Source organism: Xenopus laevis, chromosome 8L (assembly GCF_017654675.1).
Source record: "Xenopus laevis strain J_2021 chromosome 8L, Xenopus_laevis_v10.1, whole genome shotgun sequence".
Lineage (NCBI taxonomy): Eukaryota > Metazoa > Chordata > Amphibia > Anura > Pipidae > Xenopus > Xenopus laevis.
The window spans coordinates 62,238,234-62,306,860 of record NC_054385.1 but is presented as its reverse complement, the minus strand read 5'-3'; the positions used below and the strand labels follow the sequence as shown (position 1 = coordinate 62,306,860).

General features: G+C 39.9%; 4 protein-coding genes across 8 annotated transcripts; 1 reads left to right on the top strand and 3 right to left on the bottom strand.

Moving 5' to 3' along the window:
- Positions 1-15,046: 15,046 nt before the first annotated feature.
- On the bottom strand, positions 15,047-19,817 carry gng8.L (guanine nucleotide binding protein (G protein), gamma 8 L homeolog). The gene is made up of 3 exons (XM_018230043.2): positions 19,688-19,817; positions 18,743-18,827; positions 15,047-15,334 (listed from the first exon to the last, which is right to left on the bottom strand). The coding sequence occupies exons 2-3, from the start codon at positions 18,824-18,826 to the stop codon at positions 15,206-15,208; spliced, it is 213 nt and encodes a 70-aa protein (XP_018085532.1). The 5' UTR covers position 18,827; positions 19,688-19,817; the 3' UTR covers positions 15,047-15,205.
- Positions 19,818-25,273: 5,456 nt separating this feature from the next.
- On the bottom strand, positions 25,274-37,616 carry LOC108698505 (dapper homolog 3). The gene is made up of 4 exons (XM_018230042.1): positions 36,879-37,616; positions 30,333-30,411; positions 26,831-26,944; positions 25,274-26,704 (listed from the first exon to the last, which is right to left on the bottom strand). Exons 1-4 carry the CDS (start codon positions 37,014-37,016, stop codon positions 25,785-25,787), a joined length of 1,251 nt encoding a protein of 416 aa, XP_018085531.1. The 5' UTR covers positions 37,017-37,616; the 3' UTR covers positions 25,274-25,784.
- Positions 37,617-37,685: 69 nt separating this feature from the next.
- Positions 37,686-41,536, top strand: fkrp.L (fukutin related protein L homeolog). Of its 5 annotated transcripts, none has more exons than XM_041572814.1 (2): positions 37,686-37,773; positions 39,928-41,536. In XM_041572814.1, the coding sequence occupies exon 2, from the start codon at positions 39,949-39,951 to the stop codon at positions 41,401-41,403; it is 1,455 nt and encodes a 484-aa protein (XP_041428748.1). In that variant the 5' UTR covers positions 37,686-37,773; positions 39,928-39,948; the 3' UTR covers positions 41,404-41,536. The 5 variants fall into 5 exon arrangements, with proteins under 5 accessions (XP_041428748.1, XP_018085528.1, XP_018085529.1 ...); XM_018230039.2 differs by having other exon boundaries at positions 37,695-37,891; XM_018230040.2 differs by having other exon boundaries at positions 37,695-37,987.
- Positions 41,537-51,519: 9,983 nt separating this feature from the next.
- On the bottom strand, positions 51,520-60,971 carry slc1a5.L (solute carrier family 1 member 5 L homeolog). The gene is given in 8 exon segments (NM_001097091.1): positions 51,520-52,570; positions 54,227-54,361; positions 54,461-54,655; positions 55,372-55,605; positions 55,744-55,910; positions 56,024-56,095; positions 56,185-56,227; positions 60,029-60,971. Coding segments are annotated over 8 exon segments (1,584 nt in total). The 5' UTR covers positions 60,544-60,971; the 3' UTR covers positions 51,520-52,347.
- Between the last annotated feature and the right edge of the window lie 7,656 nt (positions 60,972-68,627).

Here is a 68,627-nt window from a genome sequence, read left to right as displayed (position 1 = left end):
TTGTGATCATCTGTTTCATCCTCATAAGTTTGACATAGTAGTGTCTCATTTTTAGGTTAAGCTTAATTATTATAAAAGGTGTAGAGAAAATAATTTGTTGGGTGGTTAGAAGGGTTAGAGGAAAACTGAATAACTGAAAAAAGGTTAACTGGTAGAACATGTGGCTTTAGAGAAACCATTTTTGACATTTTAGTTTATCTATTAGTGTTGCACTGAATCCATTATTTTTGGGGTTGGACTGACACAAAAAAAGTCCACAAAGCCTGAATCTGAAACATATTTTGCATATTCAAATACATGGTTGGCAGGCAGTATTGCTCAATATTAGAGTGTGCTGAATCATTTTCTAGATTAAGAACATCCCTAGTGTTACAGCTTCAGTACTACACTAGTAGACAGCTGTTTTCGCTCATCTCACATTTCTTCTCTTTAAAGAGCTATTAAAGTGAGGATTTGAGGAAACATGAACATTTATTTACATAGATAGACTATGACTTTCAGTATTGGATTACATTTAACAAGGGACTTGATGGACCAAATCCTTTTTATAAGGCAATGATATTTTATCCTGTTGTTGTCTCAGTGGCCTTTAATGAACTCCATTTTATACAAGGTATGTCATCCAGTATCAAGCAGAATATGCGCATTGTTCTATTTTTTTTTACAGACAACATATCTATTTCAAGAAGCAATGCTTAAAGAGTAAATAAAACCTATGTCTGATCCAATAAACTGAAAACAAAAGTGCTGTTTCTGTGGTCTATTTATTCCTGAATTATCCATTGCCTAAAGATGCCAATACCTTGGAAGACGTTGACTGCAGGTTCTGCTACTGTACTGGCCAGATCTGATCGGGTTCATTCAGAAAGAATTGGCTCAGGCATGTAATTTTGGTGACACACAGACTTATATTTTGGTATACAGTGGACTTTTTTCTGCAATTCCCCTATTAAAAGACAGATGGGATCAAACATAGGTTTACTGAGCAAAGTAGATGATTTTAGTGGCTGATTATTACATTGATCGGTGTATGTTGTCATCAGCTTCTCAGTCTGCTCTCCTTGTAAGTCTCTTCTCCTTCCACTCTATGTAGGCAATCTATCCAAATGCCTTTGTGCTGGTTCTGTAGTAAATTAAAGGACTAAGCAAGACTTTGTTAAACTTTTGAGCTACTACTGCTTTAAGTAAAGCTACAGGCAAAATATCAGCAGGACCTCTTCTGACTTTTGTCACATTATTTCTTCTGCCTCTCTTCTCCTCTTCCACCAAACTGAGTCTTGCAGACAAGTTTGCTAATTTTTAATCTTAGCCATCACTTGCCAGGAACTTCATTAGGTTCTCACACAGGCAGAACTTCATTAAGGCTTGACAGTAAATGACGTGAAAACTGCTGCTTTATTGACCGAGTTGAGCTGAAGGCTCATTCACTGCTTACAGGGGTAGGATCACAATTTGTTCTGGATCACAATTTGTCATCTGTCTGCTTGATATTTTAAATACATCCCATCCTCCCATGTAGACACTGATTGGAACAACTGTCAGACATTGAGACAGAACAGCAGTAAGGATGTTCAAAGCAGCCAAGTTATGTGATTGTCTGACATTGCGGAATCACAAATTGTTGGGGAAAAACCGTGACCATTATCATAATTCGACAAAGCTGCAGCCATTCGGGAACACAAAGGCATGCAACTATAGATCAAACTGTGGACCAAGGTGCAAGAGTGCTGGAAATATGCCGTTTGGTTCATAATTTTCAATTTGCATGTTGCCCTATATTTTGTATATGAGACCTAATGTGATGAGCTGTTCATACTAGTGTACTGATGACAGCAAAAGGAACACATATATGTAAAGTTTCGAGCACAAATACTGAAAATGGTGTTAGCCAAAAGGGTTTCAAATAAATAATGTTAATAGTAAGAAAAAAGATATCTGGGATTATGACACATGTTAAATGAAGTGTGAAAGTCAATGACTTGTACCAGGAAAAAACATTTAAAAAACAAGGTGCTACAATTGTCACCAAATAAAGGAATAATTGGAAAAAACTGATGCCAGTTTCTAATGATACACAGAGTGTGGCATTATATAGAAAACCAAAAAAATTGTCCATTGAGGAATTACTTCTAAATGTATTTTTGGAGAATTAATTTATAATTATTAATATCATGTGAAAATAATTGATTACTGATATTAGTTGGCCATTATTACATTTTATTAATCCATTTATACAATTTATTGTAGATTATGCAGTTGTTTTAAATGCTAAAAAACTTGAAAAACACTAAAATGAACTGCTCTGGTTGCATACATAATGCTAGCCATTGCTATAAATAATGATAGTTATTGCAAGACAAATAAGTTGCATCACACAGTACATAGAAGTAGGGATGCACCGAATCCACTTTTTTGGATTCGGCCGAACCCCCGAATCCTTCGTGAAAGATTCGGCCGAATACCGAACCGAATCCGAACCCTAATTTGCATATGCAAATTAGGGATGGGAAGGGGAAAACATTTTTTACTTCCTTGTTTTCTGACAAAAAGTCATGCAATTTCCCTCCCGCCCCTAATTTGCATATGCAAATTAGGATTCGGATTCGGTTCGGCTGGGCAGAAGGATTCGGCCGAATCCGAATCCTGCTGAAAAAGGCGGAATCCTGGCCGAATCCCGAACCGAATCCTGGATTCGGTGCATCCCTACATAGAAGTATTCATTCTATTGCAAGAATATTTGCAGCATTAATGACCAATGACTTATAAACCATTTTTACATACTTTAGTAAACGGATCCCTATATGCCGGTATGGTATTCATTTGGCTTAGCTGGAAATGGCTGCAACTGAATGTGGCACTTATTTTAAACATCAGCAGGTTGACCTCTGATTCATTGCCTAATGTACCCAGCAGGAATTCTGAGAAGGATAAAAGTTAGTGTATCTGACCAAACATGGTTGGAAAGGGGGGTTTAGGGTCTGGCCACACGGGCATATTCGGGGAGATTAGACATTTTAACCAGGCAGATCAGGGAGATTAGTCGTCGCAAAAGAGGAGATTTGTTGTCTGAAGACTAATCTCCCCGAATCTGCCCATGTGGCCATACCCTTATAGTTGTTGGATCTCATGGGATATCAGTAATTAAGAAACAGCAATAGTATGGAGATATGCTATGGAGATACCATAACCATAAAAGAAACATGCTAAAACTGCAGAGAAATTATCAGTTTATCATATAGTGGTTAGTTATTGGACCATGGCTAGGTAGTTTGGAGTTTGTCATGCTGAAGAAAAAATAGATGAAAAAAAAGCAAAATGTTTAACCAAAGGGGCAGGGGGTGAACTCTGCAAGCCAATTATCTTATCAAAGAAATGGCAATCTGAAAGGCAAAGCACACATAAAATCAGTCAGCATGCAATTCAAACATTAAACAGGGTGGTAAAACATGGACTTTCCAGGTGAGCTGATAAATCTCTTTGGAAATGTTCCCATGTTGTGCAATCACAAGCTATGAGCAAAGCTAAATAATATTGTAGTTCTATTGTTTGCCCAGCAGGTGTTCTGTCTCATCTTTCCTCAAACGTCTTTATTATCTTGGAGGCTCATATTGCACAAACAATACAGTGGTAAATGCTGAAACGTACCACCGTTTTATACACACACACACACTATACACATGCAGTTGAAAGCCATCTTCTTTTCCTGGTTCTCATTAGTTTCTTGTTTACATAATTTCCCAGTTATGACAATAAATAAAACAACTGCAGCAGCACTCCAATCTTTGATCAAACTTCTATTTGTGCAACAACGGCAACGTTTCGGGCTATACCAGCCCTTTATCAAGCCAAAGAAAATGTGTAATAAACGTGCATATATAGGTGATTACAAGGTGATTGAAGGGAGGGTTTACCAGTTAGTCACCACCTCCCAATTAAGAGACTCAATTCCCAGCAGTCTCAGTAAATTGTCAGTGAAAATTTGTGCAAAATTCTTCTCTCAAACAGCTCAATATATTAATAATTAGTTCATCCATATGTGTTATGTGTCCCACTAACAGTTGTGATCCTTTTCAATTAGATATTGAATTAGAGAAGTTTTTACGTGATCTAAGATTAAAATCATATTTTTCGGGTCCTCATCCAGCTACAGATATACAAAGGGTAACTGCCAAAAAAGAGTTTACATTGAAAGAATCTGGTCTACGTAATAAAAGTCGGTTTATACCACCAACTACGGATGTAGTAGTGGAATCATATATTAAATTAGTTAAAAATGATATTAAAAAACTTTATCCAAGATTGAAGACCAGATCCTTGTTAGGTTTGAGACCTAGTTTGAGTAAACAAGAGAAAATACAACTTGACACACTATTGGCACAAAATTATTTGATTTTTAAACCGGCAGATAAAGGGGGAGCCCTTGTGGTGCTGGATAAGGATTCAAGACACAACTTGCAGACACAAGAATATATCTCAAATTAACATTAGATCCGTTGAATAATATACAAAGTAAGATCCAAAATGTTGTAGATAAGGCAGTGGAGGGCTTAATTGATGAAGCTTTACAACAATTTCTTCTACAACAGCACCCAGTAACTCCCGTCTTTTATACTCTGCCAAAAATCCACAAGGATTTAAAACATCCACCTGGTTGACCTATAATGGCCAGCAGTGATTCAGTACTTGCCCCCTCTCAATATATTTGGATAAAATCTTACAGCCCTTTATGACACAAACTAAATCTTACTCAAAAGATACAACCCAGTTATTGGGAATTCTCAATACACTGAGAATACCAGAAGATGCAACTCTGGTGACAATGGATATCCAGAGTCTTTACACATCAATTATGCATGAAGAGGGGCTATATGCTGTTAAAAAGTGCTGGACTCCAGTGATGGTTACTCCCATTTAGGCAAAATAATTATTTTTTTGTCTTTGCTAAATGTCGTCCTGAGAGAAAATGATTTCCTTTTTCAGGATAGTTTCTTCCAACAGTTACAAGGAACAGCAATGGGGAGTAATGTGGCCTCTACATATGCGAACCTGTATATTGAAATATATTGAAATTGGGTACGTTGAACCCTGGGGGATTAAACAGAGAATATACTCCTGAAGTATTTATTTGAGATGGTATTTTCTTATATCGTGCTTTTAGTGTAACAAGATGTAACCTTATGAAGTATACAATGTTTCTATAATGAATAGACAATGTTTCGATTGTTAAGCATCCTTCTATTGTACTGGAATTGCTCATAATTGTGTAACTTTTTTATAATTTTTATATGTTAGAATTACACTGCTCATATCCTGGGAATTACTGGTGTCCTGACAAACGTAGACATCCAGAACTCCAGCGACAGAGCAAATATGTGAGTCATAGACAAGATTTTAAAACTTTTAAAACTATGCATTAAAAATGTTATGTTATTATCACACTGTATTTCACGGAAAATTCTCACAATGAAAATTCTCACATTGGATGGACAACAATATTTTTATACGCAACCTTTTCACTTAATGGACTATGTCTAATATACTGGATTTTTATCACAATGGAATTTTTATCACAACGGAATTTTTATCATAAATGGATTTTAAAACATATGGATGAACTAATTATTAATATATTATATTATTAATATTAATATATTTGAGAGAAGAATTTTGCACAAATTTTCACTGACAATTTACTGAGACTACTGGGAATTGAGTCTCTTAATTGGGAGGTGGTGACTAATTGGTAAACCCTCCCTTCAATCACCTTGTAATCACCCATATATGCATGTTTGTTACACATTTTGTTTGGCCGAAACGTTGCTGTTGTTGCACGAATAAAAGTTTGATCAAAGATCGGAGTGCTGCTGCAGTTGTTTTATTCATGTGTAGAGAACTTGTGCAGAGAGGAGTACAGCGTGCACCCGAGGCTTCAAACAGTGAGTTGTGTGAGTATGGCACTTTACTTTGACTTTGTATAACCAGTTATGACAATAGAATACTGGTATCATCTGCATTGTGATCCACTCAAAGGTAAATGGGATGTTATTGCCACAGGAATTTTGAAAGAAATAACCAAATACATCTACACATACAGTATAAATGAATGGCCTTTTAACGGGAAATAAATACTTATATGTCTAATCAAATAGGAGGAACTACATACAATATCTAGAGAGCATCACCTTTTATTTCCTTTCCTAGCATTGCATGTTTTCTGTAGTTCACTATCTGACTGCTTGAAGGGGTAATATTGGAAAAATGTTATTTTATATAAGCTTCGTCTCACAACAATAAGACACTTTCTAATCCTAATAAATCAAAAACTCTGTACCGTTTCTCAAATAACTAAGTTAATTTTTTGAACTGTTAGGTTAAGTGCATCAGGTATATGCATCCTTTTCCTAGACAATGTATTACAGCTAACTGCCTTTCAAAATAACTGACTCTGACTCAATGCCTGCATGTAGAGAGACAGGTTGCTGAGATGGGGATAGTGACAAATAACCTGTTTATTTCAGAAATGGTACAGAATTTTTTATAGATTATAAGATAATTAAAGGGTCAAAATCTCAGTTGATAAAGGAATCACTGCTGCTAGTGCTGATAGCTACGGCTGCCACCTTCTGCCGATAGGCAGACCATGCCTAGTGATGTCAGGGGCGGACCTTGTGACGTAGGGGAGGGCGGATGACATCAGGGGCCAATAGTTGGCCAATTAGCTGATCCCTGTGTAACTGATTTTAAAGAAGGCAGTTTTCACCTGGACAGCCCTCCTAAAAATGGGCTGTTCAAGTGGCAACCCTATTGATAGCACCTGCTACTGATTTTTGTGTTGCAATGTTGTGTTTTGTTTACCTGGCCTCTTAGAAGATGCTGCTTTACCTTAATATAGATATGTGTACATATAATTTGTATAGTCCCACAAATGTATGAATACAGAAAACTGATTACTCATTAATAGAGGTTACAATTAGCAATGTTAACAACAGCTTCTGAGAATTAATGGCACAGAAAGAGATTAAACAAAACAATGTATTTCATTTCTACTCTTTAGGGCAGAGACACACGCTCAGATTCTGGGACATTAGTCCCCCAGCGACAAATCTCCTCTTCTTAGGGGCCACTAATCTCCCCGAACTGCCTCCCGTCGGCTAGAATCTAAATTGCCGGCGATTTGTGTTTTGCAAGATGAGATATTGCAAGATGAAAATGACATGAAATATCCAGGAAGAATGAGGTTTATTTACAACAGCTTGCCATATCCCATCACATCCTTCTTTTCTCTGCAGTTATTGATCTGTTATTTATACATTTCAGTACATACAAATTTTTGCAGATAGTAGAGTAGTAGAACTCAGGGCACATTGAGCCACTGTACTGCCCAATCTGTTGCCCAGTTCTCTTTCTTCCTGTGTTCTCCTAATTCCTCATATTCTAAATTGAATCTAAACATGTACAGAAGAGCAGAGGAATGTGAAAAGTTGATGTTTTAGTGAAAAAGTAAAATGCAAGGGTAGGGTAGAGAACTGTGTGGAAATACTGTTTTTTCACATAGATATTTGTGTGTTTAATTTGAGATGTTGAGTGTCCATCTATGACAAACCTCCCAACTGTCCCGTTTTCTGCAGGACATTCCTAATTTTGACAGCTCAGCCCGCACTGAAATGTCCTGACTTTCTCTTTGATCTCCTGCACTGATGCCAGAAAAAGATACAACGTTTCTGAAACTTAATTAAAATAAGAGGCTTTTTGGCAGAGAGCCCAGAACAGTAAGCGGCTGCACTTTGATACTTTTGTAGCAATTTAAGATAAGCAAAGATATAATTGTAACTATTTCGGATAAGCAGGTCTCTTGGGAGAACTGAGACTAGCAGTTTAAAGGGCAATTCACTTTCATTAGCAAAACTGTTATAACACATAAAACCTAAAACTCCCAGAAATATGTTCAAACTTTCATAACCTGCCAAACTTTGTAAAATGGACATGGAAATCAGGAGGTGTGGCCAACGGATGGGCGTGACCAAAAATTGCCGCACCCAGAGCGGCACCAATTTTTGGCCCTCATTTTAACTTTTCAAATTTTGGGAGGTATGAGTCTTTGAAGGCAACTTAAAAATCGTTGGCTTCTTGTAATAACAAACAAAAAGATAACAAAATGTATTATGACCACTAAGAGACAAAATATACCCAGTGAATACGAAAAATAATTGGTTGCTGCAGAAAATTCCAGATATACTTTGTCTCTTGGAGCGTGTTATTTATTGATATCATTGTTTAACATTGTGGTAATGGATTAAGCTTAATTGGTATTTAAACTGTCAGTTCATACCAGAGGGTGTCGGAGAAAACTTCCCTGGTTTGGTGTGTTCATAGAGGAGTCAGGTGTAATGTGAACATGTGGCAGACAGAGATCTTATTTAGAGAGTGGGTGGTGGATTTTGTTAGCTGCATCATAGCCATAGAAGCTTTCTGTACAGGACTCGTGTTCATCAGGTGCAAAAGCAATGAGCCACACTTAAAGGCACCCAAATATCTGTGTTTGTATACACCGTGGCAGGGAACCCAAAACTAAGAGACTGCCCCCCCCCCTCGCCATGGGAAACCCAAGACTTTCCTTAGGGGAGCATTGTAACAACCAATCAGGTTAAATTAGTGCTAAAATCTTTATTTCTAACTTTCCTAAACTACAACACAATGAAGGAATTTAATGAAAGTTATAAACAAAGTAACATTTGCATAAATAACAAAAATTTGAATTTCACAATGGAATATTTTTTATTACACAGTCACTACATTGCAAATTTTACAGTCATATATTATAGTAGGAAGCAGCAAATTTTAATACAGGGATTACATACTTCACTATGTTAAACTTGTTCAAATGTTAATTTTACTTTCATTTTATTTTCATGACTTAACACATGCAACTTTATTGATTACTATAACCCATCAACTGGATGTATGAAGCATCCAAGAAATGTTGTGCATGTTTAGAAACTCAATAAAAACATATTAAAAAAAATGACACTTGCTCATTACAACATTCAGTTAAAAGGAATGGGTGTCTAAGTACTGGAACAACAGTAGAGGTATGCATTTTCACAAGGAGATCCATCCCATATGAACACCAATATGAAATTCTCAATTAATAATAATTTTCCTTTTTATGATCACACAATAATCCGGCTGCCATTACATCAATGCTACCTCACTACAGATTAAGATATTAATGCAATAATATTCATGTTAAAGCCCATTACTTTGCATCTATAATGGCGTTTCTATTTCTGCTTGCCAGTTTTCTCCATAATTTTTCTACATAATTTTTACACTGAAGTTGGACCCTAAAAAACACAGAGCATGTTCTAGCCTTAAAGGGGTTGTTCAACTTTAAATTAACTTTTAGTACGATGTAGAGAGTGATATTCTGAAACAATTTGCTATTAGTTTTTATTTTTTATGATTTGTGGTTTTTGAGTTATTTCGCTTTTTATTCAGCAGCTCTCCAGTTTGCAATTTCAGCAGCTTGTTTGCTTCGGTCCAAATTACCCTAGCAACCATGCACTGATTTGAATAAAAGACTGAAATATGAATAGGAGAAGCCTGAATAAAAAGATGAGTAATGAAAAAGTAGCAATACATATAAATGTGTAGCTTTAAAGAGCATTTGTTTTTCGGAAGAAGGAAAAAGCTATAAAGAAAAGAGAAAATGAAGGCCAATTGAAAAGTTGCTTAGAATTAGCCATTCTATAACATACTAAAAATAAATTTAAAGATGAACCATCTCTTTAAGTGCATTACCAGAAGAAGAACCTGCAACAGCAGAGAACATGCATAGGAAAGATGAATTACCCTCCTTACATTTACTGTAAAGAGCAAGGTCATAAAACATTGTTTAGCCTATGTGCATTCTTACTAGGGAAGCATAAAATAACTTTCATTTGCTCTTATCCCCACTCTGTCCAGCCTCCATAGCTGTTCTAATGTGTTCTCCTATAGAATACTGCAATGCTGCTGTCTTTATTACATTTCTGCCTGCTGTGCATTATTTCTGTTGGAGAATGTCTGGCAGTGATTATTTTTGCTTGAAGTATTTGACCTGTGAATGAGACAGCCAGTGACAGTATAGGAGGTGACAGAATATAGAGTTCCAGAATTGCTCAGAGAGAGCAATCACGTGCTTCTGAGAATAATGTGGCGCTGGTGCTGAGTGCTACAAGCGCTCAGTAACATGCCATTGGCTTGTATCTAAACTAATATGAATTCCCAACCTTGGGAGGGACCAGGGGCGATCCTGGCCCCTCCGCCGCCTGAGGCAGCAGCAGTTGCTGCTGCCCCCCCTCCCCCAGAAATTCGCTTTTAAAGTACCAGGAGCAGCATTTTTGCTGCCCCTGGTACCTAGTGGGGCGCTGCTGCCTGAGGCGACATCCTCAACTTGCCTTATTGGCGAAGCACCCCTGGGAGGGACATAACTTAACATACCTGGTCTGAATGCAACGCATGTACCTACTATAAGCAGGTAAATAGGTATCAGGGGCAGAATATTTTGAGGCTAGATGGCTAACAAAAATGATATGGATGCTGGAATATGAAGGGGTTGCACTGATAGGTAACCAGGTTTTGGTAAAAGCAATGGCATGAAAAAGAGTTGCAACACTAAACTCAGAATTAGAATTTTAAAACTCCACAATTCTGGATACTGCTTTACACCTCCATACCATTTAATATTTAATGGAATATTTTATTATGCTGGCTTTGCTTCACCATGCCATCAGTTTTCAACACAGATTCTGTTAAACACAGGTCCCTTAATTTTAAATTGTTACAGTAAAGATAGGCAGAGACTATCAATTATTGTGTTCTTCTAACAACCTTAGCTTTCCGAACCCAGCACAGTGCAAGAATGTTTGAAATCAACATAAGGCAGAGACAGGATAAGGCTCTCATAGTAGATTTACCCCCTGTGCTACCTGCATTGGCAAAAGCTAAGCATTTGAGATTTGTACCCCCTGATGTCAACCATGAGTACTGGGTAATGAACGCATTGTTGGAATCTCATTAAAATCCTTACCATTGTACACAAGAAGGCTTTTTTTTGTTGTGTTTGTATTTGATTGAAACAGGGCCTATACAAACATGGACTGCCTGGGTGATAACAATTAGTCTGTGTTCATCTGGAAAGAGTGTAGGTGAAGCTTTTTCTGAACATTCTCCTCCTATATCATATTTTTATTATATTGGATCTACTTATATAAGCCTGGATGAGCCTACATAAAGCCTAACATTAAGTCCCCTTAGAACATGAAACATGCAAGGTGTTTTATGGACATGTTAACTGAATAAAGACTTTTGAAATTTATACTGTGGCCAGAGATGGAACTAGGGGTAGACAGGGTAGGTGTATTCTTAGGGTGAAACTGTGTGGGGGGTCAAAACATAGAGGAGGTCAGTAGGTAAATCACCAGTGCTGGGACAAGTGAGCAGCAGGGTGCTGTTTTTGTGCTATTAGTTGTGGAGGCATAAGGTGGCTTGAAAGCAACTGGCTGCACATTGGACCTTGGGTGCCAATTGAACTTGACTCCGGCATTAACAATTTGAGTGCCTGTCTGTTATATGCCCGTAAGTATATGCTGAAGTCTGTGCAGAAGTGGCATAGAACCTAGTCAGGCTACGACTTGGCAGTTTTATTTAGCATTTTATTTAATTCTCCTGTGCAAACACATGCAATATTTATTTCAAATGATAGTAAATAAAACAGAGAGTACAAGTGCAAATCAAGAAAGTAAATGTAGTGTAGAGGGTCTTTTCCATTTTAAATATTATGCTTTCAGGAGCACAGAGTTATATCCTTATATCATTTCTGGATAATATTTCACTTTCATGAAGCTAAGAGATTGTAAGCTCTCAGGAGCTGGACCATAACATTTATAACAAATATATATTAGCTAATTATAACAACAGAACTCATGGTTAGAAAAAACAGCTGGAAACATTCTATACAAAGCTCAGCAGCTCCACCTAGCAACAGAATCGAGAATAGCCAAACATGATTTGCATCCATTTTGAAAGGAAACACATATGGAAACTTATCTTTAAATGCAGTACAGCATTCATAATTAACATAACTGTCTCAGTTAGAATGCCTGCAATGAGCTCTTTGTCAGTTTTACTGGCAGCCAATCATTTCTGAGTCTTTTGTTCAGGTAGAGAGCGGTTCAATATAGTCCTTAACGAACAATGAGGTCCAGGCCAGATATACAAGTTGACCCACCCTAGGAGTTTCAACTGCTCTGGGGACTGACTAGTATTGTATATTTATATGCAGATGATAAACACAATAATGAAAAAGTGTAATTTTTATATTTTCAAACAGACACAAGAATACATAGAGTGTTGACCTTATTAAACATATGCGTATGGTGTCCAACCTGCTTACTGGTATGTGTGCCACACTGGACTTTTTCATGCACCTTATGAAGGACAAGACCACAACCAAATAAATTCAAGAGAATCAGCTGGTTTTTGGCCCTCTTTAAAAAGATCCACAGTAGAATCTATTTATTAAGCTTGAACACAAATTTCATTAGCTGATGAAAGGATGACTCGGGTTAGTTGCTCACTGCATTTGCAACATAGCACAAAGCATTCGCCTGTCAATGTGCACATGGGGCAGATTTTTAGAAATGCGAAGGTGCACATTTTTCCCTGAAATCTCCCCCGCATGCACAATGTCAGTTCAGTGCTAATCTGTCAGAAATGCTGCAACACAGGGCAGATCAGACTGAATAAACACTGTGTGTGCCATTAACCTAATGCTTTCCAAAATGAAAGATAAACAGCACTTGTACACAGTGTATTTCCTAAAATATACTCCCCAAATACCTCCAGTTGTAGTCACACAGATGTAATTACTCCAGATTCTATCCAGTTTATTGTGATCAGTCAACATGGAGCAGTTGCACTATGGAAGTATAACTACAACAACTCTAAAGAGTATATTCACTAAAAATTGTATTTTGTGAATATCAACTAAAAAAACATTTTTTGATCAATTCCACATTGCTGATTTTACAGTGCTGCCATATTTATAACAGCTTATGTCGCCTGAGAGTAGATGAATATTTTAAGGCATAAAACCCAATTGCAAAATGGTAAAAATTTGTAAATTGTGCGAAAAGAAATTTGTACCTGAACTTTTTAAACCTTTTTTAATTGCTAACATTGTTCACATTGTTGTAAAACTCCCCCTGAGTGTCTCCCTCCTTAATCCGTGATGGTAGAAGCTGCTATGCACAGTTAGTGAGGCCCAGTGACTGGGTTGTGTTTCTAAATATCCTGATTTCAAAACACAGCAGAGGCAGATGTGCTGGTGGGTGCAGATCATATGACAGCACGCCCACCCTGCTCCTTTAAATAATGGCTGGTGAGTATGGGTGGTTTCAGGAATTCGATTGCTGTGTTTATTTTCCACTAGCAATAAAAAAAAATAAACATTTGTAGTACAGAAGGTTTTCCTTTCCTGCTTCTACTGCAGTTAACTAAGACTCAGGCCTAGCATGCTTATGTTTCCATTCAATTTCTTTTGACTGGGCTGCTGTAGAGACTGTTTAACCAAACACCATTAGCCTGACTTACACTACTTGATTTGCAGTTGCCAGTGAGTGTCCCTGACCTTTCAAATTCTTTGCATAACCCCAAGATCCATGCAAGTCACGTTTCTCTGGAGCAACTATTTTTTAGCATGGAACAGATTGACAGGCAGTGCTGAGCTAATGTGATGCAGCTGGTAATAAACCCATATTTAGGCTACAGACTTGTATATTCAAACACATACCTGTCATTTTTGTAACCTACCTTTTATTATTTAAAATCTATGTAGTGAATGAAATGCAGAGAGATACCTGCCTGTATTCTGATAGTAATCACCTACAATTGTATCAGCTCTCAAGGTTTTAAATTATATTAAGTAACCTGGTAAATAAAACCGAGGGGACGTTTTTGAACTCAGAAAGAGGTAAAATGAAACAGAGGCTTTCTGGAGTGCAGAAAAATTAGAAAGAAACATGTTTTTTTTTAAAAAAAAAAAAAAAGAATATTTGGAAAGAACAAGTGCTAAGTTCAGCTGACATCATGGCCTAAAATAGCTATTGTAAGTTCAATGGGGCAGGGACCTCTTTCCCCTTTCTCTTTAACACCCAGCACTTAAGCTTAAATGTAATTATATAATTGGATATATCTCCTTTTTTTACTGTATTGACTGTTATTTGTTCTATTAATATATTGTTGTATAGTTCGTCTATACCAACTTCTATAGTACAGAGGGCAGACATTTTTCTAAATTTTCTTTCTAGGGGCCGATATGGAAGCCACTGTTGACCATTCCCTGTTTTTAAACCACACTTACTTTAAACCACACCCATGTTACCATAAGAACATTTAAGACCATGTCCACATTAATTGTGGTAGAACATCAAAAAACCTAATGGTTGGTGCTCATTGCAGGGATATGACTATATGCCTCATCCTTCCCTGTGGATAACACAGCAACCCCCAGCACATTAGGGACCCCTAACAAGTACTTACAAATGCTAACAAACACTCACAGGTTCATCTCCCACAGGCAGTGTATGGCACACACAGGGAGCATACGGCAGGCAGAATATGGCACACACAGGTAGCATAGGGCAGGCAGAGTATGACACGACACCATACTGGTAGGAACAGTACACCACCAGCATACTGATGGAAACTGGAGTTCAAGGGTATATATATATATATCTTTTATGGCTGCTTAAGCTACTGTCCAGTGTTCCGCTGGCTGGAACCTTTTAACTGTGTCTAAGACGTAGCACATGTACTGTCTATTGACAGCATGGAAATACTCATTGTAAAAAATAGGAAAAATGCCCATGAAACTTAACTGTTTATAGAAAACAAAAGAAATACCATATTTACTGGAATTTAATAACCCAGAATTGAGAACACTTACAGTTTTATCATGTGGTGCTGAAACTGGACTAATGAAAATCTTAAATTACATACGACACAAAAAAATTCACTTTTTATTTTTTAATCAAATGTACACACAACACTAAATATTTTTATAGTTTGTCACACAGAGCTGGCCAGGCATAAGAAAAGGTAACTGAATAAGCCAGCATGTTAAGTTGTGTTGTATCTGGAGCACGCCATAGTAGATTCAAGGTCAAAGTACAGCACAGATGAGATGTTTCTCTCTGAAGGGATTCTCAGCAGATGGAATGGGAGACACCAGCGGGTCTGCAGGAGAATGAGACTGACAGAACGACAGAATATCTGAAACCACAACAGACACCTGAGAAACAGACAATAACAAAGAATATATAAATATTAAAACTTCACAAATATCTGAGACACAGTGTGGCATATCCCCTAAAAGATTTTTAAAAACACAAATTAACATTTACAAGTAAGAGTGGTGGCCAGGCAGCCAGGATTTTGAAACACACAGAAAGGCAACGAATCTGCATTACTGTAAAGCTTATGAACAACACACAATATCAATTAAGTGTCCTGTATAGTAACTCCTGGCCTCCCACACTTAATTAAAGCAGACTAACTGCACCACCCTGTGTGTGGGAAGTCAATATTTAGAAGAAGTTGATTCCTACTAAAACTTAACTTCTATATAGTAATTGAAAATATTGCTTATGGGGACGAAAAAAAAAGAATATAGCATCAATTAAAAAAATAAAAAACGTGTCGCCCACAGCTCAGAGTCTTCATTTAAAGCAATGGCTAGTACACAGCCACACCCACCCTCTTGGGGGGTGACAGTCAATGCTTAATAGTCAATGCTGGCTTGATTACCTAGGATATGAGAATACATATTTCAAACATCATTAGTTTAAAGAAAAAAATTAATGTATTGCATGCAAAATGTCTAAAATTGTAAGAGGTACTAAACACTGCTGCAATAACTTTTTGCAAGGTATTCTATAAACATAAGCATGGGGAGGCTCTCATTTAATCCCCCAGGGGTCAGAGTGCCAAGATTGAATATCCACTCACTTTCTTTCTTTAGCAACTCTTTATCAATATCCCCCCTCTCCCCGGATACCTAACCTAACTTGTTGCAATCCTATGACCTTAAAGCCTGAGGAATCCCCCAAATGGAATTTATTAAAGTGACATCCTACTGGTTTGTTTGTTAGTCATTCCTTCAGGGGTGTTGTTGTCCTCTGTGCCTTGATGGCTCCCTGTATTGTCTGTACATTTTCTATCACCCTTTGTTTTAATTAGGGATCCACCGAATCCAGGGTTTGGTTCGGGATTCGGCCTTTTCAGCAGGATTCGAATTAAAGAATGTTATCCCCTTCCCACCCATAATTTGCATATGCAAATTAGGATTTGGTATTCATCCAACTATTTCGCGTAGGATTCGGGGGTTCGGCCAAATCCAAAATAGTGGATTCGGTGCATCCCTAGTTTTAATGCACATTTGGTCTTATCCACATACCTTAGCCACAGGGGCATTCCAACAGATAGACCACCCCTATTGTATTGCAATCAATATATTGTCTTTTTTTAATGAATCTGTTCATTTTGGTAGGATTCAACTGATTTTGATTTGCTGCTGTCCTGGGTGGATGAATGTAGGCATGTACTAGCCAGTGCTTTAAAGGAAGTTGCTGATATGGCATTTGCCTCGACAAAGCCTGCAGGTGAAACACTTTGTCTGCGCTTTTATATTTTAATTGATGCTAGGTGGATGAGACTTCCAGGGGTATTTTACTTAGCCAGCAATAGGTTTAAGAAGGCTGGTCAGAGGGCCAAAGTCTGGTGGCTTATGACCAGACTTAGGTAGGGTCGTTGCAAGGTACAGCATGGTTTTCCTGACTACTGCTAATGACCTATAGCCTTACTACAACCCTGCTGGTATTCTGCCTACCGTGGCCTGAGAATCTCTATCCAGTTGCAGACTATGATATTGTGAATCTCTTAGGGGCGTATTATTACATTCTGGTCAGGGCTATTTAGGATGAGATCTGAAACACGCCGCTGAAACTAGCGAACCTATTCCACCAGTTACACCCTGATATAGTAACAAGATTATTGCAATTTTTATCTTTATATTTTTTTTCAGCTCTTGACCCCATAACCAATATTTTAAATTACTTTGTTTAAAAGTTTTAGTAGGAATCAACTACTCCTACATACAGGGGCCCTTACAGGGGAACTTTGAATTTCGAACCAGTTAAGGTGTCCTGGAAGCTGAACTGGAAGATTTGGGGAATAAACACTCATATATTGTTCTAGATATTCTTGGAACTGTAGATGACACCAACATTTTAATCGTATTAAATATTAAGGGAGCCGGCAGGAGACATAAAAGTCTCAAAAACAGTTTTGTAGCTCTGTTCTTGGTAAGCTGGGTCTTTTAATACAGAGAAGGGTGTCTGTAGTTAAAGCATATTATTATTATTAGAATGCCAAGACTTTTAATTAAAAACCCTTGGGGTTAAAGAAGCAAAGTTTGCCCAGGTAAAGTAATAAATACATAGCAGCATATCAGCAGGTAGATTTGAAGATTTGCTTTGAAACACCTCCCATGGACATAAAGCCATCAATAATTCTGGCTAAATCCAGACCAAGTTTAGCTGTCAGAAGATCTTTTCTTTTGAATGCCAATACTAACCCTTTCATTTTTTTTTACTAATTAATTAAAAATAAATCTCAAAGAAACATGAAATACCCAACTGATGAATGGGGGATACAGTGGTTCAATCCAAAGGGCCAGAAGACACATGGAGCTACCAGTAGAAGCTACTTGTTGTGGCTACAAAAATAGACAATGCTGATAAGTTACTTATTGTCTCTATGTGTGTTTTAGCAGAGGCATTCTGGCATTTTGTAGCTGTGACAAGTACCTGTTACTAGTAGCTCCGAGTGTCTTCACCCTTAAGAGAGAATTACTGGTACAAGCTAAAGGGCAATAATACTCTGCATGGTGCCATGGTTTATATTTTTAAACAAATACCTTGTATTATTGATGATGCCTGGCTGTGCTAGAAAGAACTGCAGTGTACCTACAACACCAGCACCTTCCTATATCTGGGCCTGAGTCTCTTTATATCCTGTACACTGATGTTTTCATGCCTTGCCCATTTTTTACCTACACCTTTTTGCTAAGATTTTTTCATTAAAAACTTCTTGTTCAGAAAATAACAAAAATGTTTCCAGTCCTTTAAAGCCTCTTACAAACAGGATTTTTCTTTAGAAACTCATGCTGAGCATGAAAAATGGCATACATTACATTTATATGTCTTATTTTAAACACAGCTAAGTGCGTTTTTGTGAGTTACAAATACAAACCTTTTAGTCTATTGCCTTTTGAATGTGTCAAGTGCAAAAAATTGCAGCATGTTACATCTAAAAAAGCCCCCAATAAAACACAAATACAGTGAAACTCATGATTACAACCAAGCAGAATGTAATGGAATCAATTAGTTGATGTGTTTAAGTGCTCTCAAAAGCACATGCAACCCTCTCAATAAGAAAGGCTGTGTGTAAGATTCCTAACACAGTACAATTATGCCCTCTTTCCTATGACTCAGTCTCAGCCAGGTCTGATAATATGAGCTAGGGCTCTCCTTCATTTCTCTCTTCTACCTAACTAAATCCTTACATTTCCTTCCATGCCCAGGCATTCTTTTCTCTCATTTGTTTCACTCTGAACAGTTTTTATTTAAGGCACACTCACCTGCATTCTGTCAATATTCACTTCCATTCTTAACTGCTCCACAGCCTGCCGAGCCTCAGTGATCTTTGCCATGTTGTTTGACATCCTGTAATGTTACAATAACAGCACTAAAGCACAAGGTCACTGTTCCTTAGCATCTGCCAGATGCGCCTGCTGTCCCAGGAGGAGGAAGGTTTCGATGTTACATCAGACTAGAGGGGTATAATTATGTGAAACAATAGGCTTTCTCAGGTGGAGTGAAGTGTGTGTGTCCTGGGCATGTGTGCACCATTAAAATACATTTCCATCTTTATATGTGATTGCAAAAAAAAATCCATAGCAAAGTCTTCAAAAACATCCCTCCCTTTTTGAAAAAGCTTTATCTTGACTTATTTTTGCTCCTCTGCCTGACATCCAAATCTAGACTTTCTGAAGCAAGTCATGCAGAGCCCGGCATGTTAAACTTCTTTGTATAATTCTTGATTAAGCTACCCAAACCTAAGATACTTGGATTTAGCCTCTAAAATGAAGTGCCAATGACAAATACTATAAAGCTGGAGCAGAAATTAACTTTTTTTATAATGGGTTAGCTGCAGCTATGAAAGCCACTAACAGAATACAGTCTTGTTGTCTTCCCATAGTGTGTAATGGCGAAATGATTGCTAGAGTAGCATAAACATGGTATCCTCATTGCTTTGGTAGAGACCAAGTGACTACACATTAGTTATTCATTATAACCCTGAAAGTAGTCTACATGTTTATGAACCCCGTGTGGGATGTTTAGTAAAGTGAAGTAGAAGAAAATAAAAATAATAAACAAACTTTTAAAAGTAAATGTTGTGCTGAATTGGCTATACATTGCAATATTTGTTATGAAAGATTTCATCCATACTGCAGTGCCCAAACATCTGGGTGTACCGTGTGGAATCCACATTGCTTCAGCCCATTTGAATGAAATTGACTCACCTGTATGATGCGTTCGTTCTACACAGTCTGACGGAGACAAAGAGCTCTTGCTCCTCTTTTTGTGTTTATGCTGAAAAACAGAGTCCCAGCTTGTAATTTAGAGGGATCCCCCAGGGAGTGCTGGGAGAGGAGGAGACATATGTGACAAACAAAGGAGTTCACAGACACCTGCATATAAGATGTTACAGCAACCCAGGAAAAAGCTGAAAAATAATGGGCCATTGGCACCCAAAAACTGCATTTATTTTTATTTGCATAATGAAAAAAAATTAAGCAACTTTCCAATAAACAGTAATGAAACATTTTCAATGGCTCCAAAGTCATCTGTTATTGTAGCTGCAATTGAAAGGGGCAGATCCTGTCTTCAATAGTACTTACAGTACATGTTTGTATAAATAATTTCAGAACAATTGAAAATGTTTTATTGCATCATTATGCAAAAAAATTATTTGGGTGGACTTTCACTTCAATACAGAAAGTTTCTTTTTCTCGCCTTATCCGGGGTTACTATAGTACTCTCTTGCTCGTGGGGTATAAATACTAAAGTTCCCCATCATCTAACTCCACCAAAGTTTACCTCAATGTCACGAGTATTTCACATTTACTTAAAATTGTAAATAAATCACTGCAAGTGTAATGTGCATAAATTGCAAAAATTCACCACCGCATTTCCCCCAACAACTGTACTGGAGAAATACAGTAAATTTCTAGACAAAGTGAGTACTGCGATAATCAATATAAAGCATGTACCACAGCAAATAATAATAATGTGATTCTTAATATAAAGACATTGCTTCATAACATATCACAAGGCAGTGTCTTCCCTCTGTCTCCATACCTCATGACAGCCACTCCCTCCTGATACATTTCGCACCATTGGCCACTTCAAGAGGAGACCTCTTTATATTGAGAATCGCATGTTTTGATAGTTGCTATGGTGATTCTGCACTAATAAATGTTTGAAGTTTGTTACTCTGCATGTTTAATATTGACAATCTACACCATGACGAAATTATATATGTGGGCTATTACCATGGGGGATAAGCTGTAGATAATAAGATGCAAAGGTGCCATTAATCTTGTTAAATGCAGTTCGCCAACCTGAACCTCAAAAAATTCCTCTTGACATAATGTTCTACAATGCAGTGAAGAAATTTCACCTGCTGAAAAGACATGAATGTTCACCACTTTATAGTAAATAGCCAAAATACGCCAAGTTTAAACATTCACACTTTAGTAAATATGCCCCTATATGCAGCTGTCTGTGAGCTCACTCCTCTCCCACCAACTTTTCAATATACATGTACGAAACATTTGACATCATTCTGAAAGATATTGCATTAATACGCTGTGGTTGGAAACAAATGCCCTTACTACTCTATAGTGAGATGCCACAATAGAACTATGGCAATTAGATGAGGTACCATGCTCGTATACATACTCAGATTTATTATGGTTCGAGTTGTGTTTTCCATGAATATTCGAGTTTTCAAGTTGTTTTTTTTTTTTTGTCAAAACTCCTGTGGAGATTATGTAGGAGTCAATGGTAAAGGTCACTTAAACCGTTTATAGATAGCCTTTATGATAAACTTTGGGTTTCTCGCTAAATTGAGTTTTTCCCATTCAAGTTTTTTCTTAAACCATTCGAGTTGTGATTTCATTCGGGGTCTAAAAAAAACTCTAAAATCCGACCTTTGATGAATAACCTCCTTAAGAAATATAAAGGGACACAAGAGAAATGTGCTACAGGTCTCCGTGTAGCACCTTCCTTTACAAACCAATCATCCAAACAGTATCAAACCCCCAGCCTCCAGCTCTCTCCTCTGTGTAAATGACTCATGATTTGTGTTATATTTGGGCCAGAAGTTCTTTTTTTCCCCTTCTAGTTAGTTACCATGACAACCAGAACAAGAAAAAAAAGATTCTGGACAATTTTGTGTGTGTATGTATATATATTCATATAAACATGTGTGTGGGCGTGTGTGATCATTAGTGAGTATCAAGCCACATAGATTGTACCTTCTTACACAGTGCTGGGAGTGACTGAAAGAAAGAACATTCTGTTTGAAATATTCTCCATCTGGTTTTTATTAGTGGATGAGAGATAAACAGAGAGAGGGGGAAATATAGTGGAAGGAAAGCATGAGAGAGGAATGGAAAAGGAATGAGTAGAGGATTGGGTTACACATACATTCTGCTATGAAAGAGAGAAGGGAGTGGGAGAAAAGAGGCACTGGGGCAAAGTCGGGCATGGCTTAACCTGGCAGCAGGTACAATAGTGTAGCACTGATCACAACCAGCAGAGAGATGAACAACATAAGCCATAAGCACTTTATTTACACAAATTCCAAGTACAAAGTATCATAGTATTTACATTTATAACAATTTTATATACATATATGTACATCTAATACTGCCTGGAAACCTATTTACATAAATCAGTTACAAACACAAAGAAACAATTATTATATACACTTATGTCTGTACACACTACCTACAAGGAAGTTCTTTACTAGGTCCAAATCTAAACTGTAGCCAGAGACTAACTGAAACAATACTGCTATTAACAAGGCCAATAATACAAAGCATGTTCTGGACGCAATACTGTACACTATGCTTTCCTTCCTGGAGTCTGGTGCTTCTGAGCATGCTCTGTCTGTGCATTATGAAAACTAGTGTGAGGTTTCCAGTTGATACTGCTAAACCTTTTGGCCATACGTGATCATGCAAGTTCCATTATCATTCCCCTAACAGAAACAAACCATTGAATTATTAGTGTGCTTTAATATGTTGTTTCAGTAACCAACTAATCAGTTATCTATTCACAGGCACTAAAAGAACAAAACTAGTCTGAGTAAATTAAATGTGTGTTCCCATTTAGGTGTATGTGCTGTTTCTGTCATTATTCTATGCCTTTAGAAGAAAAATGATTTAAACTGGGAGTGAGGAAGATGCAGTGATTAAATATGATACCACAATGTGGCCAAACTATAATGCCTGTCATGATTTCCTGCCCTAAAAATGTACTGCAAAAGGTCCTTCCATTGAAAATAGGCTAAAGATCTCATGGTACCCAAAGTGATACGTGTATTTGTATTAATATATCAATAAGAAATTAGTAATGTGACATTTCTGACAATTTAGCTGAAAGCTGAGACAAAAATGGCTTCCAACAAAGTCCATCTTTCACATGACTGACTATGGCCCATTAGAAGTGACACCAACTGATGTCACTGGTCTGCAGAGCTGCCTACAGTGATTGTGAAGACTGGGGAAAAACAGATGCTGCAAGAGAGTCCAATTTTATATAGAAAAACAGAGCTGCTCAGCTTATGGCAATTCAACTGTTGCTGAACTGCAATTCCCAGAAACACCAAACATACTATAAACAATTGGTCCACGTCTAGATTTACTTGCATTAAAGGAGAACTAAACCTTAAAAGGGTAAAAATGCCATATTTTATATAATGACCTTATTGCATCAGCATAAAGTTTCAGCTTCTCAATAGCAGCAATGATCCAGGACTTCAGACTTGTCACAGGGAGTCACCATCTTGGAAAGTGTCTGTGACACTCACATGCTCAGTGGGCTCAGAGCAGCTGTTGAGAAGTTAAGCTTTGGGGTCGTCACAATTTATCAACCAGAAAATTAGGTTAGCCTGTAATATAAGGCAATTCTACAGGGCTGATTACTAAATTCTGATGCTAGTTGCACTGGTTTCTATGCAGCCATGTAGAAATTATCTGTATTAATTACTAATCAGCCTGATATTGTGACATTTATATTCTATTTAAGCATGTGAGTGGGTCCCTAAGCTCAGTAAGTGCAGCAGCACAGAGCATGTGCAGTGGATGAGCAGAAAACAAGATGGGGAGCTACTGGGGCATCTTTGGAGACACAGATCTTTACTGCTAAAGGGCTGTGTTGCCTTGGGCTTGTACACAAGCCCAAAACATGTACAACATTTCTAGCTACTTAGTTAAGCTTTAGTTCTCCTTTAAACCTGCAGCAACAGTCTATTCCAGCATGCAGGCTTCTGGCAATGGAAAATAAACAATGAAGGATGGGATATCTTTCATCTAGACTATCTCACAAGCATTGAACAGGATGATATTACATTTTCTTTGAGACCATATAAGCACAATGCCTGTTTATTTCTAGACTGTTTAATATTCCGAACTCCACTGTATACCTAATTGCTGTTGTCAACATTCCAACACACACACTGAACAAAGAGCATATTTCTTTTCTGACTTCCCAGTCCTCTTTGGAAAGCTAAACATTGGGGCAGCAATTCTATTTTTTTTATCTGTTAGCTCTTAATCCAGTCTGCAATGCAGACAGTGTGTACTGAACAGACATTTGGAGCAGTCACATGCAGGCAAGGGTGTCTCATTTCACAATTTAAATCATTTGACACTATATATATATATATATATATATATATATATATATATATATATATATATATATATATATATATATATATATATAGTGCCTTTGGCGTCCGCACACGCTATACTCGAGTGTTCCACTTCCGGGTGCTGTGTAAATGTAGAGTAGTAGAAGAAAAGCTGTAGCGGCACACACTCCGGTTCAATAAAATGTAACTTTTATTTAACTTAGACGATACATATTAGAAGCATCAATGTATCATCTAAGTTAAATAAAAGTTACATTTTATTGAACCGGAGTGCGTGCCGCTACAGCTTTTCTTTTATATATATATGTATATACATATATATATATTTGTACATATACTGAGGCCAAAGGGGATTTTTTTGACCCAGCTGCCAGTTTGATGCTTTTGTTCACTAAGGCAGAGTGAGAATGAGGTGAAAATGCAGAGGTGAAAATGTCCATTCCCCACCTTTTGCCACATCACATTTATTTTTCATGGGAAACATGCTGCCTATTGGCGCGGTCCATCAGGGATCACGCTCTCTCTCTCTCTCTAGTGTTTCTGTGATGTCTCTGGCCTCCACATTTCAAATGTATAGGAAGCAGCTGCGGGCAAGAAAGAGAATTTGTCTGCCAAAATTTTCCCTGAGAGGGCTATGACATTGGCTTAGTGTGCCATTAGCCTAAAGAGCTTATGGTTGAAGCTTTCAGCTCAGTAAATGCATGTGTGGCTCTGATCCTGCTGCAATAGCCTATATCAGAAACAGGAAATGCCCAGTTACAGAATACTGTGGAAAGAACAACCCATCCACAATATCTGCAGAAACATACATTGCATTTGCAAATCACTGCTAACTTTTTTTTTCTCCAATTCTCACTTTCCAGCTATAAATTTGTCTCCAGACAAGATATCATACTAATGCCTTGTACTATGTGACCAAAAGGGAAAACCATTAATCATTCATATGCATTATCTATTTATACAGAGAGAGCAATTATTAAATATCCCTGATATAGTTTGGAGGTCCATGAGAAGGAGGAAAATCTGGCTATTTATCTGACCATCATCCTGAGAGGTGTGCATTTAAATCTGTGCAAGGTCTCAGAACTGGAGTGAACGGACACTGACTTGACTGGATGACTTCAGAAATGGAGTGGACAGTGAGTAAAAAAAAACAGGTTGGTATAATCTAGCACTCTCTAGTGAAAGTATGTTTATTGATTGGTTAGAATCAGAATTAGTATGTATTCTATATAGAAAAATCTACCAAATGCAGTTGCTCAGACTTCACTAGAATTTTGGTTACCAGTAAGGGAGTTTAAAATGCATTTGAATTCAACTGGAAAGCTGAAATATAATGATAAGTGGTTCAAAAGTAAAGCCCTAAAGCATTAGATAATAGATTTTATACAAAAACACTGAGGATAATACAGAAGCGTTAGGGGTCGATGGTAGGAAAGAACAAAGAGTCCAAATGTTGAATGTATAAATTAAGAAAAATTATTTGTTAAACCCAGTTATTTGACACAACAGCATTAAACAGATTTGACACTCAAATTAACTCTAGGCATGTCACTGAAGTATTTATGTGACCTTGAAGAGCCCTGTTTATCTATATGAGGCACACATGCCTGTAAGATGTATATTAGAATACCAGTGACAGTTGTCATACTTTTACGTTAAGAACAAACCTGTCAAACAGTTGTCATGACCTTGAGAGACCCTGTGTGAAATCTCATGATCTTTTTCTTAAGAGCTTGTGAGGCTTTAACTTTAAACATTTGAGGACGTCCATCTGCATCACAAGGTGGTAACTGAAGGGGCCACACCAGCTCGCCTCCTTCTTCCTCTTCCCCTTCAGAATCCACCCTGGACTCTTCTTCTGGACCTCCTCCACTAATTTCTGCAGTAGACCTCCACTTCCTGCAGGGTGGGCCAATCTTTACTGGTGGTGCTTTTCCCTCCCTCCCCAACGTGTAGCAACGGCCACCTTCCTGAATGTAACCCCTGTGTTCCCCCCAATCCTGTACAAGGGCCCTAGGCTCTGCCCATCCTTCTGTTTGGCTTCTAGACTCTCCCCATAGTTCTGCACGGACCCGAGGATGAACCCAGCCTTCTGTGTTACCTTTAGGTCCCTCCCCACCTTCTGTGTGACCCTTAGGCTCATTCCATTCCTCGCCATGGTGGCTGGGGTCCCTTAGACTTGTCTCAGACAAGGAACGCGGAGTCCTCTTTCCACCTCTCTTGCGGGGGGGCTCTTCTGCAGACAGACATTTCCTGGGGAGTCGAGGTGGTGATCCCTCCACACTGTGGCCCTTCAGAAGTGGAGGGTGTTTTCTGCGGGGAACACGGTGTGGGGGCGTGTACGAAACATTAGCCATTCGACTACCTGAAGCAGGGGGCGGAGGTGGTGGCCTCTCAGCAGAGGCTGAGCGTAAATATGGAGGGCGTAGCTGGCGACGAAGAAGAGAGAGAATATAGCCCTCAGCCCTGCGAGAAAGTGGTGGAGGGGGAGGTGGAGATGAAGGTGAAGGGTAGGGAGCAGAGAGAGAGCGGGGGACTAGAAGGCGGGATGAGGAAGAGCGAGGGTGGTGGGATCCAACAACAATATCACCTGAAGGTAAAAAGAGTGGCAGAGTTAGGGAAGGGGAGAGAAAAACAAAATCAATATCCAATTAAATTTTGTCTTAAACAACAAAAATTCCTTCCCAGTCTAGCTTTAGCATCATTATATTCTCACCTGCACTCTTAGGTCGCTCATTTGCATAATGCATTCGAGCCTCTGTCAAACCACCTCGAGAGGAACGTTCCACAAATACATCACTTGCCTCCATGCCATCCGCTTCACACTCCACTGTCAAGGAACAAGGAACAATAAGAGAAATAGACTGAAAAAGTGATTGGCTGATTAAAGGATCCGTAAGACCAAAAAATCAGTGTTTAAATATAGTGTACTACACTGGAAAAACGTGTGCGTTAGTTTCAGAATCACTACTACTGTTTCTATAAATAGGCCGCTGGGCCGCCATTCCAAATCAATGAACCATTCCTTAATTTAAGTTATTCAAAATTTACAAGTAAAGGTCATAAAATTAACTCATCTTTGGTTGCTAAATTGGGTTTGGAGGTCCCATTTACAAATAAAATCACAGTGCTAAAAGTACTTAAGTGCATATATAACTACTGGATCTGTTACACTGAAAAGAAGAATGGTGCTCAAACATTACATTATCCTCGAATGTGCTTAGTCTGGTAATATACCAGAGTTGGACTGTAAACCTTCTTTGGCAGCTGATAAGATCTAGTGAAGGCATGTAAACTAATCCCTGCAGCTGTCCATGCACTATCCTGAGACCGAGTAGACCCACTCAGATTTCGCCATAATAGATCGCATAGCTGGACAAAAATTCCTTGGACGGAAACATCCTTCACACGGGTATCAGGCTGGATAACCTGATTATGTCCCCATGCTTTTACCCAAAATGCAGCATTTCCCCTCATAATTCCAGTATTATTTTGTTGTGCTTGTTGCAATAGAATCCAATGTGCTAAAATGCACTGGCATTTCAATGCATATGGATGCAATTTTGCTGCAAATCTTTGGTGTTGGTACAGGATCTTTTTTGGTGCTCGGTGTTAAAATAACATCTGCGTGTGATTCTTTAGAAACAAGTGCATTGTGTCTATGGCTGCTATGGGAAACCTGGTGATACTGAAGGAGGAGGAAGCATCAACAGGCACTGCTCACAATTCTTATGATGAGACTGGTAGGGGGTAATCACAAGTTTGCCACAGTCACTGTGCAAAAATATCTCATTAAAGATCTAAATGTGCTCCTTGCACTAGATCATATTTGCTCTCAGCCCTGCTGTAGCCATTCCACCTCCTCTTGTGGATCATGTGAATTGCGCTTACCACAACTTCTGAAGGTGATTGTAGCTCTACTATTCCCATTGTCCTTCATCAATTGACACTGTGAATTTACGTCTAAAAAATCAGAAACGGATGTAATTCTAACACTAAGCACCAAGAGTAACTCCATTCTAACACCAAAGATTTTCAATGCAACTGCACCATATTTCCACTAAAGCTGCAACTGCAGTCATCTTAACACTTTGCCCACAATTACATCAGAGGCATCACCATCTTGCCGGCACAATAATGCCTGAACTGTGGCAAAAGGAACTGGATTGCATGTAAGAAAATTCTGAACTTGTGCCCAAATTGCACACTCCAGTTGTGGTCGTAAAGTACCGCTCATATTTGTCCAAAACAGGCTGAATCTATTGTCGATTAAAGGGCCAAAAGGTCAGAACTTTCTAGCGGTCCATGCAGACCCATTAGGTGCAGACCACAACAATGGCCTGATGCTCCCCACCTGATAAATATCTATTAGCAACTGATGTATGACCAGGGATCTATTTTCACTCCATACACAGGCCAACAAGAAATTGACTAGGTCCAGAGCTCTCCAGATTGCAGCTGAGGTTGGCTCATTCACGGTCACGTTTAGATATATGTGCACCTTTCATATTTATAAATGGTAAAGAAGGAGATATGGTATATGGTGTATAACAGCAATCAAAGAACTTAAATGGGAAGTTGTCCAGACTGTCCAAGATTTATTGACCGATTGTGTGAATGTGTCTCACAACCCTGGCTGTTTGTGTTCCTCTTAAAGGAATACTGTCTTGGGAAAACATGTTTTTTTTCAAAATGCATCAGATCTGCTCCAGCAGACTTCTGCACTGAAATCATTTTTCAAACGAGCAAACTGATTTTTTTATATTGATCTTTGAAATCTGACATGAGGCTAGACCAGGAGTAGGCAACCCGCGGCTCCGGAGCCTCCTGCGGCTCTCCATCCTGCTTGCTGTGGCTCGGTCTTGCGGCTTTGCCTGTCCTGTCATCTATACAGCCCTCGCACCTGCTGGCAGCTTCTTGAGTGTGTGACCGCGGTAAGCTAACGGTTAGCTTACAACGGTTGCACACTCAGGAAGCCGCCAGCAGTTGTGAGGGCTGTATAGACGTCTCAGGAGAGAGAGGCAAGACCGAGCCGCAGCAAGATGATTCATCATGGTCCTTACTGCAGTCACACACTCAAGACGAGAGAAGGAAGATCAGCATGGAGCTTCAGAAACAGAAGTCACATTAAACAGGTGAGAACACTAGCATTTAATAGGGCTATTCAGTGCTTAATTTATTTCAAAGTAGGCCTACATATGCACACTGCACTTCTATTTGTTGTATTCTGTTGTTGTAACAGTTAAAATTAAAAAAAGGTTAAAACTTTTAAAAGTTTATAAGCTGTGTTATGTTTTGCGGCTCCAGGCAATTTTTCTTTAGTGGAAGAGGGGGCAAAATGGCTCTTTTGATAGTAAAGGTTGCTGACCCCTGGGCTAAACATATTGTCAGTTTCCCTGGAGCCCCCAGTCATATGACTTGTGCTCTGATAAACTTCAGTCACTCTTTACTGCTGTACTGCAAATTTGAGTGATATCATCCCCCCCCCCTTTCCCCCAGCTGCCTAAAGGTGGCCATACATGGATAGATCCGCTCGTTTGGCGATGTCGCCAAACGAGCGGATCTCCCTCTGATATGCCCACCTTGAGGTGGGCAATATCGGGCAGATCCGATCATGGGCCCTAGGGCCCAACGATCGGATCCTAGCATTCGGTAAACGGGCGGTCGGATCGCGGGACCGCATCAACGAACAGATTTTCTGTCCCATCCGATCGAGATCTGGCCGACTTTCGGCCACATCTCGATCGGGGAAGCCGTCGGGGGGCCCCCATACACGGGCCAATAAGCTGCCGACACAGTCTGTCGGCAGCTTTTATCGGCCCGTGTATGGCCACCTTAAGAACAGAACAATGAGAAGGTAACCAGATAGCAGCTCCCTAACACAAGAGAACAGCTCCCTGGTAGAGATAAGAAAAGCACTCAGTAAAAATCCGGGTCTCACTACGACACATTCAGTTACATTGAGTAGGATAAAAAAAAGCAGCTCTATAGTGCAGCACTGGCTCTTTATGAAAGCATATGACCAAGCAAAATTACCTGAGATAGCTGCCTACACTCCAATATTACAACTAAAACAAATACACTTATTGGTTCAGGAATGAGATTTTATATGGTAGATTGAATTACTGTATTTGCAGTAAAAAACAGTGTAATTGAGAAATAAAAACAACCCCATCAAAATCATGACAAGAATCCCTTTAATTATTAAAAACTGTTACCATTTTCACTGTCATTTTCTGCTCTCAGGCGCAGCTCTCCCAGTTGCCTTTCCAACTCCCAAAGTTGTCGGTCAAGATCCTTGGTGGAAGAAAAAAAAATGTAAACCCAAACAGCCACACATCAAGGTGAAAACATTATACAAATAAAATTCTATTTATAGTAAATTCTAAAAGTATTCAGACCATCAGTTCACTGAATTATAAATGCTACATCCAAATACTGTTATCCGTGCTTTTATTTCAAAGTAGTGATATTCAAAACTAGCTGTGCCACTGTTTTATGTAAGAATAAAAATGTCTGTTCATCTCTGTTATGGAAGCTTTAAGGCTATAAAAACATGTATTGTTTGTTCTGGCAGTGGAAAATATGCATCACCTCTTATGCTGCCTGGCCCTAATTTCAATAGCAACCTGTTCCATTAAACTTAAAGCTTTTATTTTTAGTTTTGAACTGTAGTAAAGTACAAACAAAAAAAGAAATAGGGACCAGTAAGGAGAAAATGTCTAGAAGGAGACGCGAAGCCTCATTTGTGAAGCTTAAAGTGATACTGACACTAAAAAACTACTTTTTAAAATATGAATGTACATTAAAATTTACCTATAGGTCATGTTAATCAGTTTTTACATCTAAGTTTTGTTAGTTGAAGTTTCTAAACCTGACTGTCCCATCTCAGCCTGTCAGTTAAAGGGATACTGTCATAGGAAAAATATTTTTTTCAAAATGAATCAGTTAATAGTGCTGCTCCAGCAGAATTCTGCACTGAAATATATTTCTCAAAAGAGCAAACAGATTTTTTTTATATTCCATTTTGAAATCTGACATGGGGCTAGACATTTTGTCAGTTTTCCAGCTGCCCCCAGTCATGTGACTTGTGCCTGCACTTTAGGAGAGAAATGCTTTCTGGCAGGCTGCTGTTTTTCCTTCTCAATGTAACTGAATGTGTCTCAGTGAGACATGGGTCTTTACTATTGAGTGTTGTTCTTAGATCTACCAGGCAGCTGTTATCTTGTGTTAGGGAGCTGCTATCTGGTTACCTTCCCATTGTTCTTTTATTTGGCTGCTGGGGGGGGGGAAAGGGAGGGGGTGATATCACTCCAACTTGCAGTACAGCAGTAAAGATTGATTGAAGTTTATCAGAACACAAGTCACATGACTTGGGGCAGTTGGGAAATTGACAATATGTCTAGCCCAATGTCAGATTTCAAAATTTAATATAAAAAAAAACTATGTTTGCTCTTTTGAGAAATGGATTTCAGTGCAGAATTCTGCTGGAGCAGCACTATAAACAGCACTATTCATTTTGAAAAAATTTGTTTTTCCCATGACAGTATCCCTTTAAAGTTTCTAATTCTAACAGACTCCTGCTGCATAAATATGGCAGCCCCCTTATACAGGAACATGAGGCACCAGACAGGTAATGTAAAAGCACTGTGCAAATACTTTATGGCAAAGTTATAAGTAGCTTTCAAAGGCAATATTATGGTAGATGTAAAAAAAAAAAAAAAAAAAAGTTTAATTTCTGGTGTCAGTATCTCTATAAGGTGGGGTAAAAAGTCTGTAAATGGACATTTTTTGCAGTTTGCACACGCATTAGGCTTTGAACAAATTGCCACAGGTCAGTTAAGTCAGTGATGCATGCGTGAGGAGCATGCAGGGAAGGCATAATTTAGGTTTCAGAAAATGGAAGCTGTATAAAAACCACAGATAAAGCATGGAATACTGATTAAATCACAAAAAAAAAACATTAAAACACCATAACTACAGTGAAGTATGTTGGTGGTTGGGGGCAGGGCCAGATTTAAAAACTTTGCACCCCTATGTCACTCAGCCCCCCTAGCACACGCCCTACTCCCCCCACATCTGACTCGATCCACTCACACTCGACCCTCTCCCTTCCCCACACCCAACCCGCTCCCCCATACCCGACCCACTCTGCTTGCACAGCCCACTGCTCACTTCCATTGCCTCACAGCTCCATGTTTGCCTGCACTGGGGGACAGGGACAACTGTCAAAATCTCCCCCCCCCAGTCCAGATGCAGCCCCCAGCTCTCTGCCGCCCTAGGCCCAGGAGAACCTGTTTGAGTCTGCTGTTTCGAGTGACAAAAAGGTGGTTGCCCTACAATAACTCAAATAACAGTTTTAAACCCCCTAGAAAAGCATAAACTGTGTTTTCTCCCTCAGCATAGGGGATGCAGCTTCTTGACTTTTTTTTTTTTTTCCAGTTTCTACCGTGAGTATTATTAAAATCCCTCACTCTGATGTTGCACCACAAATGTTCTGCAGACCATAAAGAGCTCAATAGCTGTGTGAGCCAAAGTTGGTATCACCCAAAGACACGATCTAAGGGGGTTTACAGTAAGTTTTATTTTGATTTGACAATCAAAATAAGGGTTCATAATTATTTCCATGTACTTCTAAAGTGCAACCTCTGCATGTTAATGACAAATCAGCATATTTAGGTTATTTTGATGTACTTATAAATCTTAAAGTATAAATCTTAAAAATAGAGAAGGAAATTTTAGTTGCCCTACAATATATTTAGTTCTGGTAAAAACTACCCAGAGTAGGTAAACATAGTTGAACAGCGTGAGATAGAGTCCTGCGCTGAACCAATTTCTAAGACCCGAACCCGCGACCCAATCCCGGATATTTACCCACTATAATCCCCTAGCAGACCCGGGCTAAAATATAGACAATATAACATAAGATAAGAAATTTAGAAATGACCCTCAACCCACATCTATACCCCCACTTGAAAATCCTAACCCCATTCCGCAGGGTACCCGCTTTTTTTGCAGGTACCCGACACGCTGCAGGACTCTAGTGTGAGAACATGCCAAAAGGAAACTGTGCATATAATAAAATTGCCTATAATAACATTTGAACGTGACACAATTTACTAACATTTAGATACTGATATTCTTCCAAAAGACGAACGTGCCTTTGCACAGCTTCAGATATTAGAAATCATATATTTTATCTGGCTGAGTAGGCACAAACTGCCTGTGCACTTAATTATAGTCATAAAGTGAGTAGCTTTCTGGCAGGGAGCCACCATGTAGTGATATTGTGGGAGCTCGCTCAGAGACCGCCTGACAGGAAATCATGCAAATCTAACTGTAACAGCACTGTCCATCATTGGTTGTTGTACAATTTCATGTATGTGTGCCCTTTTTTGTGTTTGGGCCAAAGGGTGGAGCTTAGTCCTTTTACATATAAACTGTTGTATATGACACATACAACAGTATATCACAGACTACCTAGTTCCTCAGTATTTAGTTTGTTGTACTCTCTTTGGTTTTACTTGCAGTGGTAGTTTGCTGGACAGTGAGGAGCAGTATGTGGCTCAGGAAGGGAGGATAGAGAAAAGAGCATTTTTGAATGGTGGTATGCGGGAGACATTGGCTTGTACAGAAGTGTCAATATTTAAAGTGTGTTTACAAGTAGGTGAGTGTAATTGTAGAGAAAAATCTACCAAACAATTTTACTTCCATCTGGTCAGCTCTGGTAGAGAGCTGTAGAGCTAAAACCGAGATCTCAGATACCACTTATAAATCAATGTAAATTGCAAAATTTCTTAAAGTAAAGTGTAAATCACTGGGGGTGTGAAATATTAGCCCCTGGTGATTGTAAACACTTAACTGATACCCCAGGCCAGCGCACTGGCCCAAGCTTCTTCTCAGTGAGCATCATGGAGCGATGCTTCTTACTTCTTTGTGTGGGTGTGCTTGCACACTAGAGCGAAAAGCCAAACTTAAACAAAAAAAAAAGCCAGCTTTTTACTCTACTGCACATGCATCTGCCCTGGGCATTGAAAAAAGAAGAAGTGGAAGAAGAAGATGGCTCCATGGTCTCACAAGGTGCAAAATACTTTCACAGCCGTGATTAATTGAGCCAATAAGTAGATCATAAGAAAGTGATGGCCTTACATGATTGTTAAATCAAAAATTTTATGAACTATGTTTCCGAGGCTTCTTACGTTTTGAAAAAGGTCCTCTTAGCAGGACTGAAACGAAAAAAAAAATACCCTTTTTCACTCGTTCATAAGTCCCTTGAGTGCTCAATTTTTTTTCATGTGGATATTAATTTAATTTCTATTGGCTGCACCTGGGCCATTTTCCCAAATATTGGGACTGTGTTACAATGTGTGTGTGTGTGTAGCAAAGAGACTTGTTTAAAAGAGTAGTTCAGGGCAAACAGGGCTTTAGGTGTTGCAAGGCAATTACATTACCAATATACCACCCCCACCCATTGTTGTGACTGATTTATAAGTAGTCCATTATGCAGGTGGATCAGCACAAGACACACTGTGACAAAGGTATATTGTTTAAAAAGTAAATGTTTTTGGGACATTAGATTAGATTGTCAAAGTATAATATCCCAAAAATATATTACTAGCACAATGCTCATATCAATATAAACTGGAAGGTCAAATCTTAGCCTATTGCCCAACAACAGGTCTGCCCTACCATAATTGTAAGAAAACTAAATTTGGATATTACAAGTCTCTTCGTGACTTAAGTCCTCATGCCACACAGTCCACAAAGACAGTTAAATTGTAATCCAGGTTGGCTCTAAGGAGTTAGTTGGTTCAGCAACGATCAAACTCACTCATACATAAATCTTGTAATGTAGTGTTGGTTTGGCCTAAATGTTTTTGTAATAGAGTGCCCAAAAGCATCCTCCAATAAGAATCATTCCTGTAGTTTGTTATATTTTTTATTCCGCTTAGTTCATGCTGATGAAAATAATCATCTTAACATCTAAAAATTGAATACAGTGTAGCAAGTACAAACTACACATGAATTCAAAAATGTATATGACAAAATAGAAAACATAGTACTTGTAGGCAAAATCTTCACTGACAAATTCTGTTGAGCCTATTTTGTACTGCTGGAATAGTTTCAACTTAGCTGGATCATACACTGTATTTTGAACAAGACCTCAGTCATATCCCATCTGACCCATTAGATTCATTGACAAATCAAAATGATTTAGCTGCATAAAAGTCAGTTGTCTAAATAAGCCATATCCTCCCTTCAAAACTGTATATACAATATGGTTATATATGCTGTGAAAAATATTACGAACATAACCTTAATGATCTTAAACACAAGGCCAAAATAACAATGAAATGCATAAAACAGTGTATGTCTTGCAATGGTCCAGTCTAAGCTTTGATCTCAATCTTACTAAGAATCTGTGACCCTGTTTGAAAGTTCATGTGCACCCAGAGCAATGCTGCATGACAAATGGGGAAAAATCACTCCGACACTTTATGCAAAGCTGGTACATATACACCCCAAAAGATGTGAGGTTGCACACATGTATAGTAGATGTATAGCAATAGCAGAGGTATTTGAGGTTGCACACATGAACAGTAGATGTATAACAGAAGTACAGTAGATGTATAGTAGATGTATAGCAGAGGTACAGTAGATGTACAAGCGAGATACAGTAGATGTATAGCAGAGGTACAGTAGATGTACAACAGAGGTACAGTAGATGTACAAGAGAGGTACAGTAGATGTACAAGAGAGGTACAGTAGATGTACAGAGGTACAGTAGATGTACAACAGAGGTACAGTAGATGTACAACAGAGGTACAGTAGATGTACAACAGAGGTACAGTAGATGTACAACAGAGGTACAGTAGATGTACAGTAGATGTATAACAGAGGTACAGTAGATGTACAACAGAGGTACAGTAGATGTATAACAGAGGTACAGTAGATGTACAAGAGAGGTACAGTAGATGTATAACAGAGGTACAGTAGATGTACAACAGAGGTACAGTAGATGTACAAGAGAGGTACAGTAGATGTATAACAGAGGTACAGTAGATGTACAAGAGAGGTACAGTAGATGTACAAGAGAGGTACAGTAGATGTACAAGAGAGGTACAGTAGAGGTACAAGAGAGGTACAGTAGATGTATAACAGAGGTACAGTAGATGTATAACAGAGGTACAGTAGATGTACAAGAGAGGTACAGTAGATGTATAACAGAGGTACAGTAGATGTACAAGAGAGGTACAGTAGATGTATAAGAGAGGTACAGTAGATGTACAAGAGAGGTACAGTAGATGTACAAGAGAGGTACAGTAGATGTATAACAGAGGTACAGTAGAGGTACAGTAGAGGTATAACAGAGGTACAGTAGATGTACAAGAGAGGTATGTGAGGTCACACACATGTACAGCAGATGTATGACACACAAGTCAAGTGTGCAGCATATATATATATATATATATATATATATATATATATATATATATATATATAAATAACATGGGGATGTTAAGGTAGTACACAGCACGGGTATGAGAGGTTTGTGAAACATTCCATAGTGTATGAGGCAGGCCCCAGTAGAACAGCCTAGTTATTATCCATTCTGCACATTGTGCATGACGGCCAGTGTATGTCTCACATGGGATGTTACTATGCAGAGCTGCATTTTGGATTGACCACATTCGCTTCATTTACTGGCACTGAACAATGAAAGTGATTCGGACAGATAGAGTACGTCTCTATATAGCATTTACCTCTCCACCTTGTAGCGCTCTCCGGACACGGACCTCCTGTCTATCTCTCAGTAGCTTCAGTTCACAAAGCCCAGCCACACTTGACCGTAGTAAATGTCGGAGTCGCCCTCGGTCACCACCGCCTCCGGAGCCCAGCATGTCACTAATCGGCCGGCTAAGCGCTGATTGAAAACCCACAATCTGAGCACAGGGCCCGGAGCAAAAAGAACACCAATCACAGCTCTCGAAAGCCACAAGCGCCCGCCCCTCGACCAATCACATGCTGAAAACCATGCCCCTTGCAGAAAAGAAGCCTAGAAACCCCGCCCTGTAACTAACGGAAAGCTTTTCTGAAGCTGCACGAGTCTGCCTCGCGCCAATAGACATGTGGCTCATCTGCATGACTGTGCGCCACAGCCAATCAAGATACGTCTAATCTGCATAAAGCGGAGACATCTTGAGGAGCTCTTGCCAACAATTTTATTGACAGCTGATTTAGAGAGTGGGCGCCGCAGCTGAACGAACGTCCGCCTGCTTCTAATTCTAAAGTCTTGGCTCGTTGCTACTCCGTGCCCTGGGCAGCACATTTCAATCATGTCTGCTAATTGATTTAGTCCAATAAACGCCCCTCCCTGTATCCCATGCCACATCATCTACTAAAAAGCTGTCGGTAAATTGCTATAGCAGGAACAGCGTGGGCGGGGCTTAGGAAGGCTTGCTAGGTTTTAGGCGGGGCTTAGTTTAAGCTATGGGAGGGGGTGGGTGGTTGTGGCAGAGAAAGGAATGAGCATGTGGCCCAGGTAAGGGGTGGGACCATCTGCAGTGGGAGTGGCTATACATCTGCAGGCAACGGTGATGTTTCTTGCCAATAATGGCACTCGAACTGTTGTACAACGACGCCCTTTTAGTGCTTGTGGTGAGCAGAGCTGGAGGGTGCATGCTGGGAACTCGTGCTTCTGATTACTGACGAAGCTGAATAAATATACTTGAGCGACCCTGGAAGTCGTACCCCCGCTGGCCCCTTTTCAATGCAGGTGTGTTTTTGTTTGTACATTTTTGATCAATAAAGGCAAAAAAAAAAAAGTGATGACAAAATGGGCGTGGCGTCGGGGAACAGGAAGGCACGTGTGGTATGTATGTTATCTGCCAGTGCAAGCGGCTGTTTGTTGTTGTGTGTCAGTTTATTATTATAGCTTGCTCAATGGTACTTCCTGTATTATACCGTGTCTGATGCGCAGACTTGCGCCGAGTGCTGTCAGTGCAGGAGAAATCGCTGCTTTCTTGATGGTCGGTGCATCTCGCTCGTCATTAGATAGTATAGCAGCACATGCGCCTTCATCGCCTCTCTTACGTTTTATCCGTCTGTGTTACCACTACTGATAGTGTCTATCTGTGTCTCTGCTGAAGGAGATGTCATATCCTCATAACCTCCCAATCTCAATTTATACCAACTGAAAGCTCATTTTCAGCGGCGGAGGCTGCCATGTTGTGCAACAGCAATCAGACAAGAGCATGCACTTGCCCAGGGCCCAGATGAGCCTTTAAACTATATATGGTTATATTTCTTACAACTGTCAGATTTCTCCTTTTAATCAGCTTTACAACATATCTGTAATACTGATTGGGGGGGGGGGTGTACTTCTTTAAAGGGCAAGCAAAGCCAAGTTTACAGTTTACCCAGTTTAATTTTTATACTGAACTATTTCTTTAAAGGGCACCTGATGGGTAAAAATGTAATCCCCAACCAAAGGTGCAGGCTAATAGAGCCCACATTATGGTTTGGGATAACAGTTGTTTTTTTTTTTTTAAATGCCCCCCGCCAGCGCTACAATACCCGCACCGGGAGAGAGCTCCTGGTGCGAGCAGCCATGTTCGCTCACTCACATGCACGTAATGAAAACTTCGTATCAATAGAGCTTCCTGTTCCCCCAGCCTCTCCAATTCAGTCTCCCCTTGTATTTGGTTGGAGGGGTCGGCACCTCTCCCAATTAGTACAATAAGGTTTAGCCAAACACTTAGGCAGGTGTAGTGGGGAAATCCCCACTATTCATCGCAAAGGGGTATGCCCTGAAACGTTACATCACTTGACTAATAAAATTGCAGGGGATTTCCCTGCTACACCTGCCTAAGTGTTTGGCTAAACCATAATGGAAACTTGCCACAAATTGCTCATTATGTGCGTGACGTCACATGGCTGCTTGCACCAGGATCTCCTCCCGGTGCGGGTAGCGTATCACTGGCGGGGGTCATTTTAGCAAAAAAAAAAAACTACCCTTATCCCCAACTGGAATGCTGGCTCTATTAGCCTGCACCTTTGGTTGGGGATAACATTTTTACCCAACAAGTGCCCTTTAAGGTGCATTGTTAATTATATCTATGTAGATAGCCAAATCATTCCGGACTAACTTTTATTATTATTATTATTATTATAATAATAATAAGTCCTTTAAAAACATAACCAGGCCATTGTTTTGGTTCCCCCACTTGAACCTTTATCACTACCTCGTTAAGAATCTAATCAGTGGTCTGTTTATATTTTTAATCTAAGTAATACCAGGCAATAATCAGTGACTTGAGGGGGGGCACATGGGTCGTAACTGTTGCTTTTGAATCTGACCTGCATGCTAAGTTCAATTGCAAACTCACTGAACAGTTATGTCCCATGTGGCCCCCCTTAAAGTCACTGACTAACTCACAGTTAGGGAGCTGAAAGGTTATGTTCTAGTATTATGACAGCAAATGTTCGGAAAGAGATCCGCACACACGAAGTAATGCAGTCTGGGAATTTACCCCTATTTTAATTATTTAATTATGCCACCAGTAACATCAATGTTTCGGAGGGGGTTCTCGATAATTTAAAAATAGGGGTAAACACCGCGATTGCATTACTTCGTGTGTGCGGATCTCTTCACGAACATTTGCTGTTGCTAAGGGACCGGGCGGGGTATACGGAGGACCAGCACCACTATTGCAGTTTATGTGAATTACAGGTGTGCGTGGAACTATCACATTTGACATTTGTGCAGGTCTCAGTAGAATAATTTTGTGATTTCTACTGATGTCTTATTAGGTACTCTGGTGATGACTCAAGATGCGCTGCCCCCTTTGCCATATACTAATTGGCCTGACTCTGATGTGTAACATCCTTCTACTCTACTACACCTGGCATCTTCAGTTCCGCTCATCAGGACGACAGACCCCATCATCTCCACTATCTCCAGGCATTACTGTAATTGTAAGAGAGTTCAGAGAATTTGAACATGGCCTGGCAGACTTAAATCATTCCTTCCTTCGCGCTCGCCCTTCCCTTCACATTCTAATTGCATCCGACACTCCTCCTTACCCTCCAGTCCAAGGACTTCATATTCTAAGGCTGCACCCCTCTCCAGAGCAGGCAAGTTCTTCTCTCCGATTGGAAACCTATATTCACACCCGACTTGTAGCTCTGGTTCCAGATGGCACTTCCTTGGACCCTCCAGATCTGCTGGACAGGATGGCACGGGAGTTGCGTGATGCTTCACCAGGTGTGAAAATTATTGCTGCCGCTGCAGGCAAGGAACTGCAGTGTTTGTACCTTAATGTATCCTTGAGGGAATGGACATCTGTGTACAGGCCTGCAACAGCCCAAGAAACCTGCAGAGCAGTTGCTGGAACTGCTGTGCTGCTTCTGCGTTCTCGTGACTTATTTGAGCTGCCCTTTCCTCTCATGCGGCCCCTACAGCCAGCTCTATTTATCCAGACTGCTTTGCGTGGCTGGGGTGTACAAATGCTTAAGGATGCCTCCTTTCCACGTACTCCTATGCCTAATACAGACCATGGACGATGGAAGGCAGAACAGGCTGAGAGAAGGGAAGAGGCCCTAACCATGAAGGCTCTAAATGTGCGATTAATTAAAGGCCTTGATGGAGGGGATCGATTGTTTGGTTGCTCCAAGGACACACAGCGTTGCTTTGGAACAGTGGTGGAGGGCACTCCTCAGTACCTGTATAACAACCAATGGACGCCCCCTTGTTGCCTCCGTGCACTGAGGACAACGGCGCACCATGTCATAAAGGTGTTGGAGGCAAGTGGGGTGCGATATTGGTTAGAGGGTGGGAGTCTATTAGGGGCAGCTAGAAATGGAGACATCATTCCTTGGGACTATGATGTGGATTTGGGCATCTATCTGGAAGATGTGACATTGTGTGCTGAGCTGCGTGGGGCACAGTCAGGCTCACTGGTAGATGCTGAAGGATATGTTTGGGAACGTGCAGTAGAAGGCGATTTTTTCAGGGTGCAATTCAGCCAGAGCAATCATCTGCACGTGGATCTCTGGCCTTTCTATCCCCGGGATGGCGTTATGACACGTGACTCGTGGACAGGACATCCACAGGATGTAGAGTTCCCTGAGAGCTTTCTGCAGCCTCTGCAGACTCTACATTTTGCTGGTGGATTTGCACAGGCCCCAAACCACCATGTTCAGTTATTACGCATGAAGTTTGGTGAAAAGGTTATTGAAGAGCCTGAGTATCCTAACCCTGCCCTGCTTACAATGAGAGGCAGATGAGACTGTGTTTTCCTAAAGAACTGATTTTGATTTTGTAATCAATTTTAGGAATGATCATTAATGTGGATTTGAAATAAATGAATGTCAGAGAAGTGAAATGCAGACATGCAAAAATTACACACACAAATATGTATAAAGTAGTACTGTGTTCATCTTCACTATAAATTGTATTAAAGTGGTTGTTCACCTACCAAAATCCAAAGATTTTTGTTCAATTACTTTATATTTTTGACCGCTTTTCTAATATTAAAGCTTAAAGATTATTTTTACACCTTCTTATGTCTTGCTAAAGCAGCTCGGGGGGGGGGTCATCTGCTTTGCAAACTGTTCTAATTGATACATGAGTTGATTTTTATCTTTGGCCCTGCTGAGCATAATTCCTGAGTTTTATTAAAGTCAGTCGTTATAACTGATGCAGCAGTTGCTAATATTTCACAGATGCTGCTGAGAAATTTAGTAAAATGTAGCATGGTAACCGTTCAGAATCTGTACCTGATTACTGAGCTGTCAGACTGATACACCAGAGACAGGGACATTAAACCTTAGACTTCAATATTGGAAAAGCTGTTAAAAAACAAAAAAACAAACAAAAAAAAAAAAGGAAACTTATTTCTGGTGAATAACAACTGAAAAAAGTGTTTGAATGGTGAACAACCCCTTTAAATCTTAAAAACTGTACTTTTACTTCTCACCACCGTGTGGCAGCGCATAAAAGTGTTAGAACACAGAGGATCACATTTCCCCTGGTTTCTTGGATATAATTATGAAAAGAAGAAAATGCGTTTGTCATTGTTTTACATTTTGTGAAGTCATTTAATATGTATGTAGGATGAAAAGAGTAAATATTAAAGCTGTGTCTGAAAGTCGGTATGCTATTAAAGGAAAACTATACCCCCAAAATGAACACTTAAGCAACAGATAGTTCATATCATATTAAGTGACATATTAAAGAATCTTACCAAACTGGAATATATATTTAAGTAGATATTGCCCTTTTACATCTCTTGCCTTGAGCCACCATTTCGTGATGGTCTCTGTGCTGTCTCAGAGATCACCTGACCAGAAATACTACAACTCTAACTGTAACAGGAAGAAGTGAGGAAGCAAAAGACACAACTCTGTCTGTTAATTGGCTCATGTGACCTAACATGTATGGTTTGTTGGTATGTTTGTGAGTACAGTGAATCCTACGATCCCAGGGGGCGGCCCTTATTTTTTAAAATGGCAATTTTCTATTTATGATTACCCAATGGCACATACTACTAGAAAAGTATATTATTATGAAAATGGTTTATTTACATGAAGCAGGATTTTACATATGAGCTGTTTTATGCAATATCTTTTTATAGAGACCTACATTGTTTGGGGGTATAGTTTTCCTTTAACATTCCTCCACAGATTTAAGAACTTTGGGAAAATAGGACTAACTGGTTCTTGATCCTGACCTCACTGGATCAAGAGCCAGATATACTGTATATATAATTGTGTATATGGCCCTTGTATCATGCTTCTTTTCTGGTACAGCTGCCATCCCATAAGATACAAGTCTTGCAGTGCTGCTCTAAGGCCAATATTACAATAAATAAAATACTGGGTGCAATTTAAACAGTGAAAGAAGTTGTCTAAATGTGACCGCCCCCCCCCCATCAACGCCTAATAACTTTAAATACGAGCACTGAAAATAATCAAATCAGATTTAATAGCTTCTATGAAGGAGGATATGGCAGAAGTGAATTTGTGTATAAGAACAATACTTTAGTTAACTTTGGATTGTATTTAACAGCTATTCTACAACTATATGCCAGGTTCGATTAATATATAAGTTGTTTTAGGTTTTCCAATTATTTTTGCTTTGTGTAGTTTAACTTTGGCTTAGAATAACCAAAGGATGCTGTTTATATTTTTGAGCTTTGGCAGTGATAAAATGCCTTGTATGTTGTGTACTTAACATGGAAAATACATGTATAGTATATTAAAGGAACAGTAACACCAAAATATGAAAGTGATTTAAAGTAATTAAAATATTAACTGTTAGTATGCACTGGAAAAAGATGTGTGTTTACACAGATTACATAACAAATAACAGATAAAACACCATTTTATTGGACATGGCATATCGGTTATGTGCTATGTAGCCTGTGCCTTTTCTCCTTTTTTCCAGCTTGAAGAGCAACCCCCATGGCTACACAGCAGACTACCTATAGTAGTCTTTCTGAAGCAAATACACTAGTTTTACCAGTGCATAGCAACAGTACATTATATATTTTAATTACTTTGATAGGCTTTAAAAACAGAGGAGTCGGAGGTACCATAAAATGAGAAGTTAAAGGATTTATGTACCGACTCCACAGCCCTGGTCCTATACTATGTGTGTCCTGTAAATTAATTTTACAGGACACACACAGTTATTTTTCCACACATATTAACTCCCTCGCTTGTGCAAAACCCTTGTTACCGTTATACACTACTCTAAAGCTTAAATGACTTCCTGGTAACACGTGTAAGGATTAGGCTGAAAGTGCATCCCCCATTTGTTCTTTATTACAATTCAGCAGCCTTTCATGCAAGCTATTGCTTGTGCAGGCAGACTTATGGTCAGCAATACAGTCAGAGATGTTATAGGAAACCCTCTTTTTCAAATGCTTCTGTCCTTTAAAGGAGAACTAGGCTAGAAGTAGGCTAGAAATGTTGTACATTATGTTTTGGGCTTCTGTACCTGCCCAAGAGTCACTGCACATGCTCTGTGAGCTTAGGGACCCAGAATATAAATATCACAGTACAAGGCTGATTAGTAATTTAATACATATAATTACTACATGGCAGCACAGAAACCAGTGCAACTAGCATGAGAATGTAATAATCAGCCCTGTAGCATCAGCTTACATTACAGGCCAACCTCATTTTCTGCTTAAAGGAATAGTTCAGTGTGAAAATAAAAACTGTGTAAATAGGCTGTGCAAAATAAAAAATGTTTCTAATATAATTAGTTAGCCAAAAATGTAATGTAGAAAGGCTGGAGTGAACAGATGTCTAATAAAACAGCCAGAATCCAACTTCCTGCTTTTCAGTTCTCTAACTCTGAGCTAGTCAGCGACTTGAAGGGGGGCCACATGGTACATTTCTGTTCAGTGAGTTTGTAATTGATCCTCAGCATTCAGCTCAGATTCAAAAGCAATAGATATGACCCATGTGGCCCCCCCCTCAAGTCTCTGATTGGTTACTGCCTGGTAGCCAGGGTAACCACTCAGTGTAAACCAAGAGCTGAAAAGCTGGAAGTAGTGTTCTGTTCTGTTATACATCAAATGACTCCAGCCTTTATACATTACATTTTTGGCTAACTAACTATATTAGAAACATTTTTTATTTTGCACAGCCTATCTATTTACCCAGTTTTTATTTTTACAATGAACAATTCCTTTAATAACTTATGACAACCCCTAAGTTTAGCTTATCAACAGCTGCGCAGAGCCCACTGAGCATAGTATCATTGCTGCTATTGAGAAGCTGAAACTTGGGCTGGCGCAATAAGTTCAGTATATAAAATATGGCATTTTTAGCCATATTCATTTTTTAGGGTTTAGTTCTCCTTTAAAGTGGCCCAACATGGCTGACCTGCCATAGTATCCAAACGATTGGCCCGGTGATAAACCAATGGACACTGTTGGACAGGGCCAGAACTAGGGGTATGCAGAAGAGGCACATACCTGGGGGGCACAGGCACTTACCTCCTTTGGTGCCTACCTCTAGTCTTGGTACTTGTCCCCACTGCTGCCAGCTCCCTCTCCCACCGCTTGCCAGTTAACCCCATAACCCCCACTAGTCAATGCGCGCATGCGCACACGCGTGGGAAATGTAGGGGGCGCTGTGGCCAGCAGATTTGCCTGGTGGTGGCCGGCTGGCTTGCCCTGGCACTGCTACTGGACTGGTCACGCAAATGAATGGCTAAATTCTGCTGGTCCAATTGGTTGAGCTAATGAATATGTCTTCATCAGAATCAGTTGCCAAAGTCAAATCATTAATCAATGTTTGTGTATGGGCATCTTTAGAATCAGTGGTACTGAGGTTAAAAAACCCCAAACAACAACACATTAGGAATGTTTTAAAGGGATCCTGTCATCAGAAAACATGTTTTTTCAAAACGCATCATTTAATAGAGCTACTCCAGCAGAATTCTGCACTGAAATCCATTTCTCAAAAGAGCAAACAGATGTTTTTATATTCAATTTTTAAATCTGACATGGGGCTAGACATTTTCATGTGACTTGTGCCTGCACTTTAGGAGAGAAATGCTTTCTGGCAGGCTGCTGTTTTTCCTTCTCAATGTAACTGAATGTGTCTCAGTGAGACATGGGTTTTTACTATTGAGTGTTGTTCTTAGATCTACCAGGCAGCTGTTATCTTGTGTTAGGGAGCTGTTATCTGGTTACCTTCCAATTGTTCTTTTGTTTGGCTGCTGGGGTAGAAAGGGGAGGGGTGGTATCACTCTACTTGCAGTACAGCAGTAAAGAGTGATTGAAGTTTATCAGAGCACAAGTCACATGACTTGGGGCAGCTGGGAAATTGACAATATGTCTAGCAACATGTCAGATTCCAAAATTGAATATAAAAAAAATCTGTTTGCTCTTTTTGAGAAATGGATTTCAGTGCAGAATTTTGCTGGAGCAGCACTATTAACTGATTCCTTTTGAAAAAATGTTTTTTTCACATGACACTGAAAATCATACAAAGTTTATTGGTCTGTGTATATTGCTGGTTCTACTTTACCTGTATTTCCTATTTTTACAACTAGTAGATAGGAAGCCTCCCATGTCATTTCTGTAGGAGTGGAGCTATCAGGAGGTAATCTGTATGTGACACCATGCATTTACATTTCACAGCAAGCACAGGTGCAAGGAAGATGCATTAAACATTAACTTATACAACCTTGGGCTACTGGTTAATAGTGTTTCTTATCACAAGTATATTTCTTAAAATATGTTATTGCTCAAGAAACATTTAAAGGGATATAGCCATTGGATACGTTTACTCATGCAGCATTGAGCAGGGCAATGTGTAATACGATCAATTAGGGCAGGGGCACACGGGCAGATTTGGGGAGATTTAGTCGCATGGCGACTAATCACCTCTCCTTGGGGCAACAATTTCCCCGAACTGCCTTTCGCCTGCTAAAATGAAAAGTCGACTGCAGCAATGCACTCGCGGCGCTTTGATTTCCGCAGTCACCCAAAGCTTTCATGTGAGGGCAGGGACGGATTCAGGGAGATTTAAGGTGGCCATACACGGGCCGATAAAAGCTGCCGACAGACCAAGTCGGCAGCTTATTGGCCCGTGTATGGGGGCCCCCGACGGGCTTCCCCGATCGAGATCTGGCCGAAAGTCGGCCAGATCTCGATCGGATGGGGTTAAAAATCCCGTCGGATCGCGGCCGCATCTGTTCGTTGATGCGGTCCCGCGATCCGACCGCCCGTTTGGCGAACGCTAGGATCCGATCGTTGGGCCCTAGGGCCCACGATCGGATCAGCCCGATATTGCCCACCTCAAGGTGGGCATATCGGAGGGAGATCCGCTCGTTTGGCGACATCGCCAAACGAGCGGATCTATCCGTGTATGGCCACCTTTAGTCGCCTGGCGACTAATCGCCTCTTTTTCGGGGTGACAATCTCCCCGAACTGCCTTTCTCCTGCCTTCCGCCTGCTAAAATGAAAAATCATCTGAGGCAATGCACTCGCGGCTCTTAGATTTCTGAAGTTGGCCGAAGTTTCCTTGTGAGGCAACTTTGGAAATCGAAGCGATGAAAGTGCCATTGTGCTGGCGTTTTTCTCATTATAGCAGGGGGAAGGCAGTTCAGGGAGATTATCAGCACGAAGGAGGGGCGATTAGTCACCAGACAACTAAATCTTCCCGAATCGTGCCATTAGTGCTTGGATTTGTTTTGTTTAGGCCATTATCGAAAAAAAAATATAGAGTGATGTGATACCTTAAATTGGAAACTAAACCCATATTTTATACAATGACCTTACTGCACCAGCCTAAAGTTTCAGCTTGTCAATAGCAGCAATGATCCAGGACTTCAAACTTGTCACAGGGGGTCACCATCTTGGAAAGTTTCTGTGACACTCACATGCTCAGCGGGCTCTGAGCAGCTGTTGAGAAGCTAAGCTGAGGGGTCATCGCAAATTATCTATTTATATTTTTCAATTTCTCATGTAAATATGTTAACCCAGCCAAGTGTTCTGACGAGTGCCTTTTTTCCGGGCACATTGCCTAGAATTTTTTCTCTGCTGCCTGTCTGTACCCTGCCTTGCATGCAATAGTACAAATTTTCTGCACCACTAGAATGGGGGAAGGCAGGAAATGTCCTATTCTTAGCAACTTTCTAATTGGTCTTCATTTGAAATATTTTATAGTTTTTCAATTATTAGCCTCTCTCTCTCTCCTGCTTCTTTCCAGCAGGCAGCCAAAATTATATTCTCTGTGAGGCTACAGTTTGTTACTTGTTTTTGCTTATCTTTCTGTTTAGACATTCTACTTTTTATCTTCAAACATCTCTTGCAAACCACAGTCAGTTGGGTAGCCAGAAAGCTTATGAAACACCAAACTGCAGAAAAAGTGGAAGCTTTTCTAAGTAACAACTTATATTAGCTGAAGGTCTCAGTATGGGTCACTTACAATACTGATTGGAAATTTCACTACAGGCAGTAGCATATAAAATCCTATTCATTAGATGCACTTGTGACAAAATGCACTCCACAATTTTATATAGTTGCACTCAGCACCATTACCTTTCTCCTGCCTCCTGTTCTGAATCAAGCACTGCTGCGTCTATTGAGGCAGGGAACCACGGAGCTTCTGTCAGCTCGGAACCAAGTGGTAATTTCAGGATTCTTACAGTGCCCCACATCTACCCCACTAATTGGGGAAACAAAGGACAACACCCACCTCTGATTCCCAGTGAGACAAAATATAAAGTATTCTCTAGCACTAACCTTACTTAACATACAGCTGGTTAACATGAGAAAAGAGGAAAATATTCAAATTCAATATCAGATTCCCTAAGAATTATGGGCAAAGAGGGTTTGCAGATATTTGTAACACATTAAGAGAAACAATATGTTAGATTCCTGCAGCGGGTCGGGTATCAGTGGGTTACCCGCAAAATTCTGCGTAACCCTGCGGGTTGCAGATAGAAGTTTCGGGAGCGGGTATAGACGCGGGTCGGTGGTTCTCCGGGTTTTGAGGTTGCGTCTTCTCAATAGTGCGTTTTACTGGATGAAATGATAAAATAGAATCTATGGGAGATGACCTTTCCATAATTCAGAGCTTTCTGGATAACAGATCCCATTCCTATATTAGGAAAAAAGATTTTAAGTCAAAAGTCAACAAATTAAAATATGTTGGAGAGGTGAGAAATATTAAATTACACATGTTATGTGCAGAGACCCCAAAATATAAACAGTGCATACAGTAAACCGTACCATATTCATAGTTGATACTTTGGCTTTTGCGAACGTAGGCGCTAACTTGTACAAGTGCAGTTGCCAATACCACTCAAGTTTTGATGGAATTTTCCAGTTTTCAAAGATTATTCAAAACGTATTGCTGATTGGTTGCTATTGGGAACTACACGTGTGCAATTTAGCCCATAAATCAGCCTCATTGTGTGTTTCTTATGCACCACAAACAGCCTTACGAATTCAGCCAAAAGATACTAAGTATATTGTATTGTAAAATGTAAATGAGTAAATAACCTGTAACCTCAATTCTTCTTAATTGATGCAATGCTGTTTGGTAGTCTGTGTGTGGAGGTTTAATTACCCACACCCAGTTAGACGTGCTCTCTGTAACAGTCACTCGACCAGTCCCTCAAGTATTCAGTGTTGTCAAACTGCAATTATATGCTTCTCAGAAGCTTCTCAAGCCTGTTACCCAGGTTTACAATGTATTGATTTAGCTCTAAGCCGTGCAACCTTTACTTATATGAAAAACACAGATGTTCTGATCTTCTGGCTTAGCTGAACTAGACCTCGTTTATCAAAATGCAAAAATGGGCACCCATAAAATGTTTGTACTACGTTAATTAAAGCTTAGGGTCAACCTTGTTGCACCTTTTCACCCTTCAAGTCTAGTCTTAGTGCTCTGGGCTCACATGCAAATTGTTTCGTGTCAGCTCATTGGCACAGATATGAAGGAGTTGTAGATATAGGATCTATTTTCCAAAATGCTTATCCGGATAAGGGATCTTTTCATATTTTAGATCAACATACCTTAAGTCAGCTAAAAGCAAACCCAAAAGGAAATTTTTAGCCACCAGTGTGGATTCATGCAGCTGCTACTCTTAATTACTACATAGAAAAAATTATTTTTGAACATTAGAATTATTTGCTTAAAATCAGAGATTGCATTCCACTTATCCTGGTCTTTCTGGAAAGAGTTTCCAGATAATGGAGGCCCAAAAACATGCTAGGAAATCCAGGGACATTTGTACCCTCAGGCAAGTGAAACCATCTCTCCACAAAGATCATGTTTTAAACATTAAGTGGTTATTGCTGCAGGAAAACCAAAGGGCGCACTCAAATATTGAAAGTGGCAGAATGAACTATCCAACCCCTTGGGGGGTCCAGTCATTTCTGTTGCCAGGTGACTTTATCCACTATGTCCTAGTCTTTCTTCTGTAAGAAAATATCAAATTCAGGCAAGAAGAAGATTTACATTTTTATTACTTCATGTTCTACACATCCTCATTTCCCTTGAGAGCCTCTGTGGTCCATTATTGCTTTCACTCTTGTGTACACTGGCAGACTTTTGTTTGTGCTCTGTATAGTTCTTATCTGGTGTACTACTTTAAAGAAAATGTAACAGATTTATGTTTTAGTACGCGAGTGTGTATTCATCACCTGTCAATAGTTTTTCCCATTGTAAAATGATTGAAATTTACTTATGTACACAATGTGGCAGAGGCTCAACTATGCTCTCATTTGGTCCAAATACATAAACACTTTAATAAAATCAGGATTTTTTTTCCCCTCACACAAAAGACACAGTATCCATACACACAACATATATACACATACCCTACATATATACATTAGGGCTGCATAAAGACACAGCTCCCTGCAGCATTGTGTGTAACAGGGTGTGAGGAAGTTGACCTCACATAAGCAACCTTCAGGAATAGCCTCACTTAAGAGGAAGTTCATCTTTAAATTAAGTATACAAGTCCATCTATGACATATTTAAAATTGTTTCCCCATTTGATTTTCATAGGTTGTACAGTTTTTTTTTACTTATTTGCCTCCCTATTCTGCAACTGAAAATCTTCTCATTGTCTGCATTACTCCAGAACAAAGTTTTGTGATTTTTTTTTTTTTATACTGTAGTTATCTTCCTTTTTAGGCCCCTTTAGTATTCATTCCCTTTCAAGATGCTACTGGGTTACTAGGGTAATTAAGCCCTAGCAATCAAAGTTGCAGAACAAATTGTAGGTAATTAAAAAAAACGTTTAAAAAATAAATAAAGGCAAGGTGGAAATTCTTAGCATAGTAATCCAACACCAGTGGTTCCAAAATGGGGGGCCTAGCTCAATTTTTCTTCATTAGGATTTAGGAGATTGGGCAGTGAATATTAATATGCTGTGGCAGAAATTACTGGAATGATGGCTGAATGGCTGATACAGCAATGCTTAATATTGTTATGAGTAGGGATGTGCAAATTTTTTCACCTTGTTTGCTGCGGAAATGATGCCCATAGACTTGTATGGTGCCGCGCGACAAAAAATTTGACGCCCATAGACTAATTAATGGGCGATGGCGTCAAATTCGCCAATCCCTAGTTATGAGGTACAGAGGGCCCAAATGGGATCTTAAAGTATGGAAACCACTGGCTTACACCACACTAGTTTAACAGTAAAATAAACAACCCCTTTAATGGAGCTGATCTGTATGTCTTATACCTTCAGGTTTAAGAGTAAGGATGTTCCTAAGCCCTGGCCTGTCCCTTGAGTTACGTACCCATGTGTTAGATTTTCATAAATTCCACAAGTTTTTAAAACAAACAGATTGAGTCTAAACACGCTGACGTACAGACTATTGCTGAACCCAATAAAAAAATGTAACACTTTTACATTGGGAGGCAAATTGATCAAAGGTCGAATTCGAATTCATGTGAATTCAAATACACTCAAATATACTTGAGATTCGTTGGAGGGGGGGGGTTTAACTAATTTAAAAAAAACGGAATATCTAAAACTCGAACGAATATTACCGACCCGAAAACTCTAATCAAATTCAAATTGAATTTCACTAAACTCGAATCGAGTTTTTTCTCCGGAACTCGAATGTCACGAAGGCTAGTAACATCTTCAAATTGGTCATTGGACCTCTCCCATTGACTTATACATGAACTCGGTAGGTTTTAGGTGGCAAATAGTCGAATTCAAATTTTTAAAGGGGGCAAGGTTTGAAAAAAATCTCGAAATTTCAAATGAAAATTCAAATAGTTTGGATTATTCACAATTTGAATTTGAGTTTTGACCTTAAAAAAAAATTCGAAAATTGGAATTCTAATAAATCTGTCCCATAGTGTTGCTAATCACTCCTGTAGGTTGCCCACAGGGCAGACTGAGCTCAGTTATTGCATCAATATACATCATGTTGCAAATACAAGAAAAAATCACACATGAGTAGGTACATTCTTTCTGGTATTGAAACTTGTTCTAAGACTGAAACAGAAGTTAAAAATAAAAAGGGACTGGCCTGATTCACTAAGAGTACCTAACTGCTCTGATAACAGTGAACATAAGTTAAATAGCTAAGTTAAAAAATGATATATAAAAATAAAAGCCCTTGAGCTGTACAGTTCGTCCAGCCCCAGGCCCAGAATTGGATCAGTCCTCCGGTTCTGAATTGACAGTTGTCCCAACATGCTCCTTCAGCAGGCAGTAGTTCCTCACATGGTAGACTCCTTTTCCATGGCACTTGCTCCATCACTGTTTAATCGTGCATGCGCTTTTAGGAGTGGGTCACCTTCAAAATGGTCTCCAGGAATTTCAACTTGTACTGCTGCCAGCTCTGCGCCATCGTTACTTGAAGCTGTCCGGTCGCTGTATACCTGCAGAAGCCCGGCACCAAAGGCATCACCTTCTACATTTAGTATAGTGCATGTGCGGTCACTGAGTAGAGGAAAGACAAAAGTAGTGAGTGACAAAGTGATATGGTTAAAGGAAAACTATACCCCCAAAATGAATACTTAAGCAACAGATTGTATCAAATTAAGTGGCATATTAAAGAATCTTACCAAATTGGAATATATATTTAAGTAAATACTACCTCTATTACATCTCTTGCCTTGAACCACCATTTTGTGATGGTCTCTGTGCTGCCACAGAGATCAGCTGACCAGAAATACTACAAATCTGTGACAGGAAGAAGTGTGGAAGCAAAAGACAGAACTCTGTCAATTGGCTCAGGTGACCTAACATGTTTGGTATGTTTGTATGCACAGTGAATCGTACGATCCCAGGAGTGGCCATTATTTTTTAAAATGGCAATTTTCTATTTATGATTACCCAATGGCACATACTACTAAAAAAGTATATCATGAAAATGGGTTATTTACATGAAGCAGGGTTTTACATATGAGCGGTTTTATGCAATATATTTTTTATAGAGACCTACATTGTTTGAGGGGTATAGTTTTCCTTTAAGGCATGTAAAATCATAAAGTTATAGGTTGCATATGAGATAGTAGCAAATGATGGTTGTTTGCAGGCCTTCCATATATTTCAATTAAAACTGTCTCTTTACTGGCAACACCCTAACATGGGTAGAAAGAAAGTCTTCTCATATCTATATATCTATATATATCCTATATGGCTACAATTTGATTGCAAAATTCAAAGACAAAAGAAATAAGAAACCTAATTCTCCATAACCCACATAAATTTACTGCAAGGAACAGTACCACATAAATTACATACTACAGATGGTGTTGTAAGGGAATTACTATAAATACTGATCTTTACTGTGCCAGGCACAGAAACTAATCAGTGGATGAAGGCAGGAATATACATGTTATAGGTCCAAGTTAATGGGTCTTATAAATTCAAATACCTCAAACCTTGCAAAAAATCGGTCATTTTATGCAGCTATTAAAAATGAAGGGAATAGGTTAGTAGGCTGCCAATACAGCATGTTTTATGTACAGGTATAGGATCTATTATCCAGAAAGCTTGGGACCTGGAGTTTTCCTGGTTAATGGATCTATCCGTAATCTGGATGACCACACCTCAAGTCTGTTAAAATTATTTTATCATTAAATAAAACCAGAAGGATTGTTTTGTCCCAGTATAGATTCATGCAGCTTAGTTACCATAAAGTATGATGTACTGTTTTATTATTACAGAGAAAAAGAACATTAGAATGTTTTTGCTTAAAATGGATAACAGGTTTTCCAGATAGGGAATCCCATACCTGTACTATTTATAAGAACTAATGCCCACATCTATATAGTAGCCTGCTGTCTCCAGTTGATAAGAATCCAACCCAACCCTGCAGCCAGTTATTTTAGAATGAGACAAATATTGTCACAAACAGAAAAACTTCCCAATTAAATTGGATGTGCATGGCAGCAGAAATGTCCATATTAAAATAGCCTGCCTATTATTCACAGGATTAGAAACTGAAAATAAATACAAGTAGAATAAATGAATGAATGGTCATTTTGTGGACACTCCTTGTATCTGTATCAATGATTATTATTATAATTACAGTATCTATGGTCTGGCTTGCTTATTCCTAAAGCGATAGAATAAATGAATGCTACTCACACCAGCCAGTCCACAGCAAGGATAAGTGAAATGTCATTTGTCGGAAGCCCCACAGCTTCTAATATTATAGCAAGAGTCAGAACGCCCCCTGCAGGAATACCAGCTGCTCCCACACTGGAAGCTGTGGCTGTTACACTATTGAAGAAGATATAATAAAAACAATATAAAACATTTGTTTTTAACGTGGTGAAAAGACAATGCAAACTGTGATTTGGTGTAAGGGGAAATACTCACAGAATGGTAACGATTTGAATGAAGTCAAGGGAGACGTTGTTAAGTTGGGCAATAAATACGGCCGCTACACACTGAAAAAGAGCAGCACCATCCATATTCACTGTGGCTCCTATTGGAAGGATGAACCGACTGATCTGTTTGGAAACACCATTCTTTTCCTCTACACATTTCATCATTAATGGAAGTGTGGCCGAACTACAGGAGTAAAAAAAAATCATACTAAGTTTTACATGCTTACACAGAATTTATATATCTCCAGTGAAGAAAAAATAATAACATTGCACAGTAACACCAGAAGGTTTCATTAAAATATGTTCTACGCCCTTCCAATAACAGCTTTATCCTCCCCAAGGACATTAGTTATGATGTGGATTTTTCCACATATACCATCAGAAACGGTGTCTTCTTTCTTTACACTGGACTTAGGTGTTAAAGAGCCTACTGTAACATTCACAAACATGTTAAATATAGAGATAAAGGGTAATGGTCAATTTGTTTTTTTCTTTCAAAACTTTTTTTTTTATTATCAATCAATATTGACAAGCCATTACAATTTTTCTTTATAAAATGTGTGTGTTCCCCCACACAGAGGGGTAAATTTGTTTTTTCTTTTAAACTCTAACACAGAAAAGCCTGTGTTTACTACTTGCTGCTTAAAATTCTTGTATATGTTCTGTTGACTTTAGTCAAACTTCAAAACATTTTTTATGCTGAGGCAATAAAACATTTGTTTCTAACTAGTTTTCAGGCATGTAGGCTTTAGAAAAAGGGGAAATCTATAGCTATACCACCATGGTCTCAAAGAAGGGAGAATAAACCAGAGAAGTTCATCAGAGTGCAATTTTGACAAAGAATGTTGTATGCCCTATTACAATAGTGTTTATGTATGTATATGCACTCTCTTTTGTTACCTGGAAGAAGTTCCAAATGCTGTTGCCAGTGCACTCACAATTCCCCACAGGAAGCGGTATGGGTTCTTCCGAGTAAATGCAAAATAGATGAGTGGGAGAACCAGCAGTCCATGTATCATATGGCCAACAATGCAGCAAGATATGTACTTCCCCAAACTGGTGAAGAGCTGGACAACATCTTCCATCTCCACAATCTTTCCCGCCACAAGGAACATGATACCAAGAGGGGCATACCTTAAATAAGAGAAGAACAGTTACTATGTTGTGCTAATAAAGCAGGATGGAGGAAAATATACATACTCTAAACAAAAGTGTGTGTATGCACAGAGGAAAGGTAATGAATATAAATGAGCACATGCTACTCTTACATACCACATGATCCATGTCACCAGAACCATGGTAGCTTCATTGAAGGAGTTGAAAAATCGAATAAGAATTTCTCCTTCTGGGCCCAACTTCCTTAGTGCAATTCCAAAAACAATGGCAAAGACCACCAAGCCCAATATATTCATACCTTCTACCTCCTGCCCATAGGGAACCTGAAGTGGAGGCAAAAGAAATGAGAAAATGAGACACTGACCAAAACATGTTTTCATCTTACACCAAATCCCCACAGGGATGCAGAAATAATCCGTTCTGATTGTGTTCTTACCTTAACCCATGTGCTGTTCATGTCTCCATGTACACTGGAATTTACAAGTTCAAGTTTGTAACTCGTGGCATACTGTAGAAACACAGGACATACGTTATACTGGAATAATTACATATATGTCACTAAATTAATCACATAATATAGAAATCTCTTCATCTCACCGACTGAAAAGCAGCAGACACCAAGTTTGATGGGAAAATATTTCTGTAAAAAAAACAAACAAAAGAAAAAGACCCAATTAATGACAACCCAGGATTGTATGACTACTTGACTTGTAATAACACCAAATGTTTCTCACAGAACATTAATTCTTAGCACATACATTCATAGCTGAAATGACATATGCATTAGCACTTCTTGAACTGGTTGTGGTGTGATCTGTTGCAAAGGACATGCAGCAAGCATATTTGTACTATTAGTTCCCAAACTGAGGGACCAATTTCCACAGTGGAAGAAAGTGACCAAACTGAAGGCCAAAAGGCCCATAGAAATACCACAGTTCTGCAGGGTTATATCTGCCATAAGTGAGTAAAATCCAGCACTATATGAATAGTAGGTGCCCAGACATGTATTTAATAGGCCACAGTAGTAACTAAAGGAATGTAGCGAAGCCCTGTTTTATCTGTATAACTTTGGATTTAATGTTCCAGACAAGCCACCAAAAATATTTGTCTATCAGAACTAAGCAGAAATCCCAGCACAAGTTTTTTTCTTTTACGTCTGCAAGGTTTTGGCTGCAGATTTGTAATCCTGTCTGCATCTCTTCCAAAGGATCAGTTTAGCAGTTCCTGTATAAATCCTGCTAAATTGTGATCATTTCTGCTCACATACAAACTTCTGATTAATTTGCAAAAATGCAAAATGACTTGTCAGACTAGCAAACCATTAGGAGATTGTGTATACCAAAAATCCTACAATCCTGATGATCAAGAATTATCAGTACTGACAGAAAATTTCCGGTTGATGACCCTGAATAAAGTGAAAAGGAGCCACAGCTCCTCTGCACTTCCTACTGTTCTCACCATTTAGGTAACTGAGGTGGCCATAAACAAGTTTGGCCTTTGGCACAGTTTTTTTATCCATTTAGCCCTTCGTCACTGATTGGTTGAACTACCATATGGGTTGGCCCATGTACATCCACTTGCTACAGCAGGAGCACTTTGTAGCTGAACTGGAGGGAAAATTGCCGAGCAATACAAGTTGGCAGATAAGAATGCAAAAACATGTTGCACGTGCCAAAATTAGAATATTTATTTTTAGATAAAAGAAAAAAACTTTTCTAGACTGAGCTTTTTACAAATGGCAAATGCTTATGCATAGTTTAGCATATAAAAGTTCTTAAAGGGGTGGTTCACCTTCTGGCTCTTTCCAGCTTTCATATGGGGGGTCACTGACCCCATCTACAAACAAATGCTCTGTAAGGCACAAATGTTTTGGTATTGCTACTTTTTATTACTCATCTTTCTATTCAGGCCTCTCCTATTCATATTCCAGTCTCTTATTCAAATAAGTGCATGCTTGCTAGGGTAATTTGCACCCTAGTTACAAGATTGCTTAAGATGCAAATGGAAGAGCTGCTGAATAAAATGCTAAATAACTCAAAAGCATTCAATAAAAAAAAAAAAAGAAAATCAATTGCAAATTGTCTCAGAATATCACTCTCTAATTTCATCTATTGTTCTGAATTCTTTCATACCTTGTTCCCTTTGTGTGTGAACCTGACCAAAATTCAATATTAATTGAGAAAACCTTTCCTTTATATAAGTGTCCTTGTTGGACTAGACCAGTTTATTGTAATGCTTATATGCTATGCTCACAGGTGAAAAAAAAAAGAGGGGGGGGGGTCTAACAGTCATCACAAATCAGGTATGTGTGTGTCTTCTACTTTGTTCATGGTCTTCAAAAAAATCCATGTGAGAGAGGGATGCATGTTTCTTGCTAGCATACAGCACAATATCATCTCAAGGCTAACTGATCTAATTCACATTTATGAATCATCATATAAATAGGGGCCAACGCCTCTGTAATTGTACTTGCATAAGAACATTAAACTAAAAACAAATATTTTATCTGTATATGGAGTCAAGCAAAACTATTCGTGGCTGAAAATGTGATACAATAATGTTGCTGGGGTGGGGGTCAAATTATTGGCTCTGACTTGCAACTAAAACTAATAAAAGGAAAGATGCTTCAACTGGTAACTGGTGTGACTAAACCATTCCTACAAGATGCAACACATTCTACCACTGACAAGTCTGGCTACATGCATCAGTGAAAGCTACTCCAGACTAAAGTATTTCTTTAAAGACATTGCTTTGAAGTTTCTGCATAGTAAATTACTTTGAGTCCTGCCCGGTTGCCCTCATTAAAGATACCTAGAGGATTCTGGGACCTGCTGCATTTACTTTTACCGCCACACAGTGAAGCAACTCCCCCCCCTGCAAGAAGTTGCCCAGTTATGCTAGTTTTGCAAGCTATTTTGGCCCTTTGGTAGTTAGATATAAATTGCACTATTACTCAGCAACAGTAATGCCGTTGTTTTATGTGCTCTAAAACATAACACACGGCAGTGCTTAGTATTGATGAGCATCATTATTATACAACATGCCTAATAGCAAAACTTAAAGTGATTCTGTCATCATGTAGTTATTCTCTCGACATTTAACCTTTTTATACTGCAAATAATTCACTCTAGGGGACAGGGGTGCTTCACCAATGAGGCGAATTGAGGCTATCGCCTCAGGTGGCAGCGCCCCACTAGGTACCAGGGGGCAGCAAAAATGCTGCTCCTGGTACTTTAAGAGCGAATTTCCAGAGATGGGGGGCAGCAGCCCTCAGTCGGCAGAGGGGCCAGGATCGCCCCTGCTAGGGGAGGAAGAGAGGAGAAATTCTGCACACTGGACCATCCGTTAAAAGCAAAAATCTTTATTAATATATGTTAAAAAAACATGCTGCATGGTCTGCTTGACGCGCTTCGGGCTCAGCTGTCCTTAATCATTAAACAATAATTCACTCTGCCATGTAAAATGTAATTCCTGAACAAGCAAGTGTATTTTTTTAGTTGTAATATTGGTGTGTATGCAGCCATCTCAGGTCATTTTGCCTGGCCATGTGCTTTCAGAAAGAGCCAGCACTTTAGGATTGTCTCTCCTACTCAATGTAAGTGAATGGGGTTGCAGTGGGACATGCATTTTTACTATTGAGTGCTGTTCTTAGATCTACCAGGCAGCTGTTATCTGGTTACCTTCCCATTGTTCTGTTTTTAGGCTGTTGGGGGGGGGGGAGGGTGATATCACTAAAATTTGCAGTACAGCAGTAAACTGTAACTGAAGTTTATCAGAGTACAAGTCCCATGACTGGCGGCTCCTGGGAAACTGACAACACGTCTAGCCCCATGTCAGATTCCAAAATTAAATATAAAAAAATCCCTTTACTATTTTAAAAATGGATTTATTGCAGAAGTACTATTAACTCATGGGTATTGAAAAAAACATTTTCTGATGACAGTATCTCATTAACATATATGGAGCACAATGCATTTTCCTTCCCTCTAGATGAATCTTCTGATCCCAATGGATAAGCACTCGTGCCCCATATATACATATACAATTGACGGAATGACTCATATGTGCGGCAGCGGTTTAAAACATAGCCCCATTGTGTGGAACCAATACCACCCACTCAATAGCGACGGTCTGTGACTCTAATGACGTCAAAGTAAAGGGACGGCCACACGTGTCATCAGCCTCACACAACCGGCAAGTACCATTGCATCAGCCCTGGATTAAACCACGTTAATCTGTGGTAAGGAGGGAGGGGGGCATATTAGCCAAAGGCTCGTATTATCCCGGTGCTTTTGTCATACTCACAGACATGATGTGACGTGTTTTACTGAAAAGCTCCACTACGTGATATATCCAATGTAACGCCATATGGTATTAAATCCATAACAACAGCCAGTGACCTCCCAATCCCCTGCCCGAGTGTCCCAGCCAGTATACTCACCGGACCAGATCCAGGAACGAGTCCACCACCTCCTTGCCCTCTGGGACTCCATCTCCTTTTCCCGATTCCATCTCGGCTCCCACCCCCGGCCGTATGAGCAGTGCCAGACAGACTCCTAGCCCTGAAGCGAGCAGCGTGGTGACGAGGAAGAAGAGCATGGCCCATCCCCCGAGCTTGCCCAAGGCAGAGGGCTGGAGGGAAGCGGCCCCGGACACCAGACTACAGACCACCAGCGGCAGGATGATCATCTTGAGGAGGCGAAGCAGCAGTTCCCCCGGGAAGGAGAAAGAGGCGATCTGAGCTTTGGACATATTCAGCGGCCTCACTGCCATCCCCAGCCCTGCGCCCAAAATCACCCCCGTCACCGTCAGCAGCACCAGCACATTCCCCCGTAGGAACCGGCAGCACCGGGGGCCGCATCCAGGGGAGGGAGAGGATTCTCCAGGGCGATGCAGGCCGGGAGGCACGGGGTGATCCCCGGGTGAGGAGGTGCCATTACACTCGGCGTCCTTCATCTTCGGCACGTGGGTACGGAACTGTGTGGCTGAGGCTGATGTTTCGCAAGCCGATGAGATACAGATAGCTTCGCTAAGTTCTTCTGTCAGCTGCCAGTTCTCTCTATTCAGCCGCCTTGGCGCGCTCTCTGGGTGGGCAGGTATTAGCGCTGTAGAGTACAACCCTCCTGTCAGCGCGCTCACTGCCTCACTCTCAATGCTCACTTGTCCCGAACTACCACACACTAATTTCCCTGAGTGGGGGCGGAGCTACAGAATGGTTGGAGGCTTGTGTGCTTACGTAAGCGGACCGCCCCTTTTACAGAGCCTACATGATGCAGCAGGTTTAAAAAGTGTCCAGCGGCTTGGGTTTGGCTGGGGAAGTGATAGAGGTTTAGTAACTTCACTTGCTATTGCCATGCGCTGTGTGTGACACGTCTGACTAAACTAAACTGGCCAATGTGCCATGAGCTGGGCTCACGTTGACATCTTGTGGGGGCGTTGTCCGTCACGTGTCTGTACAAAAGGAGAAGAGGGGACGGGCGTCTGAGGGACACGTGCATGACGCTTTCTTGAGCAGCAGCAGCACCAGCAGCACAAATGGAAAGTAGGACTCACAGTCCCAGTCGAAATACACTTTATCTTAGGGTGCCCCGTACACGTGTTACATGTGAGCCTGAATGTTGTGTGCTGGGGATTCCTATAGTTATGCCCAATGGCAGGCTTGGCGTTTAACTTGGACAGTAACTCAAAACCATCAGTGATTAGTTTTTATTGTCCACCAGCTGCAGGTAAAACAACGAAAGCAAACTGGTTGCCTTGTATACAGTAACTGCCCAGGTGCTAATTTGCCTGAATGACCACTACTGAACTTTCACTTTGTTACACTGCAGCTTTCCTAATGTTCAGCCCCCTTGAAGCTCATGCAATAGTTCCAGGGTATATTGGTGTAATTCAGTCATAGTTGCTTGGACAGCAAATAAATATTTATCACAAATCTCACCCAAATGTGCTCCCAATTCATTCTTCCTCTCTCTGCTTTCCACTACTTTGTGTCACCACCAACAAACCCCCATCACTCACATACCCACAAACACTCAGTGTCAGCCATCTATTCACTCTTTCAGGGGAAATTGCACCCCTCACCTCTTGCACCCTTGACAGCTGCTTCTGCTGCCCTTTCCTAGTTTCAACTCTTTGCATTTGGGATGCGCCGAATCCAGGATTCGGCCAGGATTCGGCCTTTTTCAGCAGGATTCGGATTCGGCCGAATCCTTCTGCCCAGCCGAACCGAATCCTAATTTGCATATGCAAATTAGGGGCGGGGAGGGCAATCGCGTGACTTTTTGTCACAAAACAAGGAAGTAAAAAATGTTTTCCCCTTCCAAACCCTAATTTGCATATGCAAATTAGGGTTCGGATTCGGTTCGGTATTCGGCCGAATCTTTCACGAAGGATTCAGGGGTTCGGCCGAATCCAAAATAGTGGATTCAGTGCTTCCCTACTTTGCATCCCCCTCTCAGGGTTGGACTGAGCAGGACACTGGGAAAAAAAACCTGGTGGGCCCCACTACCATGGCCACTTCTACCTGCCCTTCCCACTGACCAAGGCCACAAGAATAAAAAAAAAGTGGGCGGAGGGGGGTTGCAACTGGATCAGGGAGTATGGGGGTAAGGTGGCAACCTTGTTGGGCCCCAAACTTCCAGTCCAACGCTGCCCCTCCAACAGCTTCAAGTTGCCCAGGGGTCAACCCTGCAGTTTGGGAAACAATGGTATCATTTTATTTTACTGAAAAAATTGTTTAATCTTTCTATAACAATCCTTGATCTTTATGCACCTCAGTCCCTGTGCATTCCCTGCATGAATGACTGTTTAGCAAAAGAAAAGGTGTGCACACTAGTTCCCACAATTTATGATATACTTATGTTTTACATTCAGCTACTTGTTTAAGCCAGGCACAGCAACCGAAAAACAGCTGTTGTTTAACAGGGGGTTTCAGAAAGATAATTCACACCAGCAATAACTAGTAGTGGTGACAAGGTGCCTTACCTATCTATCAAACTCAAGCTACCAAGAACATAAATGTTTCATGAAGATCTGACTCCAGATCTCACTCCCTCCCAACGGATGCTTCCCTCACTAGCGATCAAATGCATTAAAACGGAAGTACTTTATACACCTTTGCTCAACATGAGCACAATAAATATGACTTGAGTTAAAAATGTTTTCAGTACTTTTAATTGGAGAAAAATCCTAATTTTTGGTATAAAATGTTATGTGTATGCAAATTGTCTCTGCTCAGGTGTAGGCAGACACAGCAGATTTTGGTGCCGAAAAACAACATTTTGAATTCTTGCAATATCCACCCTGCCTGCAAAATACAAAGGGAGCAGGCGGCCTGCAGAGAATCCATATCATCTGGCCCCTAGCTTAAAGTGATACTGACACAAAATATTTTCTTTTCAAAATATTAATCTACATTAAAAGTTACATATAAGTGATGTTGATCGTTTTTTGCTGATAGTACTGCTTTTGTAAGTAATTGTCACTTGAAGTTCCTAAACCTGACTTTTGCCAACCTGACTGTCCCATCTCAGTCTGTCGGTTACAGTTTCTAAAGCTAAAAGACTCCTGCTGCACAAATATGGCAGCCTCCTCATAGAGGAACATGGGGGTTAGAAAGGTAATGTAAAAGTATCAGGCAAATACTTTTATGGCAAAATTGTAAATAGCATTCAAAGATAATGGTATGATGGATATAATAAAAGGTTATTTTCTGGTGTCAGTATCTCTTTAAGGTGGCCATACACGGGCAAATTAAAGCTGCTGATGTTAGTCCTTTAGACCAATTCAGCAGCTTTTTCCTGCGATCGAGGACTGCATTGGCTAGTTGAGGTGATCCTAGGACCTGTTGGCGCCCATTTCTTTAGTTTAAATACGATAGTTTGGCCCTAGGCACAACAATCAGATTAACCCGGTATCGCACTGCCTTTGGTGGGCATATTGGGTTAAGATCCGCTCATTTGCCAACCTCACGAAATGAGCGGATCTTATCGTGTATGGCCACATTAAAGCTGGCCATAGACGAATAGATCCGATCGTACGAATCATCGTACAATCGGACTTCCCCATCTCCCAACCTGCCACTAACCATTTCGATCAAATAAAGTACAAAAGAACAGATCAGCCGATGTTCTGCCCATGACAGCAATCGTACGAAAGTTATGTCCGACCAAAGCTAGTGACAGTCTCCCTCTGATAATCGTACAATCTGCAATACATGCAGAGATATTACCCGCAGCCAACAGAAATCTTTTAACCTGTCCGATCGACCAAATGACCGATCTCTGCCAGATGAAAAATGTCGGGACTCTCCCCACACGGTCTGAAAATCGTACGAATCCTCGATTCGTACGATCTGATCTTTGCGTCTATGGCCAGCTTTAGGCTACAAGATAAGAAGCAGATCTTTATACAGAGGGCTTAATCTGTGCAATTACTTTTTACTACTTACTGTTACTCAGACAGTGATATGGCAGAACCAGAAAGTGGTTTCAATTTCTTGTTTGTTGCCATTAATAATATTAATTTAAAAAAAACAGAATAAACAAAAAGTATGTTCAGCACAATCTCTGTTCATTAAACTCATGTTAAAAAGGGTAGCTTCCCATTTCAAAGCATGAAAACAAAATGTATTGTGGAACCACTTCTCCCTTCCTCTGACTGATACAAGCCCTTCAGCAGCTCACTGAATTTCAGTGTCGATTGCTGGTAAGGAACACATTACTATACAGCACTTCTTGTTGTATTTTCTATGGCATCTAGGGTTGCCACCTGGCCGGTAAAAATGATGGCTGATATCAATGTTATTATTAGGGAAAAAAGATAAATATATAGGAAGGCTGGTATTTACCCTAGGTATCAGTGAAGCTCAGTTGGCTACGAGGCTACTGGGGGAGATTATTCACCCAGTGACAAATTGCCTCTTCTTCAGGCGTCTAATCTCCCCTAAATCGCTGGTTTTCTGAATTTGCCTCACGAGGAAACTTTGGGCGACTTCAGAAAACCGAAGCAATCTAAGTGCTATCCTGCCAGCAGGAAGGCATTTAGGGGAGATTAGTTGCCCGAAGAAGAGGCGATTTGTGGCTGGGTGACTAATCTCCCCCAGAAGTAGCATGTGCCCTTAGGAAGTGCAGTCCAACTAGTTATTGTACATTCTATTGTCAAGTTCTTAATGGTTTTGGTCATGGAGGGTGCGGTGAGATTTTTATCTGTTAAACAATGTTTCCACCCTACTTCCATCCAAAGTAGCCTGGAAAATAAATCTGCAAATTAGTACTGTTTTTAACAAAAGAAAAGTGAATGAGTCTACCTCATATTTCTATAAAGCATTACTTTTTAAGGGCAATGGCACATTTTGGCATTTTGTTGCCTCAATGTTCCCTAATATAGGAGAGCATTTGAACCATGTAAAGTATGTCAGTAAACTCATGTTATAAAACCAAAATGCTCACTGATGCATTTAGGTGAGATGACATGATTTTACTTGCACAAAAACGAATCGCTGGCTCTAATCTCTAATTGGACTAAAATATCTATAATCTGTAAGCTTGCTGATTAGGTTGTTAAATGCTTATATACTTCAAATAAATCGAGCATAACGCTCATAGACGAAAAACATTAACAAACACAGCTAGCGACCACTAGGTAATTCTCACCGAGTGGAACAGGATGGCCTGGGTGTCCAAACCCCAGGCCCTTCACTTGAAAAATCGTTCTATTGCAAATAAGGTAAATTCAGCGTTGCTTGTCACTCACCACGTTTGTCATATGGCCCGGGTGCCGTGCCCCGAACCCGTAGCTTAGGCGAAACCAATCTTCAGAAATAAAATCACACGCACTCCTGCAGCCGTGACAAGTTGAGGTAAAAGTTGTAGCTTTATTCCATCATGTTAAAAGTAGCGTCCTAACGCGTTTCGTATCAAAGGATACGTAATCATAGGCACCTATGATTACGTTAGGACCAGGGGTCCCCAACCTTTTTTCACCCGTGAGCAACATTCAGATGTAAAAAGAGTTGGGGAGCAACACAAGCATGAAAAATGTTCCTAGGTGGTGCCATATAAGGGTTGTGATTGACTATTGGTAGCCCCTATGTGGACTGGCAGCCTACAGAAGCCTCTGTTTGGCAGTACACCTGTTTTTTATGCAACTAAAACTTGCCTCCAAGCCTGGAATTCAAAAATAATCACCTGCTTTGAGGTCACTGGGAGCAACATCCAAGGGGTTGGGGAGCAACATGTTGCTCACGAGCTACTGGTTGGGGAACACTGCGTTAGGACGCTACTTTTAACATGATGGAATAAAGCTACAACTTTTACCTCAACTTGTCACGGCTGCAGGAGTGCGTGTGATTTTATTTCTGACATGATTTTACTGACATACTTTCCTATGGTACCCCTTCCCAACCACATCACCTCCACTGTCCCCAAGTGAACTGGTTCCAGCAAAGTGGATGGTCAAACATGGCAGTCACCAACCCTGTTGCCCAGATCTATAGTTCAGGCATTGGGAACCAGTTCACTTGGGGGCAGTAAGGGTTTAAGTTGTGGAAAAGGCAAGATGACTGTGAACTAGTGGTAACAGTTAAAAATTCATGGAGGTTTAGTCCCATAAAATACATGTTATAAAAATGGCATTGGCATACCACAACGTTTGTTTTCATTCTGCTATTTGGGAACAGGAAGTAGAATGTGAATTTAATGTGAGTTTAAAATGTGAGGTTTTTTTCATATTTAGTTAAAGATGCTACAAAAATCATAATTAAAGCTATACCATTGCGAAAGTAAACCACGATAAAAAAATCATATTTTTGTTTCCATTGGTCTGGCAAGTGGCTGATGAAGCTAATCGGTTATTGGTTGCTATGGGTTACTGCCCAGATGCAAATTTGCCCAGTGTTCATACTGTAAATGAGCCTGTTCAGCACAAGCCTTATTCATTGAATTAATCTTTAGCAAGGAGTCATTTTCTTCATGTTTATATGCTAGACTACCACTTTGTCTAACCTGGTAACACTTGATATATTGGATCAGTGTTGGACTGGGATACCAGGGACCCACCAAAAACCTTAGACCTGGGGCCCACCCAAAAACCTTAGACCAAGGGGCCACTCTCAGTACTTCCTCACTCATCCTCTGTTCTCCTAGTCTGTTTTCTTTACATACTATAATCTATTATTCCTATTATCTATTTAGCCTCATAGAAATAGGGAATGGCCATGAAATAGGCCAAATGTTTAGAAGCAGGAGGGCCCACTGACACCTGGGCCCACCAGGAGTTTTCCTGGTATCCAGGTGGGCCAGTCCGACACTGTATTTGATCATACAATTCTCAGCAGAATCAGAGATATTCCAGCTACTATTATATTAATTGCAACAGCAGCTCTGTAATAGACTTTAGTATTAAAGTTCAAACTAAGCATGCTTTACTAAGTATGTTTGGTGATGCTGTTGTGCATTGTAATCCAATAATGTATCAAATTGTTTAACAGTTTAACTCACAGCCTCACTTATTGAGGTACTACTGGGCAACATGAGAGTGGGAAAGGGAATTCATTTATTTTTCTTAAACTTACATTTTGAAAAACAAAAAGTATACCTCATTGGGGGAAAAAGTCATTATTTCTGGTGTACTTGACAGTTAACTACCCCTTCATAGGGGCTGTTCACTTTTCAAACACTCTTATTTGTTTAGTTGTTTTCAGATTGTTCTGATATAAGGACTTTTTTCAATTGCAAATTTTTTATTGTTTTTCCAAAACTGAAGCTTAAAGTTTAATGTTTTTGTCTCTGGTGTCTGTCTGGCAGTTTTGTCAATATTTTGGACCAACACACTCCGCAATTAATACTAATACTGGTATTTGTAAAAAATAAATTATATATGTGTATATAATGCGTATCAAAAATAAACAATTTTCTCTACAATTAAGGTAAGTCATAAACATGTAACATCAAGTTTACAATGCGTACTTATTACATACTACCACTCTGGAACAAGCAAAGTATGCCTACAAGCAAACAGACACCCCTGTCAGAGAATGAGAATCACCCCGACGTTTCGGTGTGAAAGCCTTTTTCAAACACTCTTCTTTCAGTTTAGTTGTTTTCAGATTGTTCTGATATAAGGACTTTTTTCAATTGCTATTTTTTATTGTTTTTCCAAGTTAAAGTTTAATGTTTTTGTCTCTGGTGTCTGTCTGGCAGGTCAGTGATCCAGGTGCTGATTCTCAACTGTTACAATTGGATACATTTAGTGGCTACATAAGTTGATACATTTCTCAACAGTATCCTTGTAATATTATCAACAATTGTATAAATTCTAACAGCTGCCTTAAATGAAACTCAGGGATTCTGCTTTGCATGGACAAAGATAAGAAATGTATCAATTTAGAACCGTTAAAGAGTTGACGACCCCCCATCCTAGAGCTGCTTTAGAAGGTGAAAAATGAAACTTTACACTTCAGTACAGGTATGAGACCTGTTATCCAGAATGCTCGGGACCAGGGGGGGGATAAGGTATCCGTCTGTAATTTGGATCTTGCAGAAAGAATCCCAAGGCACACAGGATAATTGCAAGCAAGCTGCCTTGTGTGTTTATTGCGAAGTGCACTTCGCAATAAACACGCAATGCAGCTTGCTTGCAATTATCCTGTGTGCCTTGGATTCTTTCTGCTGGACTGTTTGGGAGGCGGCCGATCCTCTACCTTCGTGCACCAGGTGTCGTTACTCTTATTTACTAAGGGTGTGTGAGAGCCATAGTTGAACTACCACTGTAATTTGGATCTTCCCACTTTAAAGGAGAACCAAACCCTTAATTATAAAAACCCCTATCCTACATAGACCCCCCTGCCTGCTCCCCCCCAACCTAGGTGTTACCCCCCGTAAATGCCCCTACCTCTTTACTTACCCCTCAGTGCAGATTCTGTGCAGCGGAGTTCACGGGCTCCATCTTCTTCTCTTCAGTAATATTCGGGTCTTCTTCCGGCGATTCAGCAACTTTCGTAACTTTTGGCACATGCGCAGTTGCCGCAAGCCGGAAAATTG

Coding starts and splice junctions, on each gene's coding strand:
- fkrp.L (XM_041572814.1), top strand. CDS start 39,949: ATGCGCTGCCCCCTTTGCCATATACTAATTGGCCTGACTCTGATGTGT.
- gng8.L (XM_018230043.2), bottom strand. CDS start 18,826: ATGTCAAACAACATGGCAAAGATCACTGAGGCTCGGCAGGCTGTGGAG. Junction 15,335..18,742: donor TGAATATTGACAGAATGCAG/GTGAGTGTGCCT, acceptor TCTGTTTCTCAG/GTGTCTGTTGTGGTTTCAGA.
- LOC108698505 (XM_018230042.1), bottom strand. CDS start 37,016: ATGCTGGGCTCCGGAGGCGGTGGTGACCGAGGGCGACTCCGACATTTA. Junction 30,412..36,878: donor GAGCGCTACAAGGTGGAGAG/GTAAATGCTATA, acceptor TCTTCCACCAAG/GATCTTGACCGACAACTTTG. Junction 26,945..30,332: donor AGAAAATGACAGTGAAAATG/GTAACAGTTTTT, acceptor GTTCCTTGACAG/TGGAGTGTGAAGCGGATGGC.